Below are 70,820 nucleotides of genomic sequence, written 5' to 3'. Positions count from 1 at the left end.
ATCAAACCCTTTGAGGCTTGTGGCTTTAACCTTGCACTTACTCTCTTGTAGATTTTCATAAGTAGACTCAAGAGAAATGTTAAAAGCAGCACAAGCACTAGTTTTTTTTTTGAAATCATTTTGATAAGGAATGAAAAGTGGATTACTTAAGTATGGAAACTTTATAATATGAACTAGATTATTCCAATAAGTATGCTAAGTTTTAACTCATAAAACAAGCATGGTTAAATTCTTGATACTATGGGAATAAATCTAATCCATAACATGGAGAGCGATAAATGAAGAAGAATCATATCCAATTTAAGCAATAAAACATACAACATAAATTATTGGATTGATTTTTCTTGACATGATAAATTACGCATCCCCAAAGAGAAATTTATTCCTATAAGTGAGACTACTTAAGTTACTTAGATAGAAACATTAGTCTCACTTTTCTAGCTATAGAGAGAATTTTCCTTTTATAAGTGTCCTAAGTATTTGAATTCCTTACATGACACTTTATTCTTTTAAGAATATGAAATATCTCTCTATATCTAGAACGAGGCAATAATAGAATAATTAGTGTAAACCTTGCCATGGGAAATAGCAACAATTTTAAAGCATGTAGATTGTCATAACATAGAAATGAAGAATATGCAATCTACCATATGGGAGGAATTTCTTCAAAGAATGGTGACATAAATTAAAAAAATATCTTAAGTGCTTTCCTTTTTCTATGTGACTACACAAGACACATGAGAAATGATAAGTTAAGGTACTTGTACTTAAAAGCATGAGTGTTACCATCTTTTGACAGTCCTCCATGTTGTAGGCCTTGATTTTCCGCACATGATGATTCTTCAATTCCTACAACATCAATATCTTCCCCGAGATGATATGGGTTTTGAATACAATAAATTGAAGTAACCTTGGGTCAATCTTGAATATGTAGATCATTTGAAGATTGATAGCTTGAGTTGTTAAGAATTGAATTAACTCCCTCAATTACCCCAAGGCTTCATACCATCTCCTTTTCCTGCAAAGCTTGTTAAGTACTTTTTGGTACCCATCGCTTGATGGGTCCGTTAAGATTAGTAAACAAAGATCTAGGAACCCAAAAGTTCTTTGTGTTAGCACTTGGTAAACTTGTTACCTTTCTAGCACAAGTTGCAATTTTGGGTTGCCTAGTTACATGCGCAATGATTGACAAGCTAGAGGTGGGGTTGTTACCAATGGGACAATCCTTGCATTGATGTCCCTTTTTCCGGCATGTGTAGCATAGGCGTTTTTGAAGTCTTGAGAATTTCTTCTTTCCTTGTTTGTCGCTTGCTACATGGTTAGTAAAAACTTTCTTTTCTAACCCTATGCCTTTTTGTTCCAAATGGGGACAAGATTTGGTTAAGTGTCCCTTCTTTGAGCATTTAAAACAAAGTCTATCATCCTTGTTAATAATCAAGCAATTTTTAATGTAAGGACATGACCTAATCAAGTGTCCCTCTTCAAAGCATTCACTACACTTCTTATTTTTCTTAGTGTGAAGTGTGGCTTGATTATTACCTTGGATGTTACCTTGTATGGAGGCACGATTGAGGCTTTTGGAAGAGGTATTGATTTTCTTCTTTTGTTTCCTCTCCTTGACAATCCTCAAGTCCTTGACATTTTCTTCAAGGGAGTTAGTGCATGCTTCGGTTGTTCCCGTCTCAAGCTTCTTCACCATGTGATCACGGTTATCTTGAGAAGGTTGAGCAATGCACTTCCCTTTAAGTTGTGTCAAGCTCTTCTTTAGCCTCTCATTCTCTTCTTTGAGCTTTTGATACGTGTCTTCTTTTGTTCCTGTGAATTCTAGCTCAAAAGAAGATTTGCTTGTCGAGGGACAACAAGCATTAGCACATGGTAATGTAGTATCAATATGAACACATGTGCATGAGTGAGGTTGTTGGAATTTTAAGTTTTCTATCACAACCTCATGAGCAATGTTTAATATGATATGATCATCTCTAAGATTTTCATGAGAGCATAGGAGCATATCATATTTTTCTTGAAAAGCTAGATTCTCAATTTTTAGCTTTTCCACTTGGTCCTTAAGCAAGGTATTCTTATTTACCAATTGAGCTATACAATGTAAAGCGTTATCTTGCTCAATTGAAATAGTTTCATACCTTTGGACCAAATAAACATGAGAGCACTTTAGCTCCTCATGTTCTTTAGTCAACTCGTCAAAGTGTAGCATTTTCATGGAGAGAATATCTTCAAGCCTTTGACGAGCTTTGCGTTGTTCTCTCGCTCTTTCTAGAAGTTTGAGCATGACCGCCTTATCTTCTTGGCTTAGGCGAGCGTAGAGATGCACAAAGCTTCTTTCTTCCTCCTCATCCTCATTTGTGCTTCCGCTATCATTTTCATTAGCCACACAACACATGTGGGAATCGAAATGGGAAGACAAACCTTTTGGAGAGGTGGATTCATCGTTTGGTCTCCATCGTTCATTTTCTTCTTCTTCCTTGCAAGGGTTAGTATCACAAGGACCAAAGGAAGTAGAAGCACAAAATGAACTATCATGTTTGGACTTATTAAATTTGCTTTTAATTCTAGTCCAAATATCATGCACATCACAAATGGGTTTGTCATATTTTATTATGAAGGCATGGTAATCTTCTTTGCTAAGGGATTTACTTAAGATGTCATAAGCTAGATAATTTAAGCGTATACATCTTAAATCTTCTTCGGAGGCATTTTCCCTAGCATAGTTAAGAGGAATAATACTCTTGTCTAAAATTTGTTCTAATTGTGGATCTATGGTTCTAAAAGCATTTATCACTCTAGTGGACCAAGAAACATAATTAGAACAATCGGAAAGTAATATCTCAAGAGTTACCTCCTTGTTCTCCTTGGACTTCTTGTTCTTTTGGGATCTTCTACGAGCCATCACTTCGAGTTGTTAGACTCAAGATGAAGTGCCTAGCTCCGATACCAATTGAAAGTCGCCTAGAGGGGGGGTGGATAGGCGAAACCTGGAAATAAAAACTTTATCCCCCAACTAGATCCCTTGATTAGTGGTTAGAACAAGATAAACAATTATCGGAGTATAAAAGCTAAGTCCTTTGCTTGTAAAGAATGTTGTTTTGAAATAATGCGGAATTGATAATCAATACAACTACTAGATATATGGATAATAAAGCAAGAAGGCTTAGAAGAGAAGAGCAATAAGTCAAGTTTCTTTCTTGAGAAGTGTTGCTTCACTAAATGAGAATTTAACTTGAAACAACACCAAATGATATTGACAAAGAATAGCGCAAGAGAACTTAGAGAAGGAAAAACAAACAAATCACAAGCAATAAACACAAATGACACGGGTGATTTGTTTTACCGAGGTTCGGCCCTCGAAGGCCTAGTCCCCGTTGAGGAGTCCACTCAAGGACGGGTCTTTTTCAACCCTTTCCCTCTCTCCACCGATCACACAAGGATCGGTGAGCTCTTCTTCTTCTCAAGGATCACTCTCGATCCCACAAGGACCACCACACTCTTTGGTGTCTCTTGCTAGCTTTTACAAGCCTCCAACACTTTGGAGGAAGTTGAATGGGAGTCAAAACTCCACGCACAAATGAACACAAGGATGAAGCACACACTATCTCTCAATGAATCTCACAAGGCACTAGGGCTAAACTCAATTGAGTAGCTCTCAATTGCTCGCTCTTTCTCTTGTGGCACTTGTGTTGGTTGTAGTGGGCTAGATCTTGTGTATAGGATGTATCAATGAATATAGGTGGTTGGGAGGGCTTGAGTATGTCAACTAGATGACTTGGAATGTTGCTTGGGCTCCCACCCTTGAAGTGGCCGGTTGGGGTGGTATTTATAGCCACCATCCAATTTTGTAGCCGTTGGAGAAGCTGCTGGCGATGGGCGCACCGGACAGTCCGGTGCACACCGGACATGTCCGGTGCACCAGCCACGTCATCCTATCCGTTGAGATTGGAGCTGGTCGACCGTTGGAGGCTTTGTCCTCATGTGGCACCGGACAGTCCGGTGCAGCACCGGACAGTCCGGTGCCCTTCTGACTTCTGCTCTGACACTCTGAATTCAACTGTACACTTTGCAGAGTCGACCGTTGCGCGCAGATGACCGTTGCTCCGCTGGCACACCGGACAGTCCGGTGTACACCGGACAGTCCGGTGAATTTTAGCGGAGCGACCTCCCACTTTCCCGAAGCTGGCCAGTTCAGAGCTGCTTCACTCTGGAGCACCGGACACTGTCCGGTGGTGCACCGGACAGTCCGGTGAATTATAGTGGGCTGCGCCTGAGAAACCCGAATGTAAAGAGTTTGAAGGCAATCCTCCCTGGTGCACCGGACACTGTCCGGTGGCACACCGGACAGTCCGGTGCGCCATACCAGGGAGCACTTCGGTTTATCTTTGCTCCTTTCCTTTGAACCTTGTCTTGTTCTTTTTATTGGTTTTGAGTTGAATCTTTGGCACCTGTAGAACATGCAATCTAGAGCAAACTAATTAGTCAAATTGTTTGTGTTGGACATTCAACCACCAAAATCATTTAGGAAAAGGTTTAAAGCCTATTTCCCTTTCAGTGGTAATAACGGGTTAGTTGGCAAATGCGCGGGTCAGGGCATGCTCGTCCAGGGGCGAGGCTACACGGCATTATGGAGATGGCAAGGAATAGGTCGCGAGGCACTCCAAAGATCGGGTCCTTAATACTCCACCCGAGCTTGGTTAGTTGGCGAGAACTCCGGGTGGCAGCCATGGCGGCTCCGGCTTGCTCGCGGTTGTTACGGCGAGGAGGTTAGGCTGACAGGGGCTCCCAGGTGTCAGCGACGCACGCGGCACGGCGACCCGATCCGTGCTGCCAACCCTGACCGACAGGGCCCACCTGCCGGCGCCGAGAGCCCAAGGCGCGCACGCGATTGCGTCATGCGGTCAGGGCCCACACGGCAGGGAGTGAACGCGCATCCCTGGGACAACGTAGGCCGGTGACGCAGGGGATCAGGTTGGGCCGAAAATGGCGTCCCGACCCAGTAAAGCTCCCTATTTGTTTTTCTTTTTATTTTTCTTTTATATTTTCACTTTCCTTTCTTTTGCTTTCAAATTTAAATTCCAATTTCAAATCCAAACTTCCTAGTACATTTATTTTCTCATAAAATGTACATCTTAAACATGGTATGAGGGAGTTTTACTTATTTATTTATTTTGATATCTATTTTTTGGTACTCGTGCTCTTCTCTAATTCCCAAAATTCCAATTTAAGTCTTACTTCCAATTTGGGTACAAACATATTCCCTTTTACTTTTATTTTTATGTTATCACAAAATGCACACAAAATAAAACTTCAGCATGATGCATATTCCATTTTTGTATCATTTGTTTTAATTCATCTCTCTTAATTATAGGTATGCTCTCTTATGATGAACATATGACACACAAACTAAGGAGATCGAATATACTCTCTTGAATACATTTTTGGGTATTACATAGACTTAGCCAGGGGAGGGTGTTTTGATGTCCCCATGTTATATAACGTCTCATGTAGGATGTCAATGGGGAATTTCTCGTTGAGGAATAGCTCCCCATCCCTATCCCGGAGTTAAAAAAATTCCCATGAGGATCCCCACGAACGCTTGCGGGGGATATTTCTTTTCCATCCCCGTCCCCCAGGGATAAATCCTCAATGGGGATCCTTCCCTGCTTAAATTATATTTAGAACCTACGTCCTTTGTTATTAATGCAAAATATTGTCACTTATACACATTGTCATATGTAAAAAATCACTATGTGTACATTAAAATGAACACATTTTTACAATGAGCGATCTTTTAACAAGATAAATATTTGTTTTTTATCATTAACTATTACACGAAAACATCATCACATGCAAATTTAACGAGTCCTCACAGGGAACGGGGATGGAGAATGCTTCCTGTCCCCATCCCCATTTACCCGTTGGGGGATAATTTTCCCCGTTTATATCCCCGTGGGGAAGAAACTTCCACATCCCTATCCCATAATGGATGAATTCCCCATGGGGAATAGGGGATCGGGTCCCCATTGCCATCTCTAGTCTCATGACCTAAAGGTCTCCAAGGGCTTGGGGACCCCGAAAGCCTATGAGCCTAAAGAGCTGATAGTCGCCTAGAGGGGGGTGAATAGGGCGAAACTGAAATTTACAAATATAAACACAACTACAAGCCGGGTTAGCGTTAGAAATAAAAACGAGTCCGCGAGAGAGGGTGCAAAACAAATCTCAAGCAAATAAGGAGTGTGACACAAGGATTTGTTTTACCGAGGTTCGGTTCTTGCAAACCTACTCCCCGTTAAGGTGGTCACAAAGACCGGGTCTCTTTCAACCCTTTCCCTCTCTCAAACGGTCCTTCCGACCGAGTGAGCTTCTCTTCTCAAATCAAAACCGGGAACAAAACTTCCCCGCAAGGGCCACCACACAATTGGTGCCTCTTGCCTTGATTACAATGGAGTTTTGATCACAAGAACAAGTGAGAAAGAAAAGAAGCAATCCAAGCGCAAGAGCTCAAAAGAACACGACAAATCTCTCTCGCTAATCACTAAAGCCTTGTGTGGAATTGGAGAGGATTTGATCTCTTTGGTGTGCCTAGAATTGAATGCCTAGCTCTTGTAAGTGGTTCAGAAGTGGAAAACTTGGATGCAATGAATAGTGGGTGGTTGGGGGGTATTTATAGCCCCAACCACCAAACTAGCTGTTTGGTGGGGCTGACTGTCGAATGGTGCACCGGACAGTCCGGTGTACACCGGACATGTCCGGTGCGCCAGCCACGTCACCAAAGCCGTCAGGATTCGACCGTTGGAGCACTGTCTTCTGGGCCCGCCTGGATGTCCGGTGGCGCACCGGACATGTACTGTAGAGTGTCCGGTGCGCCACTGCGCGCGTGCCTGACTTCTGCGCGCTCTGGCGCGCATTAATTGTCGTTGCAGGTGACCGTTGGCGCGAAGTAGTCGTTGCCCCGCAGTTACACCGGACATGTCCGGTGAATTATAGCGGAGCAGCCGCTGCGAATTCCCGAGGCTGCCAAGTTCCAGAGCCGCGTCCTCTTGGAGCACCGGACACTGTCCGGTGTACACCGGACAGTCCGGTGAATTATAGCGCGCCGACTCTGAAAATTGCCGAGGCTGAGGAGTTCTGCGCGAAGTCCCCTGGTGCACCGGACACTGTCCGGTGCGCCACCGGACAGTCCGGTGCACCAGACCAGGGAGCCTTTCGGGATGCCTTTAGCTCCTATTTTGAACCCAACTTTGGTCTTTTTAATTGGCTTGTTGTGAACCTTTGACACCTGTATAACTTATACACTAGAGCAAACTAGTTAGTTCAATTATTTGTGTTGGGCAATTCAACCACCAAAATTATTTAGGAACTAGGTGTAAGCCTAATTCCCTTTCAATCTCCCCCTTTTTGGTGATTGATGCCAACACAAACCAAAGCAAATATAGAAGTGCATAATTGAACTGGTTTGCATAATGTAAGTGCAAAGGTTGCTTGGAATTGAGCCAAAATAACTAATCATAAGATATGCATGGATTGTTTCTTTGTTTTTAACATTTTGGACCACGCTTGCACCACATGTTTTGTTTTTGCAAACTCTTTTGTAAATCCTTTTCAAAGTTCTTTTGCAAATAGTCAAAGGTAAATGAATAAGATTTTGTAAAGCATTTTCAAGATTTGAAATTTTCTCCCCGTGTTTCAAATACTTTTCCTTTGACTAAACAAAACTCCCCCTAAATGAGATCCTCCTCTTAGCGTTCAAGAGGGTTTTGATATATCATTTTTGAAATACTACTTTATCCTCCTTTTGAATACAATAAGATACCAATTTGAAATTTACCAATTGAAAATCTCCAATTAAAATTAGGTGGTGGTGCGGTTCTTTTGCTTTGGGCTCATACTTTCTCTCCCTTTGGCATGAATCGCCAAAAACGGAATCATTAGAGCCCTTGAAGTACTTTCTTCCCCTTTGGTAATAAATAAATGAGTGAAGATTGTACCAAAGACGAAGTCCTTTTGCTTTGAACTCTCCCCAAAAAGATGGAGAGATGCGTGGAGCGACAGCGAAGGATGAGTTACGGAGTGGAAGTATTTGTCTTCACCGAAGACTCAATTCCCTTTCAATACACCTATGACTTGGTTTGAAATAGACTTGAAAAACACATTAGTCATAGCATATGAAAGAGACATGATCAAAGGTATATAAATTAGCTATGTGTGCAAGTTAGCAAAAGAAATTGCGCGAATCAAGAATATTGAGCTCATGCCTAAGTTTGTTAAAAGTTTGTTCATCAAGAGGCTTGGTAAAGATATCGGCTAATTGATCTTTAGTGTTAATGTAAGAAATCTCGATATCTCCCTTTTGTTGGTGATCCCTAAGAAAATGATACCGAATGACTATGTGTTTAGTGCGGCTATGCTCGACGGGATTATCCGCTATCTTGATTGCACTCTCATTATCACATAGCAAAGGGACTTTGGTTAATTTGTAACCGTAGTCCCGCAGGGTTTGCCTCATCCAAAGTAGTTGCGCGCAACAATGGCCTGCGGCAATGTACTCGGCTTCAGCGGTGGAAAGAGCGACCGAATTTTGCTTCTTTGAAGCCCAAGACACCAAGGATCTTCCCAAGAACTGGCAAGTCCCCGATGTGCTCTTCCTATTGATTTTACACCCCGCCCAATCGGCATCCGAATAACCAATTAAATCAAATGTGGATCCCCTAGGATACCAAAGCCCAAACTTAGGAGTGTAAGCCAAATATCTCAAGATTCGTTTTACGACCGTAAGGTGAGCTTCCTTAGGGTCGGCTTGGAATCTTGCACACATGCATACGGAAAGCATGATATCCGGTCGAGATGCACATAAATAGAGTAAAGAACCAATCATCGACCGGTATACCTTTTGATCCACGGACTTACCTCCCGTGTCGAGGTCGAGATGCCCATTGGTTCCCATGGGTGTCTTGATGGGCTTGGCATCCTTCATCCCAAACTTGTTTAGAATGTCTTGAGTATATTTCGTTTGGCTAATGAAGGTGCCCTCTTGGAGTTGCTTCACTTGAAATCCCAAGAAGTACTTCAACTCCCCCATCATAGACATCTCGAACTTTTGTGTCATGATCCTACTAAATTCTTCACATGTAGACTCGTTAGTAGACCCAAATATAATATCATCAACATAAATTTGGCATACGAACAAGTCGTTTTCAAGAGTTTTAGTAAATAAAGTAGGATCGGCCTTTCCGACTTTGAAGCCATTAGCGATAAGGAAATCTCTAAGGCATTCATACCATGCTCTTGGGGCTTGCTTGATCCCATAAAGGGCCTTAGAGAGTTTATAAACATGGTTAGGGTACTCACTATCTTCAAAGCCGGGAGGTTGCTCAACATAGACCTCTTCCTTGATTGGTCCATTGAGAAAGGCACTTTTCACGTCCATTTGATAAAGCTTAAAGCCATGGTAAGTAGCATAGGCTAATAATATGCGAATTGACTCAAGCCTAGCTACGGGTGCATAGGTTTCACCGAAATCCAAACCTTCGACTTGGGAGTATCCCTTGGCCACAAGTCGAGCTTTGTTCCTTGTCACCACACCATGCTCGTCTTGCTTGTTGCGGAAGACCCATTTGGTTCCTACAACATTTTGATTAGGACGTGGAACTAAATGCCATACCTCATTCCTAGTGAAGTTGTTGAGCTCCTCTTGCATAGCCACCACCCAATCCGAATCTTGTAGTGCTTCCTCTACCCTATGTGGCTCAATAGAGGAAACAAAAGAGTAATGCTCACAAAAATGTGCAACTCTAGATCTAGTGGTTACCCCCTTATGAATGTCGCCGAGGATGGTGTCGACGGGGTGATCTCGTTGAATTGCTTGGTGGACTCTTGGGTGTGGCGGCCTTTGCTCTTCATCCTCCTTGTCTTGATTATTTGTATATCCCCCTTGATCATTGCCATCATCTTGAGGTGGCTCTTTTGCTTGATCTTCTACTTCATCAACTTGAGCTCCATCCTCATTTTGAGTTGGTGGAGATGCTTGCGTGGAAGAGGACGGTTGATCTTGTGCATTTGGAGGCTCTTCGGATTCCTTAGGACACACATCTCCAATGGACATGTTCCTTAGCGCGATGCATGGAGCCTCTTCATTACCTATCTCATCAAGATCAACTTACTCTACTTGAGAGCCATTAGTCTCATCAAACACAACGTCACAAGAAACTTCAACTTGTCCAGTGGACTTGTTAAAGACTCTATATGCCCTTGTGTTTGAATCATATCCTAGTAAAAAGCCTTCTACAGTCTTAGGAGCAAATTTAGATTTTCTACCTCTTTTAACAAGAATAAAACATTTGCTACCAAAGACTCTAAAATATGAAATATTGGGCTTTTTACCGGTTAGGAGTTCATAGGATGTCTTCTTGAGGATTCGGTGTAGATATAACCGGTTGATGGCGTAGCAGGCGGTGTTGACCGCCTCGGCCCAAAACCGATCCGAAGTCTTGTACTCATCAAGCATGGTTCTTGCCATGTCCAATAGAGTTCGATTCTTCCTCTCCACTACACCATTTTGTTGAGGGGTGTAGGGAGAGGAGAACTCATGCTTGATGCCCTCCTCCGCAAGGAAGCCTTCAATTTGAGAGTTCTTGAACTCCGTCCCGTTGTCGCTTCTAATTTTCTTGATCCTTAAGCCGAACTCATTTTGAGCCCGTCTCAAGAATCCCTTTAAGGTCTCTTGGGTTTGAGATTTTTCCTGCAAAAAGAATACCCAAGTGAAGCGAGAATAATCATCCACTATTACAAGACAATACTTACTCCCGCCGATGCTTATGTAAGCAATCGGGCCGAATAGATCCATGTGGAGTAGCTCAAGCGTCCTGTCGGTCGTCATGATGTTCGTGTGGATGATGGGCACCAACTTGCTTTCCTGCTTGGCATGCGCTACAAACCCTGTCTTTCTCAAAATGAACATTGGTTAGTCCTAATATGTGCTCTCCCTTTAGAAGCTTATGAAGATTCTTCATCCCAACATGTGCTAGTCGGCGATGCCAGAGCCAGCCCATGTTAGTCTTAGCAATTAAGCATGTGTCGAGTTCAGCTCTATCAAAATCTACCAAGTATAGCTGACCCTCTAGCACACCCTTAAATGCTATTGAATCATCACTTCTTCTAAAGACAGTGACACCTACATCAGTAAAGAGACAGTTGTAGCCCATTTTGCATAATTGAGATACGGAAAGCAATTTGTAATCTAATGAATCAACAAGAAAAAACATTGGAAATGGAATGGTCAGGGGATATAGCTATTTTACCCAAACCTTTGACCAGACCTTGATTTCCATCCCCGAATGTGATAGCTCGTTGGGGTTCCTGGTTTTTCTCGTAGGAGGAGAACATCTTCTTCTCCCATGTCATATGGTTTGTGCACCCGCTGTCGAGTATCCAACTTGAGCCCCCAGATGCATAAACCTACAAAACAAATTTAGTTCTTGACTTTAGGTACCCAAACGGTTTTGGGTCCTTTGGCATTAGAAACAAGAACTTTGGGAACCCAAACACAAGTCTTGGAGCCCTTGTGTTTGCCCCCAACAAACTTGGCAACTACTTTGCCGGATTTGTTAGTCAAAACATAAGAAGCATCAAAAGTTTTAAATGAAAGACTATGTTCATTTGATGCACTAGGAGTTTTCTTCTTAGGCAACTTAACATGGGTTGGTTGCCTAGAGCTAGATGTCTCACCCTTATATATGAAAGCATGGTTAGGGCCAGAGTGAGACTTCCTAGAGTGAATCCTCCTAATTTTGCTCTCGGGATAACCGACAGGGTATAAAATGTAACCCTCGTTATCCTGAGGCATGGGAGCCTTGCCCTTAACAAAATTAGACAATTTTTTAGGAGGGGCATTAAGTTTGACATTGTCTCCTCTTTGGAAGCCAATGCCATCCTTGATGCCAGGGCGTCTCCCACTATAGAGCATACTTCTAGCAAATTTAAAATTTTCATTTTCTAAGTTATGCTCGGCAATTTTAGCATCTAATTTTGCTATATGATCATTTTGTTGTTTAATTAAAGACAAGTGATCATGAATAGCATTAATATCAACATCTCTACATCTAGTACAAATAGATACATGCTCAACGATAGATGTAGAGAGTTTGCAAGATTTTAATTCTATAACCTTAGCATGCAATATATCGTTTTTACTCCTAAGGTTAGAAATAGTAGCATTGCAAACATCAAAATCTTTAGCCTTAGCAAGCAATTTTTCATTTTCAATCCTAAGGCTAGCAAGAGAAACATTCAACTCATCAATCCTAGCAAGTAAATCAACATCATCATCTCTAGGATTGGAAGTTGAAACATTACAAACATGAGAATCAACCTTAGCAATTAATTTGGCATTTTCATTTCTAAGGTTGGTAATAATATCATGGCATGTGCTTAGCTCACTAGTTAATTTCTCACATTTTTCTACCTCTAGAGCATAAGCATTCTTAACCTTAACATGTTTTTTATTTTCCTTGATTAGGAAGTCCTCTTGGGAGTCCAAGAGATCATCCTTCTCATGGATGGCACTAATTAGTTCATTTAGTTTTTCTTTTTGTTCCATGTTAAGGTTGGCAAAAAGGGTCCGCAAGTTATCCTCCTCATCACTAGCATTATCATCACTAGAAGACTCATATTTAGTGGATGATTTGGATTTAACCTTCTTCCTCTTGCCGTCCTTTGCCATGAGGCACTTGTGGCCGACGTTGGGGAAGAGGAGTCCCTTGGTGACGGCGATGTTGGCGGCGTCCTCGTCGTCGGAGGAGTCGGTGGAGCTCTCGTCGGAGTCCCACTCGCGGCATACGTGGGCATCGCCGCCCCTCTTCTTGTGGTACCTCTTCTTTTCTCTCCTCTTGCCCTTCTTGTCGTTATCCCTGTCACTGTCACTTGATAATGGACATTTAGCAATAAAGTGACCGGGCTTACCACACTTGTAGCAAACCTTCTTGGAACGGGATTTGTAATCCTTCCCCTTCCGTTGCTTGAGGATTTGGCGAAAGCTTTTGATGATTAAAGCCATCTCCTCGTTGTCGAGCTTTGAAGCGTCGATTGGTTGTCTACTTGGTGTAGACTCCTCCTTCTTTTCCTCTGTCGCCTTGAATGCCACCGGTTGTGCTTCGGATGTGGAGGGATCATCAAGCTCGTTGATCTTCTTTGAGCCCTTGATCATACATTCAAAGCTCACAAAATTTCCGATAACTTCCTCGGGAGTCATTAGTGTGTATCTAGGATTACCACGAATTAATTGAACTTGAGTGGGGTTAAGGAAGATGAGTGATCTAAGAATAACCTTAACCACCTCGTGGTCATCCCATTTCTTGCTCCCGAGGTTGCGCACCTGGTTCACCAAGGTTTTGAGCCGGTTGTACATATCTTGTGGCTCCTCCCCTTGGCGAAGACGGAAGCAACCGAGCTCCCCCTCGATCGTTTCCCGCTTGGTGATCTTGGTGAGTTCATCACCCTCGTGCGCGGTCTTGAGTAGATCCCAAATCTCCTTCGCATTCTTCAACCCTTGCACCTTGTTATATTCCTCTCTACTTAGAGAGGCGAGGAGTATGGTTGTGGCTTGGGAGTTGAAGTGCTCGATTTGGGCTACTTCATCCTCATCATAGTTTTCATCCCCTACGGATGGTACCTGTGCACCAAACTCAACAACATCCCATATACTTTTATGGAGCGAGGTTAGATGAAATCGGATTAAATCACTCCACCTAGCGTAATCTTCACCATCAAAAGTTGGTGGTTTGCCTAATGGGACGGAAAGTAAAGGTGTGTGTTTAGAAATGCGAGGGTAGCGTAGGGGAATCTTACTATACTTCTTACGCTCTTGGCACTTAGAAGTGACGGACGCCGCGTCGGAGCCGGAGGTGGATGCCGATGAAGAATCGGTCTCGTAGTAGACCACCTTCCTCATCCTCTTTTTCTTATCCCCACTCCGATGCGGCTTGTGGGAAGAGGATTTCTCCTTCTTCTCTTTGTGGTGTGAGGAAGATCTCTTCTCCTTCCCTTTGGAGGAGTCCTTCTTCTTCTCCTTCCTCTTGGTGCGGGACTCTTCCGATGAAGTGCTCCCGTGGCTTGTAGTGGGCTTTTCGCCGGTCTCCATCTCCTTCTTGGCGTGATCTCCCGACATCACTTCGAGCGGTTAGGCTCTAATGAAGCACCGGGCTCTAATACCAATTGATAGTCGCCTAGAAGGGGGGTGAATAGGGCGAAACTGAAATTTACAAATATAAACACAACTACAAGCCGGGTTAGCGTTAGAAATAAAAACGAGTCCGCGAAAGAGGGTGCAAAACAAATCTCAAGCAAATAAGGAGCGTGACACAAGGATTTGTTTTAGCGAGGTTCAGTTCTTGCAAACCTACTCCCCGTTGAGGTGGTCACAAAGACCGGGTCTCTTTCAACCCTTTCCCTCTCTCAAACGGTCCTTCCGACCGAGTGAGCTTCTCTTCTCAAATCAAAACCGGGAATAAAACTTCCCCGCAAGGGCCACCACACAATTGGTGCCTCTTGTCTTGATTACAATGGAGTTTTGATCACAAGAACAAGTGAGAAAGAAAAGAAGCAATCCAAGCGCAAGAGCTCAAAAGAACACGACAAATCTCTCTCGCTAATCACTAAAGCCTTGTGTGGAATTGGAGAGGATTTGATCTCTTTGGTGTGTCTAGAATTGAATGCCTAGCTCTTGTAAGTGGTTGAGAAGTGGAAAACTTGGATGCAATGAATGGTGGGTGGTTGGGGGGTATTTATAGCCCCAACCACCAAACTAGCCGTTTGGTGGGGCTGACTGTCAAATGGTGCACCGGACAGTCCGGTGTACACCGGACATGTCCGGTGCGCCAGCCACGTCACCAAAGCCGTTGGGATTCGACCGTTGGAGCACTATCTTCTGGGCCCGCCTGGATGTCTGGTGGCGCACCGGACATGTACTGTAGAGTGTCCGGTGCGCCACTGCGCGCGTGCCTGACTTCTGCGCGCTCTGGCGCGCATTAATTGTCGTTGCAGGTGACCGTTGGCGCGAAGTAGCCGTTGCCCCGCAGTTACACCGGACAGTCCGGTGTACACCGGACATGTCCGGTGAATTATAGCGGAGCAGCCGCTGCGAATTCCCGAGGCTGCCAAGTTCCAGAGCCGCGTCCTCTTGGAGCACCGGACACTGTCCGGTGTACACCGGACAGTCCGGTGAATTATAGCGCGCCGGCTCTGAAAATTCCCGAGGCTGAGGAGTTCTGCGCGAAGTCCCCTGGTGCACCGGACACTGTCCGGTGCGTCACCGGACAGTCTGGTGCGCCAGACCAGGGAGCCTTTCGGGATGCCTTTAGCCCCTATTTTGAACCCAACTTTGGTCTTTTTAATTGGCTTGTTGTGAACCTTTGACACCTGTATAACTTATACACTAGAGCAAACTAGTTAGTTCAATTATTTGTGTTGGGCAATTCAACCACCAAAATTATTTAGGAACTAGGTGTAAGCCTAATTCCCTTTCAAGAGCCCCAAAGTCTTGTATGACTTTTGGGACTAGAAGCACCTTAAAAAGCATGGAGGGCTCTAGGACCTAGAGGACTATGAGCCTAACAGAGCCACATGAGCCTAGAGTGTCTTAGAGGCCTAGGGGGCATTGGGACTAGGAGTGCTCTAAGACTCAGAGAGCCCTTGAGGCCTAGAGGGCCCCATGACTCTGGCCCCAAAGTCTCAAAGGGGTTGAGAGCCATGGGAACCTAGGGGCTTAGAGGCATGGAGTTCTCGGGACCATGAGGGTTCTAAGACCAAGAGGACCCATGGGCATACCCGATGAAGGGTATGCCCCCTCGATTACGGGTCCGCGCTGACTCTAGTCTAGCATAAGCCAAGTCTAGTGTGGTTTTTTCTTCTATTGACTTGGTCTTAGAAGACATATTTTACTAGTATATGAAGGGAATGTATTTCCGTGGACGTTGATAGGATGGTGTGAAGCTGATCTATGTACTGAAGGATGGGTAAGATTATGGTGAGGGTTTGGCAGAATTGTTAGTTGATAGGGGAGGGTTTGGCTTTAGGCTCTAGATTTCTATCTAGAGAAATGCAAGTTGTTGCCTGACTCCGATATCTTGTTAGTAGACAAGAGCTACAGTTTGGTTGGTGAAAGGGAATTAGGCTTACACCTAGTCCCTAATTAATTTTGGTGGTTGAATTGCCCAACACAAACAATTGGACTAACTAGTTTACCCAAGTGTATAGATTATACAGGTGTAAAAGGTTCACACTCAGCCAATAAAAAGACCAAGTTTTGGATTCAACAAAGGAGCAAAGTGGCAACCGAAGGCCCTCTGGTCTGGGAGCACCGGACTGTCCGGTGTACACCGGATAGTGTCCGGTGCACCACCGGACAGTGTCCGGTGCACCAGAGGACTCCAACGCAAACTCGCTACCTTCGGGAATTTCCAGAGGCACTCGCGCTATAATTCACCGGACTGTCCGGTGTACACCGGACAGTGTCCGGTGCACCATGGAGGAGCGGCCTCAGGAACTCGCCAGCTTCGGGAAACGCCAACGGCTAGTCCGCTAAAATTCACCGGACATGTCCGGTGTGCACCGGACTGTCCGGTGCGACTCCAGAGCAACGGCTAGTCGGCGCCAACGGCTACCTGCGGCGCATTAAATGCGCGCGCAGCGCGCGCAGAAGTCAGGCGTGCCCATACTGGCACACCGGACAGCAAACAGTACCTGTCCGGTGTGCACCGGACACCCAGGCGGGCCCACAAGTTAGAAGCTTCAACGGTCAGAATCCAACGACAGTGATGACGTGGCGGGGGCACCGGACATGTCCGCTGTGCACCGGACTGTCCGGTGCGCCATCGAACAGACAGCCTCCCAACGACCACTTTTGGTGGTTGGGGCTATAAATACCCCAACCACCCCACCATTCATTGTATCCAAGTTTTCCACTTCCCAACTACTACAAGAGCTCTAGCATTCAATTCTAGACACACCAAAGAGATCAAATCCTCTCCAAATTCCACACAACACCATAGTGATTAGAGAGAGTGATTTGCTTGTGTTCTTTCGAGCTCTTGCGCTTGGATTGCTTTCTTCTTTCTTGATCCTTTCTTTGCAATCAAACTCACTTGTAATTGAGGCAAGAGACACCAATCTTGTGGTGGTCCTTGTGGGAACTTTGTGTTCCAAGTGATTGAAAAGAGAAAGCTCACTCGATCCGTGGATCGTTTGAGAGAGGGAAGGGTTGAAAGAGACCCGGCCTTTGTGGCCTCCTCAACGGGGAGTAGGTTTGCAAGAACCGAACCTCGGTAAAACAAATCTCCGTGTCTCACTTGCTTATTCGCTTGGGATTTGTTTTGCGCCCTCTCTTGCGGACTCGTTTCTTTATTACTAACGCTAACCCGGCTTGTAGTTGTGTTTATATTTGTAAATTTCAGTTTCGCCCTATTCACCCCCCCTCTAGGCGACTTTCAATTGGTATCAGAGCCCGGTGCTTCATTAGAGCCTAACCGCTCGAAGTGATGTCGGGAGATCACGCCAAGAAGGAGATGGAGACCGGCGAAAAGCCCACTACAAGCCACGGGAGCACTTCATCGGAAGAGTCCCGCACCAAAAGGAGGGAGAAGAAGAAGAGCTCCTCCAACAAAGGGAAGGAGAAGAAATCTTCTTCTCACCACAAAGAGAAGAAGGAAAAATCTTCTTCCCACAAGCCGCATCGGAGCGGGGACAAGCAAACGAGGATGAGGAAAGTGGTCTACTACGAGACCGACACTTCATCAACATCAACCTCCGACTCCGATGCGCCCTCCGTAACTTCTAAACGCCAAGAGCTTAAGAAGTTTAGTAAGATCCCCCTACACTATTCTCGCATTTCTAAACATGCACCTCTACTTTCCGTCCCATTAGGCAAACCACCAACTTTTGATGGTGAAGATTATGCTAGGTGGAGTGATTTAATGCGATTTCATCTAACCTCACTCCACAAAAGTATATGGGATGTTGTTGAGTTTGGTGCACAGGTACCGTCGATAGGGGATAAGGATTATGATGAGGATGAGGTGGCCCAAATCGAGCACTTCAACTCTCAAGCGACAACAATACTCCTCGCCTCTCTAAGTAGAGAGGAGTACAACAAAGTACAAGGGTTGAAAAGTGCCAAGGAGGTTTGGGATGTGCTCAAAACCGCGCACGAGGGAGACGAGCTCACCAAGATCACCAAGCGGGAAACGATCGAGGGGGAGCTCGGTCGGTTCCGGCTTCGCAAAGGGGAGGAGCCACAACACATGTACAACCGGCTCAAAACCTTGGTGAACCAAGTGCGCAACCTCGGGAGCGTAAAGTGGGATGACCATGAGGTGGTTAAGGTTATTCTAAGATCTCTTATTTTCCTTAACCCTACTCAAGTTCAATTAATTCGTGGTAATCCTAGATATACTAAAATGACCCTCGAGGAAGTAATCGGGCATTTTGTAAGTTTTGAGTGCATGATCGAAGGCTCGAGGAAAATCAACGAGCTTGACGAACCCACCACATCCGAAGCTCAGCCCGTCGCATTCAAGGCGACGAAAGAAAAGATGGAGGAGTCTACACCAAGTAGACAACCAATCGACGCCTCCAAGCTTGACAATGAGGAGATGGCGCTCGTCATCAAGAGCTTCCGCCAAATCCTCAAACAAAGGAGGGGGAAAGATTACAAGTCCCGCTCCAAGAAGGTTTGCTACAAATGTGGTAAGCCCGGTCATTTTATTGCTAAATGTCCTATATCAAGTGACAGTGACCGAGGCGACGACAAGAAGGGGAGAAGAAAGGAGAAGAAGAGGTACTACAAGAAGAAGGGCGGCGATGCCCATGTTTGTCGGGAGTGGGATTCCGACGAAAGCTCAAGCGACTCCTCCGACGACGAGGACGCCGCCAACATCGCCGTCACCAAAGGGCTTCTCTTCCCCAACGTCGGCCACAAGTGCCTCATGGCAAAGGACGACAAAAGGAAGAAGGTAAAATCAAGATCCTCCACTAAATATGAAACCTCTAGTGATGAAAATGCTAGTGATGAGGAGGATAACTTGCGTACCCTTTTTGCCAATCTTAACATGGAACAAAAGGAAAAATTAAATGAATTAATTAGTGCTATTCATGAAAAGGATGACCTTTTGGATTCCCAAGAGGATTGTCTTATTAAGGAAAACAAGAAACATGTTAAGGTTAAAAATGCTTATGCTCTAGAAGTAGAAAAATGTGAAAAATTGTCTAGTGAGCTAAGCACTTGTCGTGAGATGATTGACAACCTTAGGAATGAAAATGCTAGTTTAAATGCTAAGGTTGATTCACATGTTTGCAATGTTTCAATTCCCAACCCTAGAGATAATGATGAGGATTTGCTTGCTAGGATTGAAGAATTGAACATTTCTCTTGCTAGCCTTAGAATTGAGAATGAAAAATTGCTTGCTAAGGCTAAAGATTTTGATGTTTGCAATGCTACTATTTCCGACCTTAGAAGTAAAAAAGAAATATTGCATGCTAAGGTTGTAGAACTAAAATCTTGCAAACCCTCTACATCTACCGTTGAGCACACTTCTATTTGCACTAGATGTAGAGATGTTAACATTGATGCTATAAATGATCACATGGCTTTAATTAAACAACAAAATGATCATATAGCAAAACTAGATGCCAAAATTGCCGAGCACAACTTAGAAAATGAGAAATTTAAATTTGCTCGTAGCATGCTTTATAATGGGAGACGCCCGGGCATCAAGGATGGCATTGGCTTCCAAAGGGGAGACAATGTCAAAATTAGTGCCCCTCCTAAAAGATTGTCCAACTTTGTTAAGGGCAAGGCTCCCATGCCTCAAGATAACGAGGGTTACATTTTATACCCTGCCGGTTATCCTGAGAGCAAAATTAGGAGAATTCATTCTAGGAAGTCTCACTCTGGCCCTAATCATGCTTTCATGTATAAGGGTGAGACATCTAGCTCTAGGCAACCAACCCATGCTAAGTTGCCTAGAAAGAAAACTCCTAGTGCATCAAATGATCATAATATTTCATTTAAAACTTTTGATGCATCTTATGTTTTAACTAACAAATCCGGCAAGGTAGTTGCCAAATATGTTGGGGGCAAGGACAAGGGGTCAAAGACTTGTGTTTGGGTACCCAAAGTTCTTGTGTCTAATGCCAAAGGACCCAAAACCATTTGGGTACCTAAAGTCAAGAACTAAACTTGTTTTGTAGGTTTATGCATCCGGGGGCTCAAGTTGGATACTCGACAGCGGGTGCACGAACCACATGACTGGGGAGAAAAATATGTTCTCCTCATATAAGAAAAACCAAGATCCCCAAAGAGCGATCACATTCGGGGATGGAAATCAAGGTTTGGTCAAAGGATTGGGTAAAATAGCTATATCTCCTGACCATTCCATTTCTAATGTTTTTCTTGTTGATTCTTTAGATTACAATTTGCTTTCTGTATCTCAATTATGTCAAATGGGCTACAACTGTCTTTTTACTGATATTGGTGTCACTGTCTTTAGAAGAAGTGATGATTCAATAGCATTTAAGGGAGTGTTAGAGGGTCAGCTATACTTGGTAGATTTTGATAGAGCTGAACTCGACACTTGCTTAATTGCTAAGACTAACATGGGTTGGCTCTGGCACCGCCGACTAGCCCATGTTGGGATGAAGAATCTTCATAAGCTTCTGAAGGGAGAACACATTTTAGGACTAACAAATGTTCATTTTGAGAAAGACAGGATTTGTAGCGCATGCCAAGCAGGAAAGCAAGTTGGCACTCATCATCCGCATAAAAACATAATGACGACCGACAGGCCACTGGAGCTCCTGCACATGGATCTTTTCGGCCCGATCGCTTACATAAGCATCGGCGGGAGTAAGTACTGTCTAGTTATTGTGGATGATTATTCTCGCTTCACTTGGGTATTCTTTTTACAGGAAAAATCTCAAACCCAAGAGACCTTAAAGGGATTCTTGAGACGGGCTCAAAATGAGTTCGGCTTAAGGATCAAGAAAATAAGAAGCGACAATGGAACGGAGTTCAAGAACTCTCAAATTGAAGGCTTTCTTGAGGAGGAGGGCATCAAGCATGAGTTCTCCTCTCCCTACACGCCACAACAAAATGGCGTAGTGGAGAGGAAGAATCGAACTCTATTAGACATGGCAAGGACCATGCTTGATGAGTACAAGACTTCAGATCGGTTTTGGGCCGAGGCGGTCAACACCGCTTGCTACGCCATCAACCAGTTGTATCTACACCGAATCCTCAGGAAGACATCATACGAACTCCTAACCGGTAAAAAGCCCAACATTTCATATTTCAGAGTCTTTGGTAGCAAATGCTTTATTCTTGTTAAAAGAGGTAGAAAATCTAAATTTGCTCCTAAGACTGTAGAAGGCTTTTTACTTGGTTATGACTCAAACACAAGGGCATATAGGGTCTTTAACAAGTCCACTGGACTAGTTGAAGTCTCATGTGACGTTGTGTTTGATGAGACTAACGGCTCTCAAGTAGAGCAAGTTGATCTTGATGAGATAGGTGAAGAAGAGGCTCCATGCATCGCGCTAAGGAACATGTCCATTGGGGATGTGTGTCCTAAGGAATCCGAAAAGCCTTCAAATGCACAAGATCAACCATCCTCCTCAATACAAGCATCTCCACCAACTCAAAATGAGGATGAAGCTCAAGTTGATGAAGTAGAAGATCAAGCAAATGAGCCACCTCAAGATAATGGCATTGATCAAGGGGGAGATGCAAATGAGGAAGACAAGGAGGATGAGGAACAAAGACCGCCACACCCAAGAGTCCACCAAGCAATCCAACGAGATCACCCCGTCGACACCATCCTCGGCGACATTCATAAGGGGGTAACTACTAGATCTTGTGTTGCACATTTTTGTGAACATTACTCGTTTGTTTCCTCTATTGAGCCACACAGGATAGAGGAAGCACTTCAAGATTCGGATTGGGTGGTGGCGATGCAAGAGGAGCTCAACAACTTCACTAGAAATGAGGTATGACATTTAGTTCCACGTCCTAACCAAAATGTTGTAGGAACCAAATGGGTCTTCCGCAACAAGCAAGACGAGCATGGTGTGGTGACAAGGAACAAAGCTCGACTTGTGGCCAAGGGATACTCCCAAGTCGAAGGTTTGGATTTCGGTGAAACCTATGCACCCGTAGCTAGGCTTGAGTCAATTCGCATATTATTGGCCTATGCTACTTACCATGGCTTTAAGCTTTATCAAATGGACGTGAAAAGTGCCTTCCTCAATGGACCAATCAAGGAAGAGGTCTATGTTGAGCAACCTCCCGGCTTTGAAGACAGTGAGTATCCTAACCATGTCTATAAGCTCTCTAAGGCGCTTTATGGGCTCAAGCAAGCCCCAAGAGCATGGTATGAATGCCTTAGAGATTTCCTTATTGCTAATGGATTCAAAGTCGGTAACGCCGATCCTACTCTATTCACTAAAACTCTTGAAAATGATTTGTTTGTATGCCAAATTTATGTTGATGATATCATATTTGGGTCTACTAACGAATCTACTTGTGAGGAATTTAGTAGGATCATGACACAGAAATTCGAGATGTCAATGATGGGGGAGTTGAAGTATTTTCTAGGATTCCAAGTCAAACAACTCCAAGAGGGCACCTTCATCAGCCAAACGAAGTACACTCAAGACATTCTAAGCAAGTTTGGGATGAAGGATGTCAAGCCCATCAAGACACCCATGGGAACTAATGGGCATCTCGACCTCGACACGGGAGGTAAGTCCGTGGATCAAAAGGTATACCAGTCGATGATAGGTTCATTACTTTATCTTTGTGCATCTCGACCGGATATTATGCTTTCCGTATGCATGTGTGCAAGATTCCAAGGCGACCCTAAGGAAGCTCACCTTACGGCCGTGAAACGAATCTTGAGATATTTAGCTTATACTCCTAAGTTTGGGCTTTGGTATCCTAGGGGATCCACATTTGATTTAATTGGTTATTCGAATGCCGATTGGGCGGGGTGTAAAATCAATAGGAAGAGCACATCGGGGACTTGCCAGTTCTTGGGAAGATCCTTGGTGTCTTGGGCTTCAAAGAAGCAAAATTCGGTCGCTCTTTCCACCGCCGAAGCCGAGTATATTGCCGCAGGCCATTGTTGTGCGCAATTGCTTTGGATGAGGCAAACCCTGCGGGACTACGGTTACAAATTGACCAAAGTCCCCTTGCTATGTGATAATGAGAGTGCAATCAAAATGGCCGACAATCCCGTCGAGCATAGCCGCACTAAGCACATAGCCATTCGGTATCATTTTCTTAGGGATCACCAACAAAAGGGAGATATCGAGATTTCCTACATTAATACTAAAGATCAATTAGCCGATATCTTTACCAAGCCTCTTGATGAACAATCTTTTAACAAACTTAGGCATGAGCTCAATATTCTTGATTCTAGGAACTTCTTTTGCTAGATTGCACGCATAGCTCATTTGTATACCTTTGATCATATCTCTTTCATATGCTATGACTAATGTATTTTCAAGTCTATTTCAAACCAAGTCATAGGTGTATTGAAAGGAAATTGGAGTCTTCGGCGAAGACAAAGGCTTCCACTACGTAACTCATCCTTCGCCGTCGCTCCAAGCAACTCTCCGTTCAAGGGGGAGAAAACTTGAGCACCAAGCAAAAGGACTTCGTCTTTGGTATAATCTTAACTCATTTATTTATAACCAAAGGGGAAGGAAACACTTCGAGGGCTCTAATGATTCCGTTTTTGGCGATTCATGCCAAAGGGGGAGAAAGTAAGAGCCCCAAAGCAAAAGGACCGCACCACCACCAATTTCAAAAACTTAAGTGTTGAATATTTTCAATTGGTATCCTATTGTGTTCAAAAGGGGGAGAAAGTAGTATTTCAAAATGATATATCAAAACCCTCTTGAACACTAAGAGGAGAATCTCTTTTAGGGGGAGTTTTGTTTAGTCAAAGGAAAAGCATTTGAAACAGGGGGAGAAAATTTCAAATCCTGAAAATGCTTCTCAAAATCTTATTCATTTGCCTTTGACTATTTGCAAAAGAACTTTGAAATGGATTTACAAAAGATTTTGCAAAAACAAAACATGTGGTGCAAACGTGGTCTAAAATGTTATATAAGAAAGAAACAATCCATGCATATCTTGTAAGTATTTATATTGGCTCAAATTCTAAGCAACCGTTACACTTACATTATGCAAACTAGTTCAATTATGCACTTCTATATTTGCTTTGGTTTGTGTTGGCATCAATCACCAAAAAGGGGGAGATTGAAAGGGAATTAGGCTTACACCTAGTCCCTAATTAATTTTGGTGGTTGAATTGCCCAACACAAACAATTGGACTAACTAGTTTACCCAAGTGTATAGATTATACAGGTGTAAAAGGTTCACACTCAGCCAATAAAAAGACCAAGTTTTGGATTCAACAAAGGAACAAAGTGGCAACCGAAGGCCCTCTGGTCTGGGAGCACCGGACTGTCCGGTGTACACCGGACAGTGTCCGGTGCACCAGAGGACTCCAACGCAAACTCGCTACCTTCGGGAATTTCCAGAGGCACTCGCGCTATAATTCACCGGTGCACCACGGAGGAGCGGCCTCAGGAACTCGCCAGCTTCGGGAAACGCCAACGGCTAGTCCGCTAAAATTCACCGGACATGTCCGGTGTGCACCGGACTGTCCGGTGCGACTCCAGAGCAACGGCTAGTCGGCGCCAACGGCTACCTGCGGCGCATTAAATGCGCGCGCAGCGCGCGCAGAAGTCAGGCGTGCCCATACTGGCACACCGGACAGCAAACAGTACCTGTCCGGTGTGCACCGGACACCCAGGCGGGCCCACAAGTCAGAAGCTTCAACGGTCAGAATCCAACGGCAGTGATGACGTGGCGGGGGCACCGGACATGTCCGGTGTGCACCGGACTGTCCGGTGCGCCATCGAACAGACAGCCTCCCAACGGCCACTTTTGGTGGTTGGGGCTATAAATACCCCAACCACCCCACCATTCATTGTATCCAAGTTTTCCACTTCCCAACTACTACAAGAGCTCTAGCATTCAATTCTAGACACACCAAAGAGATCAAATCCTCTCCAAATTCCACACAACGCCATAGTGATTAGAGAGAGTGATTTGCTTGTGTTCTTTCGAGCTCTTGCGCTTGGATTGCTTTCTTCTTTCTTGATCCTTTCTTTGCAATCAAACTCACTTGTAATTGAGGCAAGAGACACCAATATTGTGGTGGTCCTTGTGGGAACTTTGTGTTCCAAGTGATTGAAAAGAGAAAGCTCACTCGATCCGTGGATCGTTTGAGAGAGGGAAGGGTTGAAAGAGACCCGGCCTTTGTGGCCTCCTCAACGGGGAGTAGGTTTGCAAGAACCGAACCTCGGTAAAACAAATCTCCGTGTCTCACTTGCTTATTCGCTTGGGATTTGTTTTGCGCCCTCTCTTGCGGACTCGTTTCTTTATTACTAACGCTAACCCGGCTTGTAGTTGTGTTTATATTTGTAAATTTCAGTTTTGCCCTATTCACCCCCCCTCTAGGCGACTTTCAGTTGGCAATGAAGGTTACAACCACATCTCCCTTTCTTGATGGCCTCTCCAAAGCTCAACCTGCAATTGCTTGAGTACTTGTTCTGGTGAAAGGGCAGGGGTAGGTTGTGCTCCCTCAGGTGTTGGTTGATCTATCATGAGTGTTTCCTCCTTTTCGAACTTCGTTCCTTCTTATGGGCCAAAGGGTTTGAAATATTCACTGCGAGCATTGCACTGGGCCTTCCCCATGCAGGGCCTTTCTCTTTGATGGCATTATGGGTTTGCGCATGGTCTATTATGGCGTGCGCTAATGTTGGGAAAAGGATCCCAACGAGCGAAGACAAGGTCCCTTGAGCCTTCACTAGTGGAGGTGCACAATTAATGAGGCAAAGATGACTAGGATTTCAAGCCAAAATCACTGGGTGCTTTAATGATCATCACCACATTTTATGGAGTATATTTACAAAATGTTCATGTTCCTTTTTGTTCTTAGCCTACTATAGCATACTCCTGAATATCCAAATTTTTTACAAGGTTTAGTACCTCGGGGGTATCGAAGGCCTTTTACATGTCAACCGCCTTTGGTCGTGGTCCTTAGTCGAGCCACGATGAGGGTCCATTGAACTTACTTCAGTCTTCCGAGTGCCTTTCCTCCTGAGGCGTAGCACATCTAAAGGTTATCGCAATCGACGAAGGTCTCTGACACGATGTTTGCCATCAGGTTCGACAAAGGCCCTTGGGGTCCCATATTTAGGTCTTCGCTAGGGGTTTGATTCGACCTTGGCCTCTGCTATCGTCGAAGCCTATGCCCTCAACACTGCATTCGCACGAACCTAGAGCTGGTTAAAGTAAGGTGGGGAGTGAATGGTTTCGTACTTTGCCTTTGAAGAGCTAGCTTGAGAACCCTTGGACCTAGGCCTTCACTCTCAAACAAGATTCTTCTTACAAAAATATAAACTTTCAGCAACATATTAATCCTGTATAAGAGTTTGCCGTCTTAGAAAAAAAATTGGAAAATCGTATTTTTCTTGTATGACATCGTGTAAAGATACTTTATATATGAAAATTGTAGTTATCGATGAGATCTACAACTATTTAGTTTTGAAGTTTGAGGCCATTAAGATGCACAAAAATATAATATAAATTTTCAATAGCTTGACTTCTTAGAAAACCATATCTTTCTAATATGATATCTAATGAAGATACTTTTTTTATTACAAAAGTTGTATCTCTTGACGAGATTATTAACTATTTAGTTAAAATTAAGTTTTCCGGCCCAGGGTAACAGCTTAGTGCCCAATAATGCTCACAATTTCGTTTCAAGAAGTGACAAAAACGACAATTAACGCCAGGTCCTTATCAAGGCCTGTCTCAGCGTCTGCGCTGTACAGTTGGTCGGTCGCACAAGACAAAAGCTTTAGGTAACTGCAAATGGCGCTGCTCTAGCTATATACCTCTTATCAGCTTGCCCAGCAACTGCAATTTTTTAAGAGTCATCAGCAGTAATGACCTAGTCTGTCTTTGATCCAAAGCACGATGTAGTTTTCAACGATGCACTAAACAGGACAACAAAGAACCTCCAAATGGCCCCCCCTCCCCCTCGCATGCTACAATACCAAGAGAAGATGACAACAAAGATAGAGATGTTCCCGAGGAATCGATCAGAGATTTCGATGCATCATCGACATATATATATGAGCACCTGAAAACTGACACCTATGTATGAGCAGCTGTATGAAGACGGAGCTACCAATCACCTGATCTGATCATACATGGCCGTCTTTGGTGGAGGTCCCGTGCTTGTCGCCGTCGCGCTGGCATGCGCGGGCCTCGTCGTCTGGCTGCGGTCACGGAGCTCCTCTTCCAAGGAGATGGGGGACATCCCGGGCACGATGGGGTGGCCGGTGGTCGGCGAGACGTTCTCCTTCATCTCCGACTTCTCGAGCCCCGCGGGGATCCTGAGCTTCATGCGCGACCGGCAGAGGCGGTTCGGCAAGGTGTTCAAGACGTACGTGCTGGGGCGGGTGACGGTGTTCATGACGGGGAGGGACGCCGCCAAGATCCTGCTGTCGTCGGGCAAGGACGGCGTGGTGAGCCTCAACCTCTTCTACACGGGGAAGCAGGTGCTGGGCCCCACCAGCCTGCTCACCACCAACGGCGACGAGCACAGGAAGCTGCGGCGGCTCATCGGCGAGCCGCTCTCCGTCGACGCTCTCAAGAAGTACCTGGGCTTCATCAACGACCTTGCCGTGCAGACGCTGGACACGTGGCACGGCCGCAGCAGGGTCCTCGTGCTGGAGGAGGCATCGTCGGTAAGCAGTAGCTAGCAGTTCTTCTCTCTCTCGAGACTCGAGAGAGATTTTGACTGGGGATGGATGGCATGGCAATGGCATGCAGTTCACGCTCAAGGTGATCGCCAACATGCTGGTGAGCCTGGAGCCGGAGGGCGAGGAGCAGGAGAAGTTCCGGGCCAACTTCAAGGTGATATCGTCGTCGTTCGCGTCGCTGCCGCTCAAGGTCCCCGGCACGGCCTTCCACCGGGGCCTCAAGGCCAGGAACCGGATGTACGCGATGCTGGACTCGGTGATCGCGAGGCGGCGGAGTGGGAGTGAGGGCGAGGCGGCCGCCCCGAGCGACTTCCTGCAGACGCTGCTGCGGAAGCACGCCGGCGACGAGGCCGACAAGCTGACGGACGCGCAGCTCAAGGACAACATCCTCACCCTGCTGGTCGCCGGCCACGACACCACCACGGCGGGCCTCACCTGGCTCGTCAAGTTCCTCGGGGAGAACCCCGACGTTCTGGACAAGCTACGGGTGAGCCTCTCTGTCCCTGTCCGTCAGGCTCAGGCGGCTTCCATCTCAAGCTATACGTGTGGTTGCAGGAGGAGCACCTGGAGATCAAGGAGAGCCTCAACGGCTCGTCGCGTCTCAGGTGGTCTGATGTCAACAACATGCCTTACACAAACAAGGTGATGAACGAGACCCTGAGGAGAGCAACCATCCTGCCATGGTACTCGAGGAAAGCCGCACAGGACTTCAGCATCGACGGTCAGTGGCAGCGACGCCCTCACCGCACTGGCGGACAGACAGCAACATGGACTGATGCCGTGGAATCTCTGACACGCAGGGTACGCGATCAAGAAGGGGACGTCGGTGAACCTGGACGTGGTGTCCATCCACCACGACCCGGCCGTCTTCGCCGACCCCAACCGCTTCGACCCCAACAGATTCGACGTAGGTTCATTTCTGGCGGCGAGCTCTGGGCACGCCGGCGACAGGCCGGGAGCGAGGTGACTGACAGTGTGTGTTGATGCGCAGGAAACACTCAAGCCGTACAGCTTCCTGGGGTTCGGGAGCGGGCCGCGGATGTGCCCCGGAATGAGCCTGGCAAAGCTGGAGATCTGCGTCTTCGTCCACCACCTCGTCTGCCGATACACGTAAGCAGCAGCCATGGCTGGCCTGGCCACTACCCTCCTTCCCATCCATCCGTCAGCAGCAGCTGAGCTCGCCTGGTTCCGGTTTGGCTGCAGATGGAAGCCACTGGAGGACGACGACACGGTGCAGCCGACGCTGGTGCGGATGCCCAAGAACAAGTACCCCATAATGCCAACCGCGCTCTAAGATAGAAAGATGCACGTTGCTACCACAGCATCAACGCTACATCTGTCTGTCTACGCTGCTGCAAATGACTGAATGCTTGGCCAGATCCGGCACAAAATACGATTTGAACAATACAGCAGTTGAGAAACAAGCAAGCTGGACCATCTAGATCACTGTAAAATGATCACACTGTACTTTTAACCGTTGGTTGTTGTGTTGTAAATGACTGAATATTTCGCAGTCTCAGGCGCCAATGGACTGAATGAAAGAATAGCCTCAAAGGAAATGCCCCAAATCGCCACAAATGATAAACATACAGCACAAACAGAGAGGAGCACTTTCAGTACAAATCAACATGTTCAAAGCCGGGAGAAAACGGAACCTGGAGCAGCTTAATGTAACATACTTTTTTTAGTACAAAAGCTCAATTGGTTAGTACGAACAGTAAAAGTAACCTAACGTTTGCATCCTGAGATTCGGTGAACTAAGAAAAAAAGGCTACACTAAATCAAGGGCAATTAGAATGCTGCTGATGAATAATAACATCATCATAACTCCTCTCAAAGGGGCACCAGTAATTAATCTGGAACCAGAGTATATAAGCTGCGATAGGACATTGGTGCATTGTCAAAGGAACAGCAACCAGGTAGCATCACATCCACTCAGGCAAGCATAACCTCTGGTGTTCTCACAAGTCACAAGGAACACGGGACAGCTCAAGGAACACCCCACCAACATGGCGAAGCAAACATAACCAGTTCATCAAGCAACCATAAATAGAGGCCCTCCAATGCTAAAGGCACATAGAATGGAACCAAAGGATAATCTCTTTGCATTCGTGGATCAACTGGCCAGACTAAAATGATCTTAGGACGCAAGTAACCAAATCCAGAACCACAGTATCAACCAATCCACAACAAGAACAAATAACCAAAAAGAAGCCTGCCAAAACAAAAGTCATTTGAGAATGACGTTGTAACACAGTATTGAAGATGTAAGATTGAAAACATTACCAGTTAATTTTCTCTAATGGACGATTCATCACTTGCTTTCAGAAGAGGTAACAAGAACATAGTTTTTTCTTGTAGCTGTAGGTGTGTTCAAGTAGATTATAGTAGTCAACCCCTTGCTTCCCCGAAAAGAACACAAATGCGGACACTAACTTGCCATCCAATCCCCCGTATCACAGGCATAAGCTTAATTAGGACCAGGGTCATCAAACACAGTGACAAAATCCATCTTTTAATAGCCAAATAGCACATCAAGCAAACATGCAGGATCCAAGCGCCAAGCACTATGACCAAGTCATATGCCTGGCAAGCAGGAAACGATAATAAACCGGTCAGTAATACGGTCTATAACAAAGCAGCTGATTTCTCACGGTACATGTCGACTCCAACTACAGGATAACAAAGTTCCAGACACAATAACAAGCCTTATAATAGTAGATAGACTTTCATACCTGGATGGCACATACTTCTCAATCAAGAACTAAGGCCATCAGTAAGGACCTGATCGGTCACGGCTGTAGCGATCGCCACCCCCATAGCTGCCGCCATCTCGGCTACGGCCAGAGTATCGGTCACCACCACGGTCAGAACCATAACGACCGCCACCGCCACCGCCACCGCCACCATACCTGTCATCTCTCCCACCATATCTGTCCCCTCTCCCACCATCCCCAGATGGGCACTCTCTAGCAAAATGACCAGGTTTCCCACACTTGAAGCAGTCACCACCACCACCACCACCACCACCACCTCGCGGTGCACGCCCACCACCATAGTCACGACCACGTTCATAACGAGATCCACGCTCGCGGTCATAATCACGGTCACCATTACGGTCTCTACCAGGTCCTTGTGGCTGAGCTTTATCAACAGTGATGTTCCTCCCGTCCAAGTCCAGTCCATTCATTCCCTCAATAGCATCCTCCATGGCTTGCTTCTCATCAAAAGTTACAAAGCCGAAACCACGAGAACGTCCTGAAAATTTGTCAAGAACCACCTGCATATCACCAGAAAAACAAAATTAAAGCAACCATACATAAGAGACCATGCTATATAACAATATTACAATAGAACACAAAGAAAATTGTAGCGAGAATGGATGTATGCTAAGAGACATCGAGCTATTTTTTTGACCATTCAGAGTAAAAAATATTGCCTAGAGAATCCATGCAGACAGGAATAGAACATCATAAATATCTTTATGGCGCTTTTTTGGATATAGAGTAGGAAGAAAAGATGTGCCTGGGCAAATCAGTTAGATTTAAGATTCTTTGGAGACAAAAAATGCAGTATACCAATATTCAACGTAACACAAGAATTTTTTTGACATGTCATAAAAAGAATAAAACACTATCCTAAGCAACAGGTGTCAACACAATCTATGGTGTTATCATGCTCATGGCAAAACTAAAGATGAGAAGTTATTCACGTCACCTTTGCCTCAGTGAGGTTGCCGAATTTGCTGAACGCATCCTTGAGGCTTTCATCAGTCGTTGACCAGGACAGGTTCCCAATGAAGCAACGGTACTCGTCGACATCAGCCATCACTAGAACAGATAAACAAATATATACACCTTATAAGTAAGTAGGGTTGCAGGAAGCCAGAGCTAGAGCTACCAAGAGAGATCACTGCAGATTCTGTGGTGGTTACAGGTAACCTAGTCAATAATCACTGATCACTAAAGCTGTGATATTTATTTTAGAAAAGCAGCACCTCCGAGAAACAAAGGCACAAAGAGTATTTATAAGCAAAAGAACTTCCTCTTAAGGAAATACACGTTCTCGGGCATGTTATTAGCGTACCCTAACCGAAGTTGACTCTACAGTTTATAGTCCTTTACTAATTTGCAGAATTCAGTACATAATGTGCTCAGAAGTGCACATAACCACAACACGGCAAGGTTAAACTTCAAATATAATCATGCGTGCGTGTAACTTAATGATTGTTAGACGCAAAATCTATGTTAGATAGTACAAAATAAAAAAAAAATAAAAGGAGATATAGTCAAGCTCCAGAATCCAGATCGGGGCCGATGCTTACGCTGGTCAAACCCAGAAATCACGACCAAATCTGAATAGAGCCACAGCGCAGACGTGAATGAATCTTACAAAACGAAAACAGATCGAGCAAAGAGAGATCTACTACCTACTACGCGTAAAGAAATCCATAAGCGATGAAGAACAGGACGTAGGTACCTGCGACCGAGAGCGAGCGAGGAAGAGGAAGCGCACGTCAAATCGAAGATGCCTCTGCCTCGTTATTTTTAGCAAAGGGAGGACAAGATGGAGAATAGATCGAGGGAAGGAGGCAGTCGCCCGCCCCAGGATTGGATTGGAGTGGAGTCGGCCCGGGCTAGAAGTAGAACCCTAATAAATCCCAGCGGCGGCGCAGACGAGATGTAGATATTTCCCTGGTTCGCGCGACAGGCGGGACCCGCCCGGGGGACAAGCGGGCTGGCCGCAACGCGCACGGCATATTCCGTTGGCGCGGCTTGGACGCGTCAGGCGTCACCCAGCCAGAATGGGCCGCGGGCAGGCTGAGTTGGCCCACGGCCGATAGGAAGGCCGGATTGGTCCAGGGCCGTCGACGCTTCACGGTCGGGTGGGTTTCGGGGCCACCTCAGCCGCCAGCAGCTAGACGGCCCTATCCTCGCTCCCGCGGCCGCCGTCTCCCTATCCTGCCGCGGCGGCGAGCACGTGCGGAGCTGCGGGCGCCACCAGACAAACCCGCTCATTCGTTCAGCCCCCCTGCCCGGAGCAATGGAGGCGCTGCGGGCGTGGAGGGCCTCCTCCAATCTCATCGGCTTCGCGGCCTCCCGCGCCGCCGCCTCCGCTTCAAGGCCCCTTGGCCTCCGTATCCGCTGCTGCTCCGCGGCCGCCGCCACCACGAACCCGCCGGCGCAGCCTCAGGACCGCCGACGCCGTAGTGCCTCCTCATCCGCCTCCACCTCCGACCGCGACTCCATCCGCGCCATCCGCCTCAAAAAAGTATCCTTGTCGCGTTTTTAGCTCTACATTGTTTGGTGCGTCTATTTTCGGTCCGTGCTGTACTGACAAGCTTCGGATCGCTGGTTTTCTGAATGCAAGGTTGATGAGCTCAGAGGGAAGGGTTATGAGCCGTACGCGTACAGGTGGGACAGGACTCACACGACCAAGGCGCTTCAGGAACAGTACACTCATCTTATGAACGGTGAAGTCTGCGAGGACGTGTCGGTGTCCGTTGCTGGCCGGATTGTTGCCCGAAGAGCATTTGGAAAGCTTGTTTTTATGACTGTAAGAGATGATGCGGGGACTGTGCAGGTCTGATCTTTCAACTGACTTGTCTTATCTTGCTCTCTCCTTAGAATCTGATTTGATGTGGATATGCTACTTGATAATGTTGTCCTTGTAAGCCATCTGCACATAGCAGCTGAGCTATCTGCTGTTTTCAGTTGTATTTATTGTTATTAGTAGCTACAGAAGTATGGTAGTTTGTTTGGTACTGATTATGTGTTTCTGAGTTTTTCTTTCTTTTGGCTGTGTTAGCTTTATTGTGAGAAAGACAGCCTTACGGAGGACCAATTTGAGCAACTAAAGGCGTTTATTGATATTGGTGATATATTAGGTGCAAGTGGATCCATTAAAAAGACAGAGAAAGGTTCATTATAACTCATATTCTGTTCGTCTGTAGTTTCATTGGTCTGTGCTCAGTTAAAATTTGAAGCATGAGAATGAGATATCAATTTCCAGAAGAATATTTCTACAGTAATTTCCTTAGAATCAGTATATAGCATCATTCTTAAGTTGGCCGAGCAAGCATTGAACCTTAACTTTGCTGTTGAGATTCTCATTCTTTTACCATTTTTTGTTTAGATTCTAAGGAATTTGTTTTGTTTGGATCTAAGTGAGTTCTTAGTACTACATATCTGATGATAGCGAAAGGGCCTCTAGTGTAATGGTTAAGGTTTCCGAGTAGCACCTACAAGTCCCGGATTCGATTCTCCTCGGAGGCGAATTTCGGGCTTGGTTAAAAAAATCCCCTCATTGTGCCCTGCCCGCTCCCGGGTTACGTCCTACGCGCCACCCTCTAGCTGGGCCATTACAGAGTGGGCGGTGACGGCCCGCTAGTGATGTTTCTCGGTTGGGATCATGTTTCGGTCTTTTCTTAATATAATACCGGGAGGGCGGTCTTTCCCTCCCTGGCCGAGTTTTTACATATCTGATGATAAATTATTTTGGATATTGAAAGTCAGAGATAAGCAACCTGCTTCTGTGCTGCAGAGCGCAGATAAACAAATAAAAAAATCAGCTAAAGAACAGCATGCTGCAATTTTTGAACAACCTGGATTGTTGAGTCTCAGCCTATATCTTACTATACTGTCAGTTTTTCATTTGCCAAATGTTTATATTTGTGACGGTGGATTTTCACTGCAGGGGAGCTATCTGTTTATGTGAAAAATTTCGAAATTCTCACAAAATCATTACTCCCACTACCAGATAAGTATCATGGATTAACTGATGTGGACAAACGTTATCGTCAAAGGTTGGCTTTCATCTTGCTTCTTGTACCTGCTAAGTCATATCCTATCTGTTCAAAATTAGAACCCATCTAATACAACAACAACAACAACAACAAAGCCTTTTTGTCCCAAGCACGTTGGGGTAGGCTAGAGATGAAACCCCGTATGAAAACCTCAGAGCTCAACCCCCAAAGAACAGAAAAGGGAAACAAAGGCAAAGGAGAACCGAAAACAACGAAACGGGGAAACACATAAAAGAGATAAAACCCACAAGGACCAGCAAGATCTAAAATGGACACAAGAAAAGGTCAAACGATTAAGGAGGAAAAGCGAAACTATCAATCAGGGTTCTGGCACGTGAATTGCACACTTCCACCCCTTCCTATCTGCGGCGAGCTCTTTATCAATATTCCACTCCTTCAGGTCTCTCTTCACAGCCTCTGTCCACGTCAAAGTTGGTCGGCCTCTACCTCTCTTCACATTTTCGGGACGCCTAATTATTCCGATATGCACTGGTGCCTCTTCAGGTCTTCGTTGGATATGTCCAAACCATCTCAAGCGATGTTGCATAAGCTTCTCCTCAATTGGCGCCACTCCTACTCTCTCTCGTATATCATCATTCCGGACTCGATCTCTCCTTGTGTGGCCACATATCCAGCGCAACATACGCATCTCTGCCACACTTAGTTGTTGGACATGTCGTCTTTTAGTGGGCCAACATTCTGCTCCATACAACATAGCCGGCCGGATTGCTGTCCTGTAGAATTTGCCTTTTAGTTTGCGTGGCACCCGGTGGTCGCATAAGACACCCGCAGCTTGTCGCCACTTCAACCATCCGGCTTTAATTCTATGACTGACATCCTCATCGATGTCTCCCTCCTTTTGAAGCATTGATCCTAAGTAACGAAAAGTGTCTTTCTTGGGTACCACTTGCCCATCAAGACTAACATCGCCATCCTCATACCCCATGGCACTGAAATCACACTTCATATACTCTGTTTTAGACCTACTAAGCCTAAAACCTTTTGCTTCCAGCGTCTGCCTCCACAATTCCAACTTTTGAGAAACACCACTCCTACTCTCCTCAATAAGTACCACATCATCGGCAAAAAGCATACACCACGGTAAAACTCCTTGTATGTCCCTTGTGACCTCATCTATCACCAAAGCGAAAAGATAAGGGCTCAAAGCCGACCCTTGATGTAGTCCTATGTTAATTGGAAAGTCATCGGTGTCTCCATCACTTGTTCGGACACTTGTCACAACATTAGTGTACATATCTTTCATAAGATTAATGTACTTTGTTGCTACTTTGTGTTTTTCCAAGGCCCACCACATTACACTCCTAGGTACTTTGTCATAAGCCTTCTCCAAGTCTATGAAGACCATATGCAGGTCTTTCTTTTGTTCTCTGAATCTCTCCATAAGTTGTCTTAGTAAGAAAATGGCCTCCATAGTTGATCTCCCGGGCATGAAACCAAACTGATTTTGGGTCACGCTCGTCATCTTTCGCAGGCGGTGTTCAATGACTCTCTCCCATAGCTTCATTGTATGGCTCATGAGCTTAATTCCACGGTAATTAGTACAACTTTGAACATCTCCTTTGTTCTTGAAGATTGGTACTAATGTACTCCGCCGCCACTCGTCGGGCATTCTGTTTGCCCGAAAGATGGTGTTGAAAAGCTTAGTCAGCCATACTATCGCTATGTCTCCAAGACATCTCCATACCTCGATAGGGATACCATCAGGGCCCATCGCCTTTCCTACCTTCATCCTTTTTAGCGCCTCCTTAACTTCATATTCTTGTATCCTTCGTACAAAACCCCTGTTGTTGTCATCGAATGGTTCGTCCAATTCTATTGTAGCACTCTCATTCCCTCCATTGAACAATTTGTTGAAGTACTCCTTCCATCTGTTCTTGATCTCTTCACTCTTCACTAATAGTTGGTTTGCTTCGTCCTTGATGCATTTGACTTGGTTGACATCCCTTGTCTTCCTTTCACGAATCTTGGCCATCCTATAGATATCCTTTTCTCCCTGCTTTGTGTCCAGCCGTTGATAAAGGTCGTCATAGGCTTGACCCCGGGCTCTACTATCTTGATATATCATATATGGTTTTGATGTGCAAACCATTTATTATACTACCAACGTGTTTGAATTCGAGTTTCTTTCAAGCTTGAAAAATGGTTAAAAAGGCATCATTTTCCCTTTCAGGATTATTATTAAAGAACCTTTGTTGCTATTCCTTCATTCCTAGTCCTACTTTAAATGATTGCAACCGTGTTCTGCATAGTGCATTGACCATGTGTGCTACCTTTGATTAATGATAGGTATGTTGACATGATTGCAAACCCTAAGGTCGCTGATGTATTCCGAACTAGGGCAAAGGTATTGACTACATGTGATGCTAAATCTGTATTTTGAAACTGTTGGGCAATTAACTACACCTATTACTAATTTACTATTATAGTTTAGTTTGGAAACTCTTATATCATTTTAAGGGCCCGTTTGGCAAAGCTCCAGCTCCTGCTTCTTTAGCTCTAGATCCTGATCCTCGTGAGGAGTTGATCCTCCTGATTCTCCTAGAAAATCAGAATCATTTTTAAAACCGTTTGACAAGTAAACTGATTCTTGTCTTCTGAGAGTTGGTGGTATGTGGCGATTGTCTGTTTTACTCTTTGCAGTTCAACTTTATTACAAACCAATAAGTAGGATGCATATACGGGAAAAAAATATGAAACAATAACATATAAAATATTCCAATCATAGTAGTGCATAAAATGGTCTCAAATGTTTAATCCATAAATTGGCTCGTTATGTTTTTGTCCAATGGCAATTGCGGGTAATTTCGATCAAATTTTAAGAGGAGATCCATATTTGGTTGGTTGAGGAGCTGTTTTAAGGGAGGGTGGAGCAGGTTTTTTTAGATCCCACCTTTCTTCACAAAAACGACTCCTGATCTTTCGGCTCCACACGAGAATCAGTTTAAAAAAATACCTGTTTGGCACGGCTCCTCCAGATCCTCGCTTAGAATCAGGAGCTGGAGCTGTGCCAAACGGGCCCTAAATATCATGTAGCACAGGAGCATATTTTTCTTAATGGATTGAGGGAGTTTTGGTATGAAAAAAGAAACTAAGGCATACATTATCATATTGTTGGTCCTCGAAAAATAACTACCTTAACCAGTAGTTGCATCACTGACATAATTCGCTATAGCTTCTTTTACTTTGAACTTCGATATTGCATTTTTGATAGGTGGTTTCTGAAATCCGCAAGACAATGGAATCATTTGGTTTTATTGAAGTCGAAACTCCAGTTCTACAGGTATTTTTTTGCATACCTTCTAGGTCTGTATTCATCAGGATCAGCCAGCCTATATAATATGTGACCATTGTAGGGGCCATGCAGTCGATACATATAAATTGGATTTATTATGTTTAAAGAGAATACCTTGTTTTAATTTAAGTGATCAGATCCTGTCAAAGAAAAACTGTGTTTTAAGATCCATTACACATCCTATAAGTTTTTCCACAGATAAACCAATAAATTTTACCTCCTAAATGCATACTACAGTAATGCTTCTGATTTCTGAATTACTTTCCAAGCCTCTAAATCATAAGTTCCACTTTTGAAAATACTAAGGGCCTATTTGTTTTAGCTTTTGGCTAGTCTTTGCCAACCAGAAAAAGGGCAGGTCCAATACTGAAGGCTCCCACATGAGTGAGGTCTGGGGAAGGGATAAACCGAGGCACACCTTTCTCCGCAAATGCGGAGACCGGAGAGGCTGCTTCGAACCCACGATTTGGCGACTCAATGAGACAGCTCTCATTACTGCACCAACCTGCCCTTCTGGTCTTTGCCAGCCAGAAGCTGAAACAAATATTCTAGCTGTTGAGCTAGCTTTTCAAGAGCTGGAAAGCTGGCTTCTAAGGAAATGAAGTAAAAGCTGAAATCATGTCTTGATGAGCTTTTCTGGCTTTTGGTGTGCTGAGAGGCTAAAAATTTATCACAAAAGCCAACAACTAGAAGCCAAAAGCCAGAAAACCAACTTTTGAGCCAAAAACCAAAAGCTGCAGCTCAAAGAAACATGTCCTAACTTAAAAAAACTCGACCTGCGGGGGTAAGGCTGCCCCTAGGCATTATATTAAGAAGACTTTCTCACGCAGGTCTAGAAAATCTCCGAACCCCTGTCCCACCCATACACAACGGCACCGTAGCCCATGTGAGAAACAACCGCGACTGGGACCGGTACCGGGCTTTAGACCTGTGCTTTCGCGTGAGACAGACAAGGGGATTTTGTTAACCACAACTTGAAATTCGCTCCCACAGGGAGTCGAACCCAGACCTGAGGAGTGCTACTCAGAGTTTCAGACCACCTAACCAACTCGGCTAGGGGCCCTTTCGCACATGCCCTAACTTATGTAAGACTTATTCACCACTTAAGCTAGTGGATTGATAACCGTTTAGATAACATGGTTTCCTAAGGTAAATCTTGTTAACTATGCGATTTTGAACCCTTTACTGCAGTAACAACACGATTTAACATGGTCCGGTATTAACATATTTTTTTTTGCTTCTAGTGATTGTGCAACCAAAAAGATAAGGGGCAATCACGTATAACTAAGACTTGTATGTTTTTGTTTTAATAAATCTGTAATGCAGCACTTGTGTGCACTCCAAAACCACCAATAATCTTTCTGTGCTCATAATTTGAATGAAAAATATGATATGCTGATGGAGTGTTGTTCTTTATTTGCTTACATTTAATGTGTGACACGCTCATATTCGACAAAACATTCTGATTGTAAATGAAAACCTATGTGCCTTCTAGGGATGGCAACGGGTTTAAAACCCGCGGGTACAGAGATTACAAACCCGTACCCGCGAGATCAATGTTAAACCCGCACCCGTTACCCGCGACGGGTAGCGTATGTTACCCAAACCCGCTACCCGCGGGTTTATGGCACCCGCGGGTACACCCGCGGGCACAATCATATAACAAATACTAGGTGAGTGCCCGTGCGTTGCAACGGAACCGTATAATAACATGATAACTTATGTACATATCTGTGTTATATTGTTATAAATATGTGCTCGTACGTTGCGACGGAAGTAAAAGATTTGTATGAAACATTAATACGAAACGACAAACATCACTATAATATGCAAAATCCGTGTGCAAAACATTATCAACATCACACAAATTATTTCTAAAAAGTTAATTTAGAATTTTTAATTACAGACAAATGTTATATCACACAAATTATATACATCCCGAGTGAATTAGCAGAGCATGACATCCCAACCCTCATTACCAATTCATGGGGCACAATTTTAATGGTCGCATCCATTTTGGAAAGGCCAGTCCTCCATAATACAAAATGTATCATTCTGTAAATCAGACAACCTTGGTTGTGATGAACAGATCCTCCCTAATGGTAAGTTGGGTCTTGAATTCCTCCGTGAGAACACTAACTTCATCTTTATTACGGTAGTCATCTGCAGACAAAGTCACCATGCACAGACTGTAAATTACCAAGTATAAAAAGGAGAACTCATGTACCGACGCTAATATATGGAAAGTGCCATGAGAACCATTCGCTGAAGTGTTTTGTTGACAAAGCAATAAATAATCATACTAAAGGAAAATTGGCATATTCATATTCTCAGAGTTTCCGACCAGAGCACATTGTCTATAAATATTGTTTACGATATCTATTAGATAATTAACAATAAAGAGTTCTGTAGGAGAACAAGGAACAAACCTGACTACCATGGGGAAGGATTTATGTCCTTGTCAAGCGAACCCAAAAGAAAGATTGTCAGGATCACAATGGTGTGAACATGATTCACATTCAACTTCATCTTGGCCATCCTATAGCTAAGCCCCAGGCCAAGCTAGGCCCTCCCTTATTATGAATCCTACAATCGCCATGGTAAAATGTTATTTAACCTTGGCCCTGCTATAGCTAAGCCCCAGGCCAAGCTAGGCCTACCCCAAGTCTGACTCCTACAGTCACCATGGGAAAATGTTATTTATTTTCTTCCTATGGGTTATTTGGATGAAAACATTTACATCTCGGATGAAATCACCAAAATCAATGACACCCCTTGGTTTGGCATTGAAAAGACCAAACGTCTGCAAAGGCAATTTCATGTTAATTTAACTGATGCCAAAATTGCTTAAAGCACAATACAATAGTGATGAAATACAAATGAGTATAATTGCCAAGCAGATTCTTAAACAGTTCTAGTTGGAATTCTTCCTGTGCAATATAAAATGACCGCAAATATTAACCACTCTTGTCAAATACCTGTTGATCTGTTTGGGCTCCAGATAGTTCGCATTATCCCACTTATGATCAGAAAGACTGGAACGAAAGGGAAAATGAAGAGTTACAATTTTGCTTGCATGAGAAAAAGGAACATCAGTTCAGCATATAATCATTGTGATTTTTAATATTTACTTGTTACTGGTGGAACTTACGTTACTTCATACAAATAGTGTAGGAGCTCCTGAAAATCACTCAATTATCCACTTGCTCTAGGCAGCGCCTTGAAATCACTGAACTCCCCATCGAGAAAATGGCATCTATATGTGTAGAGAAGCTGGTCTTCCAATTCTGTTCTGACCTATCTCGTAGTTAGTGTTAAACGCCATACTCAACCATAAGCACAATACAAAGAGCATAATTGAATCATTAACCTTAATCCCTGGTAGCCCACGCAGACCCAATGAACAAAATCTTGGTACAAAGTTACACAAAAACACACTGGAACATTAGGGCCAAAACTGATGTGTTTGTCATGCATGATATGGCAGATGTGTAAAGCAAGGGAAGGAGAAAACTTACAAGCATAAACCATATGCATGTATGGATCCTCACAGATCAAGCCATGGCAGTGGAGGAACGACATGAAAACTTTAACAAAATATTACCTGCTCCAGCGCTTGCCAACATCATCATATACCCTATTCAATAGGTTGAAAACAATATCGCTACCCTCAAAATTTAATGGCATTAGACTATGACAATATGCAAATTCCAGTGACCGTAAGAACTGATACCCAAATCATCCCTATCAAACCCTAATTCTCATGGCACAAAAACCATCCCAATCAAGTTCTGAAACTCATGACACACAAAGAAAAAACTGAGCACACAAAAAGGAATCGAGAGATGGCCGGCGGGTGAGGTGGAGGGACGAATGGAGCTGCACCACCTTGTTGGAACCCCACGACCTTATCCAGCCTCGCTCGCATAACTGGAGACGGCACGACATGGAGACGATCGTTCGGGTGTGGCCGACGCGGAGCCGGGACGACGACGACCCTGTCGCCGCGTGTGGGGAGGGCTGGTGGAAGCGATGCAGGGACGCCGAGGAAACTTCAACTCACATCATCACTGTCGTCATCCGACTCATCTTCAGAACTGTCCTCATCGCTGCTGCTCTCTTGCTTGACCGTCTTCGAACCATTTTTTGCAACTGCAGCCAAGGGTTTAGCAGCAGGCTTCTTTGCAGGTTCCTTAATGAGAAGATGAATTGGCATCTAAAAACTCTGAAAACTACATTAACAATTCAATTTGCTGGTTGCTGGTTTTTTTCAGCATTAAAACCCAAAAATGATAACATACCTCATCAGATTCAAAGGTCTCGTCGCTAGTGTCATCATCACTGGACTCTTGTTTAGCAATCTTGGGAGCAGCCGCCTTCTTTGTATGTACCTTGTTAACCTGTAGAAATACTAATATTTCTGGGAACATAAGAAACTGACTCTTATACGACATTACAAAAAGTGGCTTAGCATTTTACCGAACAAGAGAATTTGTGTTGACTCGGGTCAAATGAGTGAGAACACTTGGAAAAAACCAAATAAATTAAAACAGTTAACCAGCTAAAATGGCTTAGTAGATTCAGTCAAAGAGGAATCCAGAGTTTGTTTTATAAGAAATTTTCATTTCTAAAAATACCAAAGCATCAAGAAATCTTTAGAAACTAATAGATTGTTCATCAGGTTTTTTGTATCCTGTTCTAGAACCATTTTGCAAAGAAGACCAAAGATCTTCCTCTGATAAATAAATATTAGTGGCCCTGAAGAAATGGCTTTCATATCTTGCATAAAGTATATCAGATTAGCACATGCTAGAATGATTCCTATCATCTTTTTTAAACAAGACGCATGTTACAAATGTGCAGGAGCTAAATGGAGAATTTAAGCCAAAATCCCAATGAGATGATAGGAGTATCATATTATTTCACTTTGATAGATAAGTTTCTGGAATTGTAAAAAATTCAAGAGGACCTAGTAGTAAGTGATGGATGAACATGAACGTATACCTGCAAGATCTCTATAGCGGCAATGTATGCCCGGACGTCACAGTTTGAGTACCCCCAGCCCTTGAGATCAACGATGCAGAGGAATTTCTCCTGCCCTCTGGGGATTCTGCATAGATTAAATTATTACGAGCTGAGACGGTGTTTTGCAGCGCGTGGCAGATCAAATCAACCAGATACTCGGAAGAACTTGCCGCTAGCTAGCTAGATGATGATTACCTGGCACAGATCTTGTCGAAGAAGTAGACAACAAAACCTGCACAATTAAGAGCAGCTAACTGTGTTCAGGCAGGTACGGTTCAGGTCGGACGGCACACAAATGTTAGCAAGGACCAACGACCAAGGAGGGAAGACATAGACATGCATGGACGGAGCAGCTAGCAGTGTCACAACAAGTGCGTACTCTTGAACTCTGCCATGTCACGGCCGACGGAGAAGTGCCTGGCCGCAAAGGCGACGAGGATGGGGCGGCCGGCCCTGTCGCCGCCGCCCATGCACAGCTTGTCCTGCGACAGCTCCCTCCTCACCTGCTCCTCCGGCACGGAGCCGCCGGGCGCCGCCTCCCTCCGCCACTTGAGGAACTTGAGGAACATGGCGGAGGCCTTGTCCACGTCGTGGTCGCGCGCGCGCAGGAACCGACCAGCGTCAGGTTGTCCACCGCCTGCATGCGCACCGGCCTCCTCCAATCAGTTTCTGAAGTCTTTCAGCGATTACTGAAAGATATATCGTTGTTTGATTAATAATAACAATGATGATAATAAATAATCTTTAGGTCTTTTGCCTTGCCTCCTTTGACCAACAGGGATCGATGGAGAGGAGGCAAATTTCAGTAGGGGCTTGCCGGTGGATAACTCATCTTTAAATCCATCACTTACTCCAGAGGCCCAGCTGAAACCCCCATGGACACAACGAAGCACCGAATCGAGCAGAGCCTCGATCAGAGATGCGGGAGGTGGGCTCAGCAGCAGAGGAGGACGCCAACCATGGATCTCGCCGAGTAGGAGACCGCGACCTCGGTGTTCCATGGAGAGCAGCTCGTTGGGGGAGTGGACCGCGGGGGAGAGGAGATCTGCTGGGACCGCTATTCCATGGAGAGCAGCGTGGGCAGGATGGGCTTGCCCGGCCATGGATCTCGCCGAGGAGGAGACCCGACCGTGGATCTCGCTGAGGAGCTGACTGCGATAGAGGATGAGAGGGAGACGCAGGGAGGAAGGGGGACACAGACGATAGATTGACGGGGGGCATCGTGAGCCGTGGTGAGGACGTCGAGGCGGCTGTCACGGCGGGGAGGCGGTCGGGGGCATCGCGAGATTGGGGGCACGGTGCGGGCGAAATTTCCGGGGGCAGGCGGGGCTTGCGCGACGTCCGGGCAGGGGCGGGGGCATGGTGAAGTGTGGACGCCCTCCCTACCTCCTTATAGAGTAGTAAAGATTTATTAAACTGATAGCACATAATAATAAATATTTATTAAACTGATAAAAACATGTACCGATCTTAGCCAAAAGTTTTATGAGTTCCCTGGCATCTGTAGTCTTCTTTTATATCATTTGATTGGCTCCGCTCGCTCAAAGCTTTCGAGGTGGCACTAAATTGAGATGCATGTGCTCTACAATCTACACAGACGCGGGTTTGCGGGCACGGGTACAACATTTTCATACCCACGAGAAAAAACACGTCGGATTGAGAATCAAACCCGTACCCGTACCCACGGGTACAAACTCACACCCAAACCCGCACCTTATAGGGTTTTTACCCGCGGGCACGCGGGTAAAATGTGCCCGTTGCCATCCCTACTGCCTTCGGTGAAAAGTTGACTTGCAGTCTTACACTAAAGCAGAAATGCAGTTAAGATTAAAATGCACAATGTAATTTAATTTTAGACAAATGCTTGATTTCATTATTACATTTAGGCACCATTTGGATCTTTGGAATTGAAATCCATTCTAATAATTATAATTTAGGCACAGATCAATTAAGCTTATATGGTTGTATGCAGAATATATTTGTATACTGGTGTGGCCATATGAGGCTTGGCTCCAACAAGAGCCTTAAAGGCTCCTCTCTAATTTTAGGGGAGATTCCCTCCCCTATCCTCTCCAGCACCGTCTTCTAAATCGTCCTCTAAATATAGAGGATGCATAGAGGATGAGATATAGAGGAGACTGTAAAGGAGGGATATAGAAGACGTTGCTGCAGACAGTCTTAGAAAGATACTTATGTGCTGTATTTCTGTTGTATGGAAGCGAGCCGAAGTGTGTGCTATAATATGTAGAGTAGAAACCATGCTTATTAAAACGACGTTTAAACGTCGTTTAAACTATAAAACGCTGGAAGAAACCGAAACGGTGAAACGTTTTACGATTCTTCGTAAAACGTCGTTTAACGACGTTTAAACGTCACGTTTTGGCGTTTAAACGCTGTATAGCGTGAAACGCTACGTTTCGAGCGTTTAACGACCTAGCCCAATTTCCCGCCCAGGTTTAGGGTTTTCGCTCACCAAAGCCGCGCTCCAGACACTCCAGGAAGTCCAGGCTGCCGCTCCGCTCCAGGCCGCGACACTCCAGGCCACCGCTCTGCCCCCAGGCCGCTCCAGGCCGCCGCCGCTCCAGGCCACCACTCCTCCGCCGCTCCAGCCCAATTTATTGTTGTTTGCAACTTGTAGATGCATACCAAGAAAAGGAACAGGCTAGAGCACAAAAGACTGAATGATTTAGTGTATGTTTCATACAATAGAAAGATGGCCGCTAGGTTCCAAAAATTGCGTGAAGGGAAGAACTTTGATCCTTTGGTTCTTGAAGATTTTAATTGGGACAATGAGTGGGTTGATCCATTAGCTAATTCATCTGTTGTTGGGGATGACCCTCTTTTCACATGGGAGCATGTTGATCATGCCATCGGTGCATCTACACAACTTCAAGTCCGCTACTTTCCTAGGAGAGCTCATGGTACTCAAGTGCCAATTCTTGAGGATGATGAAGATGGTGTTGATGAGGGTGATGAGAATGAAGACGATGACAATTTTGTACTTGACGACCTTGACATGGATGATGAAGAAGAAACAAACAACAGTGGTGGCCGTGGTGATGAGCAACACAAGGATGATGTTGGTTTAGATGATTTGGATGATGGTTATTGAGTGTTTGAGTAACTCTTGTGTGCTTGTGGTTGTGGACATGGCATTCTACTTTAGTTGCTTTTGTGCTATGTTTGTGATTGTGGACTATTAGACATCTCATTCCACTTTGTTTGCAGTTGTCGACTTGCTATTAGTTGAACTTGTGTTATTGTGGTAATGTGGTTGTGGACATGTCATTTTGCACAATATTATTGTGTGAACTTATGTTGGTTGTTTGGTATTTGACTTGATATAATTGCCTAAAATTATGATATATTGAAATTTCCCTATGTTGTTTAAAACTACGTTTAAACTTTGTTTAAACCGTTTAAAAGTTAAAACTCACCCATGAGCGTTTCAACGTTTCGTCGTTTTAATAACCTTGGTAGAAACGTAGCATAAATGATCTATAGAATCAATTTATATCTCCCACCCTATAAATTTAAGATAGGCTTATATCTGAACATTGGAAAGCTATTGATGTTAAATTCCAAGCCAAATAGCCTACTCCATTAAGTATATTCTAATTCCACCAAATGAAAGGATCCAAATGACCCCTAATCGTATTTGGCCTGGAATTTATTTAGGAGTTACTAATTTCAAACATCAGAGAAAGGAGCCTTGGCACAGTGGTAAAGCTGCTGCCTTGTGACTAGGTCACGGGTTCGAGTCGTGGAAACAACCTCTTGCAAATGTAGGGAAAGGCTGCGTATTATAGACCCAAAATGGGTCCGACCCTTCCCCATACCCCGCGCAAGCGGGAGCACATGCACCGGACTGCCCTTTAATTTCAAACATCAGCATATTGGATTCCTATTGTCAGTTCATCTCTAAATCTGGAATAGCTTGTGGTGCATAACAAAGTATCGTCATCGATAGTGCACATAGGTTGTAAAGCTCAGCATCAGAAAAACAGAAAACATATCGGCCATAAACATGTCTTTCTTCTTAAAAAAGGGCCCATATGCTATTGGTGTAGTTGAACCAATGGCACAGGTACAACCTTGCATAGTACTAACGTTATAAAAGAAATAAGTTCCTTTTGTGTCACTATGCTTGTTATTGATCACTAGTTTATCTTCTCTGGTCCTTTCTTATTTACAACATTACACATAACAATGTTAAAAACAGGGAGCAGCAGGTGGTGCTGAAGCTAGACCTTTTATAACCTACCATAACTCACTTCAAAGAGATCTTTACTTGAGGATTGCAACAGAGCTGCATTTGAAAAGGATGTTGGTAAGGTTATGTCTCAGTTACTTGTTCTTTTATTGTCGATAGCTTCATAGTTGGTTCTCTAACCGGTCCATGGCAGCATTAGTTGTTTTTTTTTACGGTGAATGCAGATATAGTACTGGGAATGTTGCATGCAGTATGCCTTCATAAATGTAGAAGAATCTTATATAAAAGATACTACTGTATTGTAGTTAAGTCAGTCTGCAAAATTTAGCACATTATTATAATTATTAATCAATGTATTTTAATTTTGTCAGTATGATCTTAATTTAGCATGTTAAATTGTTAATACAGTTATTTATGAATATAAGCTTTTAAATTTGTTTTCCAGATTAACCTGTGTGCCTTTACGGGTAGATGTTAAATATCTCGCCAAAATATTTTGTATCTATTGGGTGAACTTATCACTTAAAAGATTTCATGATATGCACTTGTATTCACGCCTTTATTCAGCCCTTATGCATTTGAACTTTGAAGGGTATCAATGTGACTATGCAGTATGCACTGTGCCAAGGGTCTATTTTGTTTCTCCAATTTTTTTTTTGCCTCGACGCCAATCTTTTTCTTATTTATATACCCTTGATAAAGTGCAGGTTGGAGGACTTGAGAAAGTCTATGAGATTGGGAGAATATTCCGGAATGAAGGCATTTCTACTCGTCATAATCCTGAATTTACCACTATTGAAGTAGGAGTCCCCCCCCCCTCAAAATATGCTTGTATAAATAGATTACTTTTATCCCTGCCAGCATGAATGATAGTGTATATTCCATGTTCTTTTGTTTGTTTCTTTTTTGTATCGCAGAATATTGACTTCAAATAAGGTCTGACTTTGCTTATCTTTTCAAACTAGATGTATGAAGCATATTCAGACTATGAAAGCATGATGAATATGGCCGAAGAAATTGTTACTCGATGTGCTATGGCTACTCATGGCAAGCTTAAGGTTGACTATGAGGTAATCATGGTCTTCATTCTAATATTAGTTTGAGCATATATTGCACGCTCTTCTGTTTAAATTATTTGGACACCATTGCCTTATCATGAAAACATCATGCTGGATCCCCAATTTCCTACATTACTGTGTAACCTCTTTTGGTGCCATTTCATCAAATTACTTATCAACTGCTACTTCCTGAGCTTGTAGTACATATGCAGATGACAACTAGGCACACACACAACACCTCAATGCAGAGCTGTATATTTCTGTCTTTCTAGCTATTAGTTAACAATGTGTTGTTTAATATTAAACAGGGAACTGAAATCTCTCTCGAAAGACCATGGAGGAGGGAGACCATGCATTCTCTTGTCAAAGAAGCAACTGGAATCGACTTTAACAGCTTTGGACAAGACGTTGAATCTGCTAAAAGAGCTGTGAGGGGACTGCCAGGTTTCGTTGTAGGGAACAGTGAAAGTACTTCACTGCAAGCCTGTTCATCTGTTGGACATGTTCTCAATGAGGTATGTTGAGGCTTTCATTTTGTACACAGTACACTTATTTTGTGATCGATGGTATTTATCTTTGTTCTCTTCCTTTTTTTTGTTGGTGGCTCATGTTAGCTTTAACTCTAGTCTACCCCAACTTGCTTGGAACTATAAGGTTTTGTTATTGTTGTTGTTTTACTTTTTATTAATGGTAATGAGTCTTCTTCTGATCACATAACTCGACCTGCGAGGGGTAAGACAGCCCCCGTGCATTGAATTAAGAAGAAGACCTTCTCACACAGGTCGAGAAAACCCCCGAACCCCTGCCCCACCCATACACAACGGCATCGAAGCCCATGTGAGAACGACCACGACCGGGGCTGAGCCTTAGACCTGTGCTTTGGCATGGGACAGACGAGGGGATTTTTTTAACCACAGCCTGAAATTCGCATAACAAGTGGGATTGGATTGCCTACAAAAAGAAAGTGAAGTTTTTGTTAAGAGAAATAGAAGCCAGCCAAAAAAGAGTAAAGTATTCTACAAAGACCAAACTGCAAAGATCTCTCTGATGGAATCTGGCAACCTATATTGTAGTTTTCGGTGTCCTGTTTTGTGGATTGTCCCATTCCTGGTTATGGGAACCAGAGCCACCATTATGCCGAGTAAACATGCTACCAGTTAATGTGCCTCTGTTTAACTATGGATTCATTGTTTTGAAAATTTTAATTATGTGGACGGATGGTAGTGCACATATTTGGCTGCCACAATCAACTTTCTTATGAATGTGGATACGTTGTTTCTTAAAATTTGTTCATGGATGTTAACGACACGTTTGAAAGTATATGTCATAAGGAGTTTACTAATGATTTATGGAATGTGTAGTGTAGTGAATATTTACAATTGTACTGCTTAACTACATGACAATTAACAAGTGTGCTTTCTTGGTTTACCTCCAGTTTATAAACATGTACGTGCCTATTTCTTGGAAGAGAGAATACCATATTGACCTGTAGTAGTGGCCCACACTCTAGTCAGATTAACTTTGTCCTCACAAAAGAGAGGATAAACAAACATGCTTGGATTGCTAGGTGATACCTGGGGAGTGGGGAGTGCGTCTCTATCAACATAAGTTTGTGGTGGCGGACTTTCATTTTTAGGTGCATGTCTGTAGGGGTAAAAGGCATGATTGCAAGAACAAAGTGATAGAAACTAAAAAGAGAGACAACTCTCCTATGCTTTTGAGAAAAAAAACCTAAAAGGAGAGACACCGACGCTAGAAGTCTTCAAGAAAAGGGTCATCAAAGAGGGCACTTGAAAGAAAGAAGATGACACAAACAATATGTTGGAGAAGATGGCAACCTGTATTTGTAAGGTGGCCTTAGAGGGGTGTGGAGCAGCCAAAGGGAGTGGAGACGAAGCTAAAGATACTTTGTGGTAGAACGAGAAAGTCCAAAAGGCTATTAACAAGAAGAAAGAATGTTATAGATGTTTGTACCATCACATGAGTGTGGGCAACATAGAGAAGTATAAGGTAGCAAAGAAGACCATAAAGCGAGTTGTGTGGCAAAGGGTAGTGCGTATGAGGATCTTTACCAACGTTTGAGTCAAAAGGAAGGAGACAAGGACATATATGGGATGACTAGGGTTACTGAGAGAAAGACAAGGAACTTTAACCATGTAAATTGTTAAGTGCATTAAAGATGAAACAAAACATCTCTTGGTATAGAAGGATGAGATCAGACATAGATGACAAGAGTATTTTGACAAATGTTCAATTGGGAGAATGGGGACACTAGTAGGCGCTTTCTACCTAGGATCCAAAATCAGAGGTTAGAGAGACATTGAAAAGGATGAAAGGGAGTAAGGCAATGGGCTCTGATGGTATCTTTTTGAGACATGGAGATGCCTCGGGATATATCTATAGTATGGCCAACTAAGTTGTTCAACCATATCTTTCGATCGAACAAGATGACTAACGAGTGGAGAAGTATATTGGTACTGATCTACAAGAATAAGGAAGATATTCAAAGTTGTACCGACTACTGGTGAATTAAGTTGAGCCATACTATGAAGCTATGGGAGACTCATCGAGCATTGTCTGAGAGGAATAACGAGGATCTTTATGAACCAATTTGGTTTCATGCCCAGGAGGTCAACCATGGTAGCCATTTTCTTAATAAGACAAGTGATGAAGTAGTATAAGGGGCAGAAGAGAAGGACTTATACATGATTTTCATTGACTTGGAGAAGGTTGATGATAAAATACCAAGGAATGCTATGTATGGGGCTTTGACAAACATAAAGTTCCAACAAGGCACGCTAGACTCATTAAGAAAATGTACAACAATGTTGTGACTAGTGTTTGAATAAGCGATGGAGACACGACTCACGAGTGACTTCTTGATTAGAATATAACTATTTCAAGGGTCAAATTTGAGCCCCTTTCCTTTTTCCATTGATGATGGATCAGGTCATAGGGGCCATACAAGAGAATATTCTTTGGTGTATGTTTTTTTTGTGGACGATATAGTGCTAGTTGATGAAAGACGAGCATGAGTAAATAGAAATATGGAGTTAGAAGGAGACTAGGGTCCAAAGGTTTTAAACTCAGTATAACTAAAATCGAATACATAAAATGTGACTTTGGCACTACTACACATGAGGAAGTAAATGTTAGTTTAGAAGGTCAAGTAGTGCCTAGAAAAGATATATTTGGGATCAATGCTATAGAGAGATAGGAATATTGGTAAAGATGTTAGCCATAGAATCAAAACATGGTGGTGGAAGTGGCACCAAGCATCTAGTGTTTATATGTGACAATAGGGTACCACATAAGCTAAAAGTCAAGTTCTATAGTATGACGATTAGACCTACTATTTTGTATGGTGTAGAATGTTGGCCTACAAAAAACGTCGTGTTCAACAGATAAGTTTTGTGGAAATGCGTAGGTTGCGTTGGATTTGTGGCTGTACAAGGGATTGAGTTCGTAACGATGATATACTTGGTAGGCTAGGGATAGCACCAAATGAAGAAAAGCTTGTTCAAGTCCAACACCATTTGAGATGGTTTGGACATGTCCAACGGAGACCTCTAGAGGCACCAGTGCTAGTGAGATACTAAGGTGTGACAGTAATGGGAAGAGAGGCATGCATGATAAGGCTGAAGTTGATATGAGAAGCCGTAGTAAAAAGAGACTTGAAAGGATGAAGCATACATAAAGATTTTGCCTTGAATAGGAGCTCATGGAAAACAGCTATCCACGTGCCTAATACTTGATTTGTGACTTTTGTTGGGTTTCAACGCCAGCCTACCCCAACTTGAGATAAAAGCTTTGTTGTTGTTGTATGTGGCTATGTCTTGAGAACTTGTTCAGATTAGAGTAGCAATGAAATGTGTTGTTGTTTTCCTTAAGCTCCTGGTTTTCTCCCGAAAAAACGCGGGTTCCCTAATCCTCTTAGATGGATGTAGATAAGAATAGGGAAAAAGAAAAACTGACAGACGAAAAATCAGAACTGTGACCAGAAACTAGAAAAAAAATGACAGACCAAAAAAAAAATGGAAAATAAAAAAAAGACAGCTGACAAAAACAAAGGACAGAGATTCACTTTCCTGCTTTATTATTAGGAACAGACAAAAAGCTCACTGGGTTCATAGTACAATATTAGGAAAGAGGAAAGCAAAGAAACAACACAAAAAATTACAAGGATTCTATCCATTGGTTCTTGAGAGGGAGATAACTACCCTTCGTTCTATGGACAGCCAAGGAAAATTCTTGCTTGTATTTAACTCTATTTGATGTCTTAGTCGGATCTATTGCATTGAAAGTCCAGTCATTTTGTACTATCTACTCAAAATTTTGAACTGCGAGATATAATTGTGCCTTAGTATATTATATATCACGTTCTACGTTTCCTTCAGTTGATTGAAACTTGATTATTTTAGTTAATTTTCACGTTGTCATGAACCTCATTTGAAAGTTTTACATCTCATGCCAGGTGTTTGAAACATTTGTTGAATCTACTCTTGTACAACCAACATTTGTCCTTGACTATCCAGTTGAGATATCACCATTGGCAAAACCACATCGGAGGTAAACACCTATTTCATTTTGCATGGCACCCATATATTATGAGATTCAAATGCTGCAAGATTTTCTATTTCTTAATAAACAATCTATAGGTTTAGTGACATAATAATTTATTCCATTTTTGTGGTTTCTGGTTATGAATGGAGAATTTTGTGTAGTTCATGTAGACTTCATTTTATGGCCATTTGGATTCACCTTCACCTGTTCACTCGTCATTTTAGAAATAGTTGTCTCTATGCTGCAATATCTGCTAAAGGCCAGGGATCTATTGGTACAAATGAACTGTTTTGTCTATTTTGGTTATATAATTAGAGTTTTGGTGCGTTCATCTCAGTAATTATGATGTGATCTTTTGCATTCACCTCCCTATTTTTTCCCTCTTGCTGTAGTCATGTTGGCCTTACTGAGCGATTCGAACTTTTCATTTGTGGTCGTGAGATTGGCAATGCGTTTTCTGAGCTCACAGACCCAATTGATCAGGTAAGAATGTCCTGGTTTCTTAGGGGGTGTTTGGGATGGCTCCAGGTTCAGTTCCAGTGTGGAGCTGTAGTTTATAATATCAATTTAAATAGTTTTAAAAATATTTGTAATTTAAATAATAAACAAAATGATTTATCTAAATGTCTTCTAAAGGCTCCAGCTCCACGATTTTCTGGAGCACCTGCTCCACCAACTACACTAAATTTTCTGGAGCTGTATAGCTGTCACAAACAGGGCCTTAGTGCATGCCTAAATGCCATTATTAGCAGTATTTCTTTGCTAAGTTCTGTAAGGAGTATCAAACATTGAGTATTTGGAATCTTATGCATGTAATTAAATAATTAGTACTATTTCAGTTCACAATCTGTAAAACTACATCATGTGGTACAGTAGTAGACCATTATGAATATTTTTTCCCCTTCAAAACTTTCTTTGTTCCACTGATGGCATGTACTTGAAATAAAAACAAAGGCGGACCAAGGTGGTTGTTTAACTTTCAATAGTCTGTCCGTGATGTAGCATCATAGTACAGCTGTCACGTCCCTGAGGATGTAGCTGTGGGAGCTCGCTGGCCACCGGTTTCCTGCCCGTGGTGGATGGTGGCAAGGTAGATAGGGAGATGAGATAACAGAGAAAGGAAGTGAAAATAGGATTGGTTGTAATTGCTTGTTTATTCCTTGATCACTACTGATTATAAAGGATTTACAGACACAATCCTCTCCTAGACTCTAGCTTGGCTGAACCAGACCTTCCTGATTGATCCCAAATACCCCTCCTTTTGCCTAATTAGCCCCTATTACCAGCGCCTATAAATGTTCCCGACCGTAACAATAGCTCAAGGTTACACCTGGAAACTGGGGAGAAAAGGAAGATGTAATTCAGTCTGAGTTATATATTATGTTATTTAGGTGATCATTAAGATAGATGGAAATCACAATTTGCTTGTTAGATCATTTCAAATTCAAACGTGCATTTTCAAATTTAAATGTTTCTTTATTGCAGAGAAGCCGTTTTGAAAATCAAATAAAACAGCACAATGCTAAGCGTGCTGCAATGGCTAAGGAGGTCAAATCTACCGAGGGTGAAGGCGACGACGATTACTCGTATGAAGTTTCTTTAGACGAGGACTTCTTGACTTCATTGGAATACGGAATGCCACCGGCATCAGGAATGGTAGGACTGATTAAATTGTGTATTTTCGCTACTGCTAACACGCTATTGTTCTTGGAACTGCAAATTATTTGGCGAGAACCTATATCTTCCGTGACTAATTTTTTTGAGTAACCTTACACCAGGGCCTCGGTATCGACCGGTTAGTAATGCTTTTGACGAACTCTTCTAGCATAAGGGACGTTATTGCCTTTCCTGTCTTGAAGATTCAGCAATAGATCCCCTTCATTCTGTGAAGAGGCGTGGCTGCTGAAGAAAACACCAGCAGCCTTCCTTTTGTGCTTGGTTCAGTACAGCAGGTTTTATATCTGCTGACCTTTTTATAGCTCATAGATGTGGCCATTTATTATTTGATGATGTAATTGAGATGTACTATAGTTCAGAGTCCAAGCCGATATTAAAAACTTTATAGATGTTTGAATAATAATGGAATCCACATTTTACAATTAATGTGCTGCAAAACAGCTATCTCCACTGGATACTCTGATTCTTCAGTGACATGGTTGCCTTGAACTACCATTTAAGAGATTCTTTGGTCTATGGACTGCTGTGTTGCTTAATGCCTTGTTTTTATTGTTTGGGGCTGGTTTGGAGGGCTCCAAACAGTTCCAACGCTAAGAGCATCTCTAATAATGTCTCAAACTAGTGTCTCAAATTAAAATGTAGACTTTTTTTAGGAAAAACTACTTCAATATTGTATCATTTCAAAAAAAATTGGTTAAAAATTTATAGAGCACTTTCTCAAGTGCCTTAAATATACTACACCGTAGTGGACTGTCATATAATCTAGATTGGGTCTTTAATGTTGGAGAATGTTTATTGTTACTCTAAATTCTATAAAATATACTTATTTTTAAATTATAGGATATTTTTATAGACCACTTTGTTGGAGTTTCTGTAAGGTGTCGAGAGGAGCCTGAGCCCGGTAGTGACTTGAGGCGAGCCAGTAAAAAAAACTTCATCCATTTTCAGTTCGTTTTGAAGGAGAGAAAAAAGGCTTTGTTGGATCGCTGATTGCGTGGCTACCTGTGACTGAGTAGTATATTTAGTTTATTTATTTTTAGTTTAGAGGGTGTGGGTGAGTTTTGTAATGGTTTTTAGAGCATTTCTAAGAGTACAGAGAACATTTCCTTGACCCACAATGTTTAGCAAGATTAATAAGACATCTCTAACAATTCTCAAACCAACCTCAAATCTTTTGGCACCTAAAAAACTTACCCTTTTGAAAGATTTGTCTCGAAGACTTAGGAGTGTTTGGTTTGAGTAATCACTCCATTTAAAACAAGGTGACCCATCATGAGTCCATTCCTTAATAGGTGTTTGGTTTGAATAATCACTCATTTAAAACGAGGTGACACATCATGAGTTTATTCCTTAACAGAGTGTTTGGTTTGAGGAATCACTTCATCCAAATTAAGGTGGTGCATCATAGGTTCATTCCCCAAATTTAGTGGGATAACTCAATTCTTTATATTAGTACTAAGAATGAGATGGTGATGAATCAACTCATTCTATTCCACAAACCAAACAAAAATAGTGAGGAGTGAGAAAATGGACTAGCTCATTACTCAAACCAAACACCCTATAAATTTAGTGGGATGATCCTATTCTCGTTAGTACTAACTAACTATGAGGAATGTGATGGTGACAGATCGACTCATTCCATTACACAAACCAAATAAAAAATTAGGAGTAAAAAAATGATGGACTAACTCATTTTTTAAACTAAACACCTTAATGAATGACTAGTGTGTCTTGAGCATACGCATGGAGGTTGCCTTGAGACACTTTTCTTCCTTTCTAAATTTTTTTCTCTAACACACTGCACAGTTTTAGCGGAGCATAAAGCTATCCGGTATGCACCACAGTACTAGATTGGTCTCACTAGGTGGTACGAGTTTCAAGGCAGGGTAGGTCACTGGATGTGTCTGTGTCCGGTGTTGGCATCGGACATAACTTAGGATGTGTTTGGTTTGAGTTTAAAGTAGGATAGGCGAGGACAACACCATCCTCTCGATTTTCTGGGATCACGCCGCCAAAAAATACTCCGGTGTTTACCTCGTCTACATGTGACTCTCATCCAAACACTATAGAAACTTTAGCCGCCCCCTTCCATCCATCCTTGTACATCCAACCAAACACACTCTTAGAGTACCTGTAAAATGGTTCCATCATACACTTAACATGTCTGGTGTTGACACCAAATGCGGCATCAGACAGGGAACTCAGAGAGCTTGTAATTCGGTATATTAGCTATAACATGCACAAAATGTGTTCGGTGTGTGAACCAGATACCTAACATACAATAACGACTAGTTTAGAGTCATTGTAATTATAGCTATCAGAGATACATTGAATGTGCCTGATGCCCCCAAAATCTACTCCTCAAGAAGGTAATGATTTGATTTCTTCGAGGTCTAGAAATAGACCTTGTAGCCAGCCTTGACTAGCATCTTACCACCCAATTCACTTGCGTACATCTCTTGAGAGCTAAGAAACACACTCCACTCATTTGCATCCCTTGGATCATCATTTGGATGAGATTAGAGAGCTTCTAGTGCATTGGATATAATTCTTATATCTTGTGACACTAGTTGAGTGGCTTAGACTAGTGACTAGTCATTCTCTTATTACTCTTAGTGATTGTCATCTTCTAGACGACCCAACGTTCATAGGATCATCGACTGGATATTGGTGATTGTTACCAGCTCCCATCATCGATTGTAAGAGACTCTTGTGCCTTTTCCTGTTATAGCTTCAGGAAAAAGTTGTTTTTATAAAATTCAAGAAAAAAACTAATAGAGTTAAGCTATATTCCCTCCGTCCTAAAATATTTGTCACTATAATATTATATTTGTGCTGGTCAAACTTTCTTAAGTTTAACTAGATTTATCAAAAATATTAGCATCATTTGTATCTCTAAATAATTTTACTATAAAAATAGATTTAAATATCTATCTAATAATACTAATTATTTATTATAAATATATAAATATTTGCTTAAAGTTAAACATTGTTGATTTTTCGAGAACGACAACTAATTTTGTAACGGAGTAAAGGCATGTTTGGTTCGTTGCCTCAATTGCCACATTTTGCCTAACTTTTCTGCCTAAGGTTAGTTATTCAATTCGAACGACTAACCTTAGGCAAAGTGGGGCACAGTTAGACACAAACCAAAGAAGCCTTAAGTACTGTACCCGATTTGGCACGGGCGCTGGCGCGCTCTCCCCCCAGTAAAGTGCACCAGCTCACCAACCAGCGGCCGGCGGCCGGTGGAAGTGGAGCAGCATCTCCGTCCAGCGACACAACCCGTCTCCTGAATCCTGATTAATTTCACTTGCAATGCCCTTCCATTTCTCCAAGATTTCGGATTGGTGGGTGGCTGATTTCCCCGAGTGTGACCTTCCTCCGTGTCCCTTGTCCGGCGATGACCCCAACCAAGTCTTGGTCGTCGTCCCCTGGCCGGCTGGCCCTCCCTCTTTTATTCGTTCTTCAACAATAACAATCGGTGAGTGGCAGGCAGGGCGATTGATTCTCTCAACACCAAGCAGCACCGTTGCCTTGGATAGCCAGCCAGAGGCCCGCAAGATCCGCGTCCCCCACCCGACCACCCCCACACCCGAGCAGCGCGGGCGGCCATGGCGTTCTGGGAGGGCTGGTGCGGCGGCAAGGGCGACGGCTGCTGTGACGACTGCAGCTGGACGCAGCTCGCCATCTGGGCCGCCGCCATCGTCGTCGTGGGAGGCCTCATCACCGTCCTGGTGCTCGCCTTCGGCGTGGTGTTCCCGCCCAAGGCCACGGCCGACGACGCCGTGCTGCAGCGGTTCGCGCTGGCGCCCGCCGACCCGGCGTCCAACTCCACCATCTCCTTCAACGTCACCGCCACGGTGTCGCTCCGGAATCCCAACATGTACCGGGCCATCGAGTACGGCGCGCTCGCCGTGACCTTCTCCTTCAACGGCACCCGCTTCGATGACTCCGCGTCCGTGCCGGGGTTCAAGCACAAGGCGCGGAAGACGGCGACGCTGAGCGTGAGAGTCGGCGGCGTGGGCAAGCCCATCAAGCTGACCAGGCCCGGGGTGGGCGAGTTCCGGGCGGAGAACGACACGGGCAGCTTCGGCGTGGAGATGCGGCTGGACACGGTGCTCCAGTACAAGGGCCGGTCCGCCAAGTGCCCGCTCGTCGTCGTCTGCCCGCTCCAGCTGCAGCTCGTCGACCCCGACGTCGCCGCCACCGCGTTCCAGCGGACCAAGTGCACTATCCTCCGGGCCAAGAAGTCCGGGTGCTAGCTGACTCAGCTCCGGCTCCATTGGTGGCCTGGCTAGCTCCGTTGGGTGGCTTTCGTTTCTTTCTTTTCTTCATGTGTAATTAACTGATTGTTTCTTCAAGACAGGAGGAGATTTGTTCCTCTTCTTGCTTCTCTTTTTCCAAGAGATTGATAGCTGTTGTAGTGTTGTGTACTTGTGTGTGCTTTGAAGAGTATTTGTAGGAGTGGAGAAGTTCAATTGGATGTGCAGAAATTTCTGGAAATTTGCAACTATGGATACACTGTCAATTGTCTGTGATCCTCTTTCTAAGCGATTGTGGTTGTAATCTGGGCAATACTTGTTGAGCTCCAGTCCAGCTGGGTGCTGTTGCGTTGGAAGGAACCTTCGTGCAGTCAACTGAACCGAACCGCATCTGTCTACTCTGAGTGTGTTTGGATGAAGATACTAGAGAGGTTAAAATCGAATTAGGAGGATGAAAGTGGATATCTGAATGGTTAAAACAAACTAGTCGGTTGCCCGTGCGTTGCGACGGCTTACAACAATACCCACGTAAACTATCCATTAAAAAATTTCAAGATTTTTTATTGATTGTCTCCGCTCTCTGTATAATATATTTTTTTGATTTGGCTAACTGATGTTATTGTTTACTCAATGCAAATATGTTTTGGTACAACACGGCCAATGAAGTGAGCGATTATAAGAGAGTTCACAATGATTGACTGAATGAACAGAGATTATAAAATGACATAATTCCATCATACAGAGACCAAATAAGAGAAAGTTTGTGAGATCAAGTTTCTAAAATAAGTCCCATGAAGTCAAACTTATAAAAAAAGATATATCAAAATATGGAGTGATGCTAAAGTCAGGCATAAATAAAAACTGGATGCGCTCCATATAAATTATGCTACTTCGTAGCAATTACTAACGTTTAAAACCAATAAATAACCTTTATTTTGCTGTTAGTGTGACAAATCATTGCTGTTCCATTCAATTCAGCAACCTCAAACACCATGTATTCCATTGTGCCAATGTGGTCTCAGAAACGACCTAATGCTTGCAAGAGCCAAGAACATCGTGTCGTGCTTGGGCTGTAGCCTCGGCCTGACACGATTATTTTTTTTATTTTACAAAAAAACGTATATACATACATACAATTTATATTTAATATTAAAAACATCTTAGCGTGATGTTCTACTGGTTAGACAGCTTCACCCAATGTCTCCTGCCCTTCTTCCATCAACGCATGGGTTCGAACCCCATCTCCTGCACCGTTTTTTTAATATTTTACGCTGATTTAATTAAATGGATCGACGGGCTAACGGACTGGCCCGATACAGTTAGCAGGCCGGCATGACGTGCCTGTGCCATAGTTGTGGCCCGCGTGCATCTATCCCGTGTCGGGTGTCATTACGCTGATTTAATTAAATGAATCGACGGGCTAACGGGCTGGCCCGACACAGTTAGCAGGCCATATAGACGTGCAGCGGATTAATTTGAAATAGATGTGAGGGGTTATTTGTAAAAAATGACACACGACGACCGTTGAAACTGGTGCTTTAAGTATAGTATAGATTTAATATTTTAAAATGTGTATGTATTAAATTTGGTAATGAATTTTTCTTATGTTATAAGTACATTATTACAAACTATGAACAGAATTTTGCATAAATTATTTTGTGTCATTTGCTCCCTACAACCAAAAACGTAAAAAAAATATTGATATCTATATTTGATTCTGTATATATCTATTATTTGAGAAGATATATGATAAAATTGAGGTTTTTATTTATCTTTACATGCGCAGTGCTAAAAAAAGAATACAAATTTGTATTACAGATTTTATATTCTAATGTTCGCAATCAAAAAATTGGTATCCGAATAAGTATCCATTTTCATCCTCAATTAGATCCAATAGCAAATCTATCTAGTATTGAAAATGAGTTGCAATATAAATCTATTGTTTGGATGTAACAGAGGGAGGGTCGGTCCACCTTCTACTCATGACCTACAACCCTTAGGTCTGTGGCCCACTCATGACCTATCGAGCCTAGGCCTGAGTGCACTGGTCGCCTATAGGACCCGCAACACGACAAGCTGTGTCGAGACCCAGGCTATGTAGGCCAAGGGTCGTCATGGCATAAAAGTGGCAATGATGGTGTCAGAGCTCCTTGCCGCCCACACCGCCCGTCATAAAGAGCGTAACCAGGATAGCCCAGACGACCGAGACACATACGGAAAACACAACTTTACCAAGGTAGAACGTCTCATTTTACCACGGCACATTAGCTCCTTCCTTGAGAAGCTACTGGTAGTCGACCCTCACCTTAGCCTATAAAAAGGGAGGAGGTCAGCCAGAACACAGATACGAACACATGCATACAAACACGTCGACCACAAGACGAGAAGATCCCGAAGGAGTCAAGGAGCGAACCACCATGACGCCCAAGGCTGAGTAGAGAGCACTAGTCCTGTAGTCTTTAGGTCTAGCCACACATAAGAGACTTGGGAGCTCCTCTCTCTCTCACACACCCGCTTGTAACCCCTACTACGAGCATTGAGCAACAAGGTGTCGATAGCGCGAGCCAACAAAGACTGGATGTAGAGACGTTCAGCCCAAACCAGTATAAATCTTACGCCCACTGAGCACACCATCTGGACTGCAGCATGCCGATGTCTGCCACAAAGAACTGCATGTAATTGATGTAGAAGTGGTCTTAAGTGCCACATGTGATGAGCAAGGTGATGTGCCCCAAAGGAAATGTGAACATCCCTAAGATAATGCCATAGAAGGGCACTAAACTTGGCTTAAGAGTCAACTTGGGAAGTCCCATCCTTTTGAAAGTCTTGGCGAAGAGGATGTTCAACAACTACTGCCATCAATAAGGCCTTAACACAACCTCACAACACCTATCGTTGGACCAAAGATGAGTAGCACCTTAGGCATGGTCATGGTCTAGGTGATCAGACTAGTCAAAAGTGATCGACACTTCAGATCATTAGAGGAATTCTAGGGTCGTCGGTTCCACGATGAACACCTCTCTCTCTATGTAAGCTTCTGCTTCCCCTTAGACTCATAAGCGTTTGGCTCAGGCCTCTTTGGCTTGGGTTCAAGCGGCTTGAGGACCTTCTCGGTGGATCCCTGAAGTGAAAGCAATCCTTGGTCTTTATGGTGGATATTTGGATGATAAATGCAATGTCCCTCCATAATCTTCTAAAACTCATCTTGGTTATGGGAGAAAGATCATCGCTGACCCTCCTGCTTGACTACCGTCGTGAATTGATGATCCATCTTACTCCTTTTAGGTCCAAATTATGAGGCATTTTGGACAAAGTTTGAGACAAACTTGTAAAACTTTGACTATAAATAACTATTTTGTTATTTAGTTTTGAAACCTAAAAAATACTTTCACAAAAGTATAAATATATTAAGAGTTCATTTGTAATTTACAAAAAATATTGGTAAAATCTATATTTTGGAGACCGTATCGTTGTCTTAAACGACTTATAACTTGGACCTCAAGAGAGTATGTTTCTTGTGTCTGCCTTTATCTGGCTCAGTTTTCTAATCTTTCTTCTCTTTGTGAAAGTCGCCTAGAGGGGGGTGGATAGGCGAAACCTGAAAATTATAATTCTAAATCCAAACTAGATCCCTTGATTAGTGGTTAGAACAAGATTCACAATTATCGGAGTATAAAACTAAATCATTTGTTTGCAACGAGTATTGTTTTCAAAGAGTGCGGAATTTAATCAATAGCAATACTACTAGAAATGTTTGTGGAGAATAATGCAAGAGGGCTTAGATAAGAAGAGGAGAAGCACAAGTTCTTTCTTGCAAGGAGTTGCTTCTCTAAATGTAAACTTAACTTGAAGCAACACAAAATAATATTAGCAAAGAGTAGCGCAACATAACTTAGAAAGGGAGAGAACAAACAAATCACAAGTAATAAACACAAGAGACATGGGTGATTTGTTTTACCGAGGTTCGGCCCTCGAAGGCCTAGTCCCCGTTGAGGAGTCCACTAAGGACGGGTCTTTTTCAACCCTTTCCCTCTCTCCACCGATCACCAAGACCGGCGAGCTCTTCTTCTTCTCAAGGATCACTTAAGACCCCCGCAAGGATCACCACACTCTTAGGTGTCTCTTGCTAGCTTTACAAGCCTCCAAAACTTTGAAGGAAGTTCAATGGGAGTCAAAACTCCACGCGCGAATGATCACAAGATGTAGCACACACTTTCTCACAATGATTCTCACAAGGCTCTATTGCTAAACTCACACGAGAATCTCTCTTTTGCTTGATCTCTCTTTTGTGGCACTTGTGTTGGTTGTAGTGGTCTAAATCTTATGTATAGGATGGATCAATGAATAGAGGTGGTTGGGAGGGCTTGGATATGTCAACAATATGACTTGGAATGTTGCTTGGGCTCCCACACATTGAAGTGGTCGGTTGGGGTGGTATTTATAGCCACCAACCAAATTGTAGCCGTTGGTGAAGTCTGCTGGCGATGGGCGCACCGGACAGTCCGGTGCGCCACCGAACAGTGTCCGGTGCGCCGCCACGTCACCCTGTCGTTAGGTCTTGGAGCTGGTCGACCGTTGGAGGCTTTGTCCTAATGCGACATCGGACAGTCTGGTGCCCCTCTAACCTTCTGCTCTGACTTCTGTCGCGTTACTGTGATGCACTGTTCATCCGTTAGAGTCGACCTTTGCGCGCAGATAACCGTTGCTCTGCTGGTGCACCGGACAGTCCGGTGGTACACCGGACAGTCCAGTGAATTATAGCGGAGCTGCGCCTGGAAAACCCGAAGCTGAAGAGTTTGGAGTGTACGGCCCCTGGTGCACCGGACACTGTCCGTTGGCACACCAGACAGTCCGGTGCGCCAAACCAGGGGACACTTTGGTTTCCTTTTTGCTCCTTTCTTTTGAACCCTAACTTGTTCTTTTTATTGGTTTGTGTTGAACCTTTGGCACCTGTAGAATGTATAATCTAGAGCAAACTAGTTAGTCCAATTATTAATGTTGGGTAATTCAACCACCAAAATCATTTAGGAAAAGGTTTGACCCTATTTCCCTTTCAATCTCCCCCTTTTTGGTGATTGATGTCAACACAAACCAAAACAAATATATAAGTGCAGAATTGAACTAGTTTGCATAAGGTAAGTGCAAAGGTTGCTTGGAATTAAACCAATTTATACTTTCATTAAATATGCATGGATTGCTTTCTTTCTTCTAACATTTTGGACCACGCTTGCACCACTTGTTTTGTTTTTTGCAAATGTTTTTGGAAATTCTTTTTCAAAGTATTTTTGCAAATAGTCAAAGGTATATGAATAAGATTTCGAGAAGCATTTTCAAGATTTGAAATTTTCTCCCCTGTTTCAAATGCTTTTCCTTTGACTAAACAAAACTCCCCCTTAATGAAATTCTCCTCTTAGTGTTCAAGAGGGTTTTTACCATTTGAAAGAAGATCAAATATTTTAGATACTAAGTTTTGAAAAACTCCTCTTTAAAATATAGATATCAATTGAGATAGAATTTCTTAGAGGAATACTAATTTGAAAGATACCAATTGAAAATATTAAAACCCTTTGTTTCGAAATATTTTGAAATTGGCGTGGTGGTGCGGTCCTTTTGCTTTGGGCTAATACTCTCTCCCCTTTGGCATTAATCGCCAAAAACGAAGTCTTTAGAGCTCTTCTTACTTTCTCCCCAATCGTACAAATGAATATGAGTGACGATTATACCGATTTTGAGAGATGGCGGAATACCAGCAAAAGGATAGTTAATACGGATGGTGTAGAGTGGAAGCGATGTCTTTGCCGAATACTCCATTTCCCCTTCAGTCTAAGACTTAATACACAAGATACTTATGGAAACATATTAGTCTTAGCCTTGGCACAAGAGAAATAGGAAATATGCAAAAGTACCAAAGGAAAGAGACATGGTAAAAGGATATGTCAATTAAGCTTAAACAATTCTATATAATATAGATTGCTCCCCCTAAATATGTGCCTTGAGAGGAATACAGATTTTGGCATTAAATGCCAAGAGCACATAATTAGGTTAATGAGAACATATCTATAACATAGAAACTGTGAAGTGTAATGTGTCATAATAAAGGTGTGATGCTCACGACAGACTATGCACTTATGAAAGCATGTTGGAAACATTTTAAGCAATTACCTAAGGATTTCAAAGAGACTTAAGGAACCTCCACCTTTGGAACAAAGGTAGCTTATCCTCATTACAAGGTTAAGCTTTAAGCTCTTTGACAATAAAATCACTTCACCTAGTTTTAACAAAAATGCATAAATGTAGGAATGAAATTTTTGAGAGGTTAAACTAGGTATGAAGCAGGGATATGCATAAACATGATTTCTCTTCCTTTTATACCAGATATGCAAGTAATGCATATAAGAGGAAGATTTAGGTACATGTGTAAATGAGAGGAAGTAGTTTTACCCTTTTGTACCTTCACATAGAGATACTCTCTGCATTGTGCTTTGTCCTTAGTCTTAGTTACTTAAGACCTATATTCAAGACAGTGTATGGAAATATTTTGCACAATTGAGGGTTCTACAACTAGTGATCCTTTTCTAAGTCATTATTATTATATATCAAGTAGATCACAAATTGCATGAATGTATCATGAATTCTCCTTTTAACTTAGTGCATATCAAGAGAGATATCGATTGAAATTATATGAGTGAGAGCACCTAGAGGGGGGGGGGTGAATAGGTGATCCTGTAAAATTCAACACTAATAGCCACGAAACTTAGTTATGAAAGTTAGAACGACTAAGTAGCTTGAAACGAGCTCTTGTGAACACAGACAATCAAAGAGAAAGCACACAAGAGACACGCGATTTTATCCCGTGGTTCGGCCAAGTAACACTTGCCTACTTCCACGTTGTGGTGTCCCAATGGACGAGGGTTGCACTCAACCCCTTTCAAGTGATCCGATTATCAACATGAATACCACGATTTTTCCTTTCTTAGTCTTTCTCCCGTTTGCGAGGAATCTCCACAACTTGGAGCCTCTCGCCCTTACAATGATGATCACAAAAGAAGCACAGAAGTAAGGGAGGGGAGAACAACACACACAAGACTCAAATCCACAGCACAATCACGCACACAAGTCACAACTTGAGCTCAAAACACAACGCACGGAGTTCACAACTCAAATGGAGCTCAAGTCACTATCTCAAAGAATCGAATGCGTGAAGTTGGAGTCATGGAGTCTTAGAATGTTTCTTGTAAGCTTGGGTAACTTCTCCATGCGCCTAGGGGTCCCTTTTATAGCCCCAAGGCAGCTAGGAGCCGTTGAAGATCAACAAGGAATGCTATCCTTGCCTTCTGTCGAGTGGCGCACCGGACAGTCCGGTGCGCCACAGGACAATCACTGTAGACGGTCCGGTGCCGATCTCCTTCCTTTTCTGGCGCAGATGACCGTTGCAGCTTCGGGCCGGTTGGTGCACCGGACACTGTCCGGTGCACACCAGACAGTCCGGTGCCCCTTGCCGACCGTTAGCGCGGGCCACGCGTCGCCCATGGATTGCGCGGCCGACCGTTGCGCTGGCGACCGTTGGCTCACCGGACAGTCCGGTGCACCACCAGACAGTCCGATGAATTATAGTCGTACGCCGCCAAACTTTTCCCGAGAGCGGCCTTTTCATCGGAGACAGCCTGGCGCACCGGACAGTCCGGTGTGCCAGGCCGAGCTGGACTTTGGCTGCACACAGCCAAGTCTTTTGCAATTCTTTCTTTTCCTATTTCTAGCACTTAGACTATAAGTGCAATCAACCCTAATTGAGGGTTTTGGTGATTAATGACAAAACAAACTAATATTCTAACAAGTTTGCTCCTAGTATGTACACAGTATTTCTACAGACATGAGAAGCACAGATCTTACGAGCATAAAAGTATAAAAGCACAGCGGATTTAAAATTCCACATCAAATGGCATGCTCCAAGTGCTAAGAAATAACGGCGGTGCTAAATTTATAATTCTTGAGTCATAGGAATCGCCGTACAATTAAGAGGGATCCGCGACGGTTAAGTAAGTTGTGAAACGAGCCAAGTTCAAAATCTTTTGAAAACTCCTTGGAGATCATTTTCCCACATCATGAATGCCCTTGAGAAAAACAAATTTTTCTTCCCACAAAGACTCCCCTTTTGTTCTCTTCAAAATACTCAAAACTTGGTTTCAGCCCCCAAAACCGGTTCAACCGGTCCTGAAACCGGTTCAACCGGTTTCGGTACTATTCACCTGCCACCTCTGCTCTGACCTGTCTGACAGTCAGAGCGTCAGAAAAGTCGCAGCAGATATTTTTCAGAAACCGGTTGAGCCGAATTTTTTCCCTACTCAGCCGGTTTTGAAACCGGTCGAGTCTCCGGCTGAGTAGCTCAGTGGACCGGGATCCCCCTGGTAGAAACCGGTTCAACCGGTCTGAAAACCGGTTCAACCGGTTTTTGCTCCTTTTCTCCCAACGGCTGCCAGCTTTTGGGGGATCCTTTATATACCCCCTCACACTCTCTCTCTCATTTACTTCTGCCTCTTCCACGAATTCTTGGCTGACCAACCTTCAAACAAGCACATTCATTTCACTTTTCACACCCGCAATCGCATCTCCTTCAATCATTTGAAGGACCCTTGGTGTGAGGTGAACTCGATCGAACTCGCTGTCAATTTCATCTCGATTCTCCCATTCTCTTGTTCTTGAGCTCGTTACAAACTTAACCGTGTGCGGATTTGTTTCTCTTGGAACCTCGAGTTCCTTGACGGTTAGAGGTTACCTGGGAGTCTCCAAATTTGTGGACGACCCCAAGAAGTTTGTATCACCCGCTCCTTGAGCTGATTTGAGAAGAGATTGCCTTGACCTTTGTGGTCGGCTTGTGGAGGATTAGGGTTGGAAAAGACCCGACCCTTTGTGGGTTCCTCAACAAGGAGTAGGACACCTTTGTGGTGGTTGCCGAACCTCGGGTTATATCGCGTGTTCTTGTGTGTTCTTGTCAAGCGCTTTATATTCAGTGGTTGGTTCATATTATCCATTTGAGTAGATTTTGTGTAGGGCAAATCTTTAGCTATATTCTTCACTACTTCGCATTTGTTCAATAGATTATCAAATTTAAGTTGAGCAGGTTCAAACTTGTTCAGTTGTGATTAAAATCGACTGAACCGGTTTGCACCAGTGCAACTTTAATTTAACCTATTTCGAAGTTTTTAGTGAAAATTTTCAGGTGTAGCCTATTCACCCCCCCTCTAGGCTACTTTCAATTGGTATCAGAACTACGTGCCTCGTTTTACGCTTAACCGCGTGAGGAAACGATCATGTCTACACAACGGGACCATGTGGATCCTCTCCTCGAGGAAATCCCCGTCACATCTTCCGGTGAGGAAGTGGACCCCAAGGTCCTCGACCTCGCCATGAAGATTGTCGAGAGAATGTTCCTCAAAATGAAAGAGGAAGATGCTAAGAAAAAGGCCGAAGAAGAAGAATCAAGAAGAAAGGCCGAAGAAGATAAAGGTAAGGGAACATTTGATTATAATGACGATCTAGTGGATCTTTTGGTGTCTAAGGTATTGAGCAAGGTAAGTCTCAACACCGAAGGATCATCTACCAAAAGCAAAGGTAATGAATTTAGCAAAGTTCAATTCGATTACTCTAGACATTATATTCCCAACTTCTCTTCCGCCCCACTTGGAAAGTTACCAACTCTTAGTGAGTTGAACTATGATGAGTGGGCCGACAAGATGAAGTCGCATTTAATCGGTGTGCATCCTAGTCTTTGGGTGATTGTTAATGTAGGTATGTATAAGCCCGCCTAAGGAGAAGAGATGACTCCGGAAATGATGCAAGAGGTTCATCGAAATGCTCAAGCAGTGAGCATAATTAAAGGAAGTCTTTGTCCGGAAGAATACCAGAAAGTTCAAGGAAGAGAAGATGCCCGTGACATTTGGAATATTCTTAAAATGTCACATGAAGGAGATCCCAAAGCTAAAAGACATAGAGTTGAAGCTTTGGAAAGTGAGCTTGCAAGATATGATTGGACAAAGGGTGAGTCACTTCAATCACTCTTTGATCGGTTGATGGTGTTGGTCAACAAAATAAGAGTTCTTGGGAGTGAAGATTGGAGTGACTCCAAGGTCACAAGATTGTTCATGAGAGCTTACAAAGAGAAGGATAAGAGTCTTGCAAGGATGATAAGGGATCGTGATGACTATGAGGATATGACGCCTCATCAATTATTTGCAAAAATTCAACAACACGAGTCCGAAGAAGCCCCCATCAAGACAAGAGACTCTCATGCCTTGATCACAAATGAACAAGACAACCTCAAGAAGAACAAAGACCACAAAGCAAAGAAAGTGGTCGAGACCTCAAGTGATGAAGATAGCTCAAGTGATGAAGACACAGCTATGTTCATCAAAACATTCAAGAAATTTGTAAGGAAGAATGACAAGTTCCAAAGGAAAGGAAAGAAGAGGGCATGCTATGAATGTGGCCAAACCGGTCATTTCATAGCGGATTGTCCTAACAAGAAGGAACAAGAAGCCAAGAAGGAATACAAGAAGGACAAGTTTAAAAAGGGAGGCAAGACCAAGGGATACTTCAAGAAGAAGAAGTATGGTCAAGCCCATATTGGTGAAGAATGGAACTCCGATGAAGAGAGTTCTAGTTCCGAGGAAGAGGAAGTGGTGGCAAATGTGGCCATCCAATCTACATCAAGCGCGCAACTCTTCACCAACCTACAAGATGACTCCTACACTCCAACTTGCCTCATGGCAAAGGGAGATAAGGTAACCTTATTTAGTAATGATTTTTCAAATGATGATGATGATGATCAAATTGCCATGAAAAATAAAATGATTAAAGAATTTGGCTTCAATAGATACAATGTTATCACCAAATTAATGGAAAAGCTAGATAAAAGAAAAGCAACTCTTGATGCTCAAGAAGACTTGCTTATCCTTGAAAAGGAAAGAAACCTAAAGCTTCAAGAGTTGATTCACAATAAAGATGAAATGCTAGATGTCTTGACTAAGGAAGTCTCTTTAGTCAAGATAACTATAGAGAATAAAGATAAAGAAGTAATTAACATGAAAAACTCTATAACTAATCTTGCAAATGAAAGGAATGCACTTGAATCAAGCATGTTAAGCTTGAATGTTCAAAATCAAGAACTTCAAGTGCAACTTGAAAATTGCAAGAACATCAATGCCTCATCTTTAGTTTTTGAATCTAAGTCTAGCTCAAATGATAATTCTTGCAAACATTGTGCCAAATATCATGCTTCTTGTTGTCTAACTAACCATGCAAGGAAGAATAGCCCACAGGTGAAGGTCAAAGAAATTTTGAAAAGATGCTCTAGCAATGATGGGTTAAAGAAAGTTGAACCCAAGTACAAGTCCCTTAAGCCCAACCATGGAAGAAGGGGGCTTGGGTTCAACTCATCCAAGGAAAACCCTAGCACAGTGCATAAGGGGTGGAGATTCCCCAAGTTCATAGAGGGAACCACTCTATATGATGCCTTGGGGAGGATCCACTCCTCAAATGACAAGTCACCTCAGGTAAAGGTTAACTTGAGTTCCACAAAGAGTAAGATGAAGGAAGTGGGATCCTCAAGTGGACAAAAATCTAATGCTCCCATTTCCCACTCATATCTTTGTGATTATATGTTGACTTGGGATTTAGGGAAATTGGTTGTGAAATATGTGGGTGCCTACACTAAACGAAAAGTCATGAAAAGAAGTGTGTGGGTACCCAAGGCTATAACTAACACTGTAGGACCCAATTCAATTTGGGTACCTAAAAGCATAGCCTAAACTTGTTTTGCAGGTCTACTCCTCTGGTGGGTCAAGTTGGGTGCTTGACAGTGGATGTACAAATCACATGACCAGGGAGAAAGACATGTTTCATACATTGCAACTAACTCAAGAAGCACAAGAAATTGTGTTTGGAGATAGTGGCAAGAGTAATGTGATTGGTATTGGTAAAATTCCTATCTCTGACCAACAATCAC

At 43.5% G+C, this 70,820-nt stretch overlaps 4 protein-coding genes and 2 pseudogenes across 10 annotated transcripts; 3 read left to right on the top strand and 3 right to left on the bottom strand.

Annotated features, from left to right (window-relative positions):
• The first annotated feature begins 27,010 nt into the window (after positions 1-27,010).
• Positions 27,011-30,530, top strand: LOC103644296 (abscisic acid 8'-hydroxylase 3). Of its 2 annotated transcripts, XM_008667505.4 has the most exons (6): positions 27,011-27,885; positions 27,971-28,387; positions 28,456-28,621; positions 28,701-28,807; positions 28,892-29,010; positions 29,104-30,530. In XM_008667505.4, the coding sequence occupies exons 1-6, from the start codon at positions 27,346-27,348 to the stop codon at positions 29,192-29,194; spliced, it is 1,440 nt and encodes a 479-aa protein (XP_008665727.1). In that variant the 5' UTR covers positions 27,011-27,345; the 3' UTR covers positions 29,195-30,530. The 2 variants fall into 2 exon arrangements, with proteins under 2 accessions (XP_008665727.1, XP_008665726.1); XM_008667504.4 differs by having other exon boundaries at positions 28,456-28,807.
• On the bottom strand, positions 29,512-33,267 carry LOC100283145 (glycine-rich RNA-binding protein 8). Of its 4 annotated transcripts, XR_002268739.2 has the most exons (5): positions 32,380-33,267; positions 31,618-31,730; positions 30,636-31,180; positions 30,187-30,486; positions 29,512-30,115 (listed from the first exon to the last, which is right to left on the bottom strand). XR_002268739.2 is itself a non-coding variant. In XM_035967328.1 (4 exons), exons 2-3 carry the CDS (start codon positions 31,726-31,728, stop codon positions 30,674-30,676), a joined length of 618 nt encoding a protein of 205 aa, XP_035823221.1. In that variant the 5' UTR covers positions 31,729-31,730; positions 32,380-32,658; the 3' UTR covers positions 29,512-30,486; positions 30,636-30,673. The 4 variants fall into 4 exon arrangements, 3 of the variants coding, with proteins under 3 accessions (XP_035823221.1, XP_020407437.1, NP_001149519.2); XM_035967328.1 differs by having other exon boundaries at positions 29,512-30,486; positions 32,380-32,658; XM_020551848.3 differs by lacking the exon at positions 29,512-30,115 and having other exon boundaries at positions 30,375-31,180; positions 32,380-33,265.
• On the top strand, positions 32,641-55,070 carry LOC103645723 (lysine--tRNA ligase, chloroplastic/mitochondrial). 2 transcript variants are annotated; one of them, XM_020547036.2, is made up of 14 exons: positions 32,641-33,171; positions 33,271-33,483; positions 33,709-33,820; positions 34,597-34,705; positions 37,013-37,070; positions 37,938-38,006; positions 47,266-47,373; positions 47,964-48,056; positions 48,222-48,326; positions 48,623-48,829; positions 52,789-52,883; positions 53,270-53,360; positions 54,363-54,533; positions 54,656-55,070. In XM_020547036.2, the coding sequence occupies exons 1-14, from the start codon at positions 32,944-32,946 to the stop codon at positions 54,746-54,748; spliced, it is 1,752 nt and encodes a 583-aa protein (XP_020402625.1). In that variant the 5' UTR covers positions 32,641-32,943; the 3' UTR covers positions 54,749-55,070. The 2 variants fall into 2 exon arrangements, 1 of the variants encoding a protein (XP_020402625.1); XR_004855670.1 differs by lacking the exon at positions 53,270-53,360 and having other exon boundaries at positions 54,656-55,054.
• Positions 41,611-44,146, bottom strand: LOC103644297 (uncharacterized; annotated as a pseudogene). The gene is made up of 6 exons (XR_004852471.1): positions 43,801-44,146; positions 43,423-43,712; positions 43,239-43,275; positions 43,023-43,128; positions 42,320-42,429; positions 41,611-42,170 (listed from the first exon to the last, which is right to left on the bottom strand). The product of XR_004852471.1 is annotated as an uncharacterized protein (transcript).
• A 2,454-nt stretch (positions 55,071-57,524) lies between the features above and the next one.
• On the top strand, positions 57,525-59,072 carry LOC100284431 (harpin-induced protein). Its single transcript, NM_001157326.2, has one exon. It carries the CDS (start codon positions 58,169-58,171, stop codon positions 58,817-58,819), a length of 651 nt encoding a protein of 216 aa, NP_001150798.1. The 5' UTR covers positions 57,525-58,168; the 3' UTR covers positions 58,820-59,072.
• A 4,132-nt stretch (positions 59,073-63,204) lies between these two features.
• On the bottom strand, positions 63,205-63,659 carry LOC111590621 (uncharacterized; annotated as a pseudogene).
• Positions 63,660-70,820: the final 7,161 nt, after the last annotated feature.

This window comes from Zea mays, chromosome 1 (assembly GCF_902167145.1).
Source record: "Zea mays cultivar B73 chromosome 1, Zm-B73-REFERENCE-NAM-5.0, whole genome shotgun sequence".
Classification (NCBI taxonomy): Eukaryota; Viridiplantae; Streptophyta; class Magnoliopsida; order Poales; family Poaceae; genus Zea; species Zea mays.
This window is presented reverse-complemented; position numbering and strand designations above follow the sequence as displayed.

Bases quoted from the DNA above. Each gene is read 5' to 3' on its own strand.
- LOC103644296 (XM_008667504.4), top strand. From the start codon at position 27,346: ATGGCCGTCTTTGGTGGAGGTCCCGTGCTTGTCGCCGTCGCGCTGGCA. The intron at 28,808-28,891 runs GTAGGTTCATTT...GTTGATGCGCAG, and splicing joins TCGACCCCAACAGATTCGAC to GAAACACTCAAGCCGTACAG. The intron at 29,011-29,103 runs GTAAGCAGCAGC...GTTTGGCTGCAG, and splicing joins CACCTCGTCTGCCGATACAC to ATGGAAGCCACTGGAGGACG.
- LOC100283145 (XM_020551848.3), bottom strand. From the start codon at position 31,728: ATGGCTGATGTCGACGAGTACCGTTGCTTCATTGGGAACCTGTCCTGG. The intron at 31,181-31,617 runs GTGACGTGAATA...GGTGATATGCAG, and splicing joins GCAACCTCACTGAGGCAAAG to GTGGTTCTTGACAAATTTTC.
- LOC103645723 (XM_020547036.2), top strand. From the start codon at position 32,944: ATGGAGGCGCTGCGGGCGTGGAGGGCCTCCTCCAATCTCATCGGCTTC. The intron at 38,007-47,265 runs GTATTTTTTTGC...TGTTAAAAACAG, and splicing joins TCGAAACTCCAGTTCTACAG to GGAGCAGCAGGTGGTGCTGA. The intron at 52,884-53,269 runs GTAAACACCTAT...CTCTTGCTGTAG, and splicing joins TTGGCAAAACCACATCGGAG to TCATGTTGGCCTTACTGAGC.
- LOC100284431 (NM_001157326.2), top strand. From the start codon at position 58,169: ATGGCGTTCTGGGAGGGCTGGTGCGGCGGCAAGGGCGACGGCTGCTGT.